At 33.4% G+C, this 60890-nt stretch overlaps 2 protein-coding genes across 6 annotated transcripts; both read right to left on the minus strand.

Moving 5' to 3' along the window:
* Nucleotides 1–7565: 7565 nt before the first annotated feature.
* Nucleotides 7566–9200, minus strand: LOC143257828 (zinc finger BED domain-containing protein 5-like). The gene has a single exon (XM_076516857.1). It carries the CDS (start codon nucleotides 9198–9200, stop codon nucleotides 7566–7568), a length of 1635 nt encoding a protein of 544 aa, XP_076372972.1.
* A 13135-nt stretch (nucleotides 9201–22335) lies between these two features.
* LOC143256797 (excitatory amino acid transporter 2-like) lies at nucleotides 22336–42422 on the minus strand. 5 transcript variants are annotated; one of them, XM_076514482.1, is made up of 10 exons: nucleotides 42014–42422; nucleotides 40102–40306; nucleotides 36905–37121; nucleotides 35588–35630; nucleotides 33819–33930; nucleotides 31542–31668; nucleotides 30759–30992; nucleotides 30002–30196; nucleotides 24975–25172; nucleotides 22336–22560 (listed from the first exon to the last, which is right to left on the minus strand). In XM_076514482.1, the coding sequence occupies exons 1-10, from the start codon at nucleotides 42068–42070 to the stop codon at nucleotides 22380–22382; spliced, it is 1569 nt and encodes a 522-aa protein (XP_076370597.1). In that variant the 5' UTR covers nucleotides 42071–42422; the 3' UTR covers nucleotides 22336–22379. The 5 variants fall into 5 exon arrangements, with proteins under 5 accessions (XP_076370597.1, XP_076370596.1, XP_076370599.1 ...); XM_076514481.1 differs by having other exon boundaries at nucleotides 30002–30214; XM_076514484.1 differs by having other exon boundaries at nucleotides 30867–30992; nucleotides 42014–42421.
* Between the last annotated feature and the right edge of the window lie 18468 nt (nucleotides 42423–60890).

Here is a 60890-nt window from a genome sequence, read left to right on the forward strand (position 1 = left end):
CGACTTGGTGAAAGTACACCAAGAGTTATAATTCACGTTTCTCCCGACCTTATACTGACCAGTCCCTCAATAGCACAGCGGTATGTCTGTTTCAATACCTGTGGTGGGCATATCTCAGGTAGCCCATTGTGTAGCTTTGTGTTTAATTCAAAAACAAACAATCATACGAGCCAACGGACATGTGAAAGAAGCCGTGACTGTCTTAGTTATTTTAAAATAACAATGTAATAAGAAAACGAACAAAAACTTTAACTTATTTTGGACTGCTAGACTTCCGATACATGTATATATACAATACAATGTTCTATTAATCAACAATTGCATAAATAAAACAGGTGGATAAAAAGAGAAAGAACTTTGTGACATTGCTATCGTAGTGAATATTTTTTATCCAAAATCTCAATATTTTTTTGTTTTCAACTGCTAAATTTTCTATTTACCAAATTTTTGGGTTATAACTTTCTATAATACTTAAATGGTTTTTGTTATCTTGATTTGAAACTGCAATATCAATTATTTTAATGTAAAGAGTCAAGAAGCACAATTTGTGAATTATTCCCACAAGGGTTGCTTTTCAAGTTCCATGAAAAATAAATAAAAAATCCAAAGCGAAAAAGGGGTAGAAACTGATATTCGATTAGCAATAAATATGGACCAACATCTAACTGGTTATTGTTCCTCTTGTCAGATGTCGTTAAGAACGATTGCCCAGCTACACTTTCTTTGTCATGGGATTCTGTAACTATGGAATTTTGTTGTGTTTCTTATTTAATTTTAAATATGGTGAGTCATGCTCTTACAGAAAATGAAAAATGTACTTGTGCTTTGGTGAATCTTTCTAAAATGTTCTGGAAAATGGGTAAATTTGAAAATTTCATTACACTTGTCTCAAAACCAAAGTTTGAAAAGAAAAATAGGTCTTCTCCATTTACTTTAGGCATAAGCAATTGGGAAATAACACTTTCTACCCAGGAACAAAAAAAAGTAAAAATTTTGTTACATTGTGTAATATTTCGAAACAATTAATATATGAGCACGTGTTAAGGTTTGGTTTGTTTTTTTATTAAGAAAGAGCGTTGTATTAATTGCAGGCCTGTGGTGTAATTCACATTTTCTTACTAAATATATGTCCAAAATCACATTTGTTTTTATATTGTGGCGTTACAATATATTATGTTGAAAGTAGTATTATATTACCAGCAGTACAAACGGACAGGAAAGCCAAACAAGTTCTATATTACCAATGGCATTTACTGACAGCTTGGGATTTTTCGAGTATGAATAGGGTTTTGTATTACAAAGCACAAATATTTTATTTTTCTACTTATATAATAACTGCAATACTTGTTTCGAAACTCTTAAACAAGTTATATTTGTCTTATTGTTTCCACTTAATGCACGTATCTTGTACCTTTCACTGGCTTGTTACGAGATTCAGTTAGAAGATAAAAATAAGGCAGAAACATAGTGAGACAGCTCGACGGAAAGATTATTACAAAGGATAATTGGTAAAATGATATCGTACATAATGACAAATACGTTATTATCTGAAATTAAATATATAGATGTTATTCTACGTTTTAAACATTATCATTATAAATTTAAATATCATTCAACTAATGGAACACTATCATTCATCTGATCTTACAAGAAAATAATTCGTATCTCAAGATCTAAGCTTTTTAACGTAAATGCTATCACACAGATAACAGGCGACCTGAGTACATCTTTTGGAATTAGTAAACGCATATGTTATAGTAAAAAAACAGCCCTGCAATGGTTTTATTGTCCTGAATGTTTTATACTTTCTAAGGTAATTCTTGTACGCTTAATCCAAAAATGATAATCATTTTGTCCATCGCATACAGATTGCTCACAAAACGTCATATGTATTTTTTACACAAATGAATCATTCCCTGAAATCGGGTCACATTTTGTTATAAATAAAATCATGACAACTATTGGCTACAAATTTGTATTCATCAATCGTGATGTGAGGGTCTTATCGATCCTTCTAGAATCCAAGCATAGCAACAATAGTAGTAAAGAATCTAATAATTCGATCTAAGTAAGAGTTCTCTTTCCTCGTTTCGATTTTTATAAAATTCTTAAGTGATAGAAAAAATAAATATTATTTTTGGAATCTGAGTTGCTGTATTATGGAAAATATGTTATTATAATGAAAACATACTTTCATACTAGTGTGCATACTATAAAACTCCACTTTTTTTGACATTTTAATTGCATTGTGCACAGTCTTAGTTCCACTGATAAAAAGTCATTTTATTTAAACGTTTGCTTCATATAACTCATATTTACAGTAGTTGATGTTGTCCTTTTGAATTAAGCACAAAGTTACACAATGGGCTATCTGTGCTCTGCCCACCACGGGAATCGAAATCCGGTTTTTATGGTTGTACGTCCACAGACATACCGCTGAGGCACTGGGGGCATATTTACAGTAGAGAGATGTTTGACTAAGCACATGTGATTGATTTTTTTTTTAATTTCGCTAAAAGCTACATGAGAGCTATCTGCGCCAGCCGTCCCTGATTAAGCAGTGTAAGTGTAAGACTAGAAGGAAAACAACTGCCACCTCTTGGACTACTCTTTTACCAACGAATTGTGGGATTGATCGTACATAATAACATCGTCACAGCTGAAAGAGAAAGCACGTTTGGTATGAGTGGTATTCGAACCCGCGACCCTCAGATTACGAGTCGATCGCCCCTAACAGCTTGGCCATGCCTGGCCGCTTAAGGTAGTATAATGTTAAACATCCTCACTATGAAACGCAGAGGAGCCTCGAGAGCACATTTAGTCATTAAACAGTAATATTACCCAATAGTATTCATTGTACGCACACGAATCAAGTATTCTTTAAAAGAAACACTGACGAAGTATGAGAAAAAGGAAAAAAAAAGGCAAATATTAAAGATTTTAAACAGTTACATGTGAATATAAGACATAGTATAAATATCATCAAACAAACAAAAGTATACTTCCTTAGTTTATTTAAATTTATAATTATTTTTCTCATATAAATCAAGAAAAATACACAAATAAATTTCGATTATTATTATCTGGAATGTGCTTAGTTTTTTTTTTTTTTATTAAGCACAAAGCTAGAAAATGGGTTACCTACGTTGTTCCCAAGGCTAGTATTGAAACCAGTTTTTGAACGTTATAAACATCTTAATTGTCTGGTGTATACACAAAACACATATATTGTTGCAAAATATGACACTTTATTTTGTATTGTAACGTTCTGATGGCATACTCAGCTAAAAATCATTATATATTGATAGCTCACTTTAAACATTTCATTAAGATTACTGCAGTAGAAATCTTAAAATAATGCTACAAATTTCATGAACCTTAAAGAATCAATTTTCTTTATCCTATATTAATACACTATTAAGTATCACAGCATTAACCATTAAGGTGTTACAGTTTTTTAACCCTTGAAACTATAATTTTGTAATTAGAAATACATTCTGAGAAAGTTATTGTTAGTGTAAATTGACACAAAATGTCATTAATTTTATCAGTTTGTTTAAGGCCAACATAAGCATTTTGAATACTGCTTTATTAGTTCAGCTTCAAAATTCAGGTTTGTTGTTTATTTGTCCGCTTCTCACACAAAGCTGTTTGTGAGCTACTTGTACTAACTGTTACTAATTGTAGAGTGATAAAATGCAATAATACCAACTGACTAATTTCCCTATCTTTTGGGCTACTATTTTCAGATCGAATAGTAGGAGTTGACCGTCATTTTGATAAAAGTTCTCTTGCTACCCTTGGACCATACTTTGCTCAAGTTTTAAAGAAACAGGAACGTTTATAATTACAAATTACTGTTACGGCTGGTGAATTAACCTGTTGGTAACAAAGCTATTTCATTAAAATTTAATTCTTAGGTAGGCTGATCGTAACCTAATGTTTAGTGAATTCGACAGTTTTACCTTAACTTATCTTAATCAAGTTCACTCATTTATTAGATTTAAAGTTGAATGAGAAGAAAAAGACAAACTTCATTTCTTGAATGTTTCGATAACCAGAAAAACACAGAACCAGTTCTCTCTGTATACCACAAACCAACAAATTCTTAATGTTCACTTTTTTCATGTCACGGCAAACAACTCAAAACATTTATTTCTTATTTTCTTCGAGGATATAGAATATGCCATCCGACAACATTTGAACATATAATTAAAATATTTCTGGTATTCTCAAAGAACTACATTTTCTAGCAGGTTCGTTACAAACTGCCATCTCAACGCATGAAAAACCTTGTTCCAAGACGATAAAGATCAACTAACTTTACATTGGCTTGAATACTAGCATCAAACCTCTTGAGAAAATATTAAGGAAGAATTACTTTAGAATCATGTACAAATATCCCAATCACCATAACCTAAATTCAAACAAAAATATCTGAAGATAAAAAACAACAAGTTTATATTATACCATGCCAGTCGAGTAAGAAAGGTTATGTAGGTGAAACTGGAAAAAGTGTTGAACATTAAAAAGACATAAAATATAAAAACCACAAGAATTCCCTTTTTTCTTCATATAAATAATTTTAGCTAACGACAAAAATTTTATACAAAATGGATAATTACATAAAATGAAGAATAATCAAAATAAAAGTTCCTTGATGAAAAACCCTTCAAGATCTTTCAAAGTCACTTTAAACTTAACAACTTCTTGACCTCTTGTAATTCCCTTGAGTACACAGGTGACCATGGTTAATGTGCTTGACTCACTATTGAAGGTCGAGGATTCGAATCCCTATCAAACCAAACATGCTGCCCATTCAGCCGTGGGAGCATTATAATGTGGCAGTCAGTCCTATTATTTGTTGGTAAAAGAGTAGCCCAAGAGTTTGCGGTGCGTGGTGATGACTAGCCTCTAGCCTTACACTGCTGAATTAGGGATGGCAGATAGCCCTCGTGTAGCTTTGCGCAAAATTCAAAACAAACAAGCCGATCAGACTTCTGACACTTTGTATCGTTTATACTACCTTTTTATTAGATCTATATTCCCAATTGCCCACCAGTGGGCAATACTACTTTTCATACTACTTTTCAGGATTTTTTTTTCACAAAAAGAACACAGTTCCGCTAGCCTCAAATTCCTCTTCTTCATGGCCTAACGCTACTAATAAATGTTGTTGTTTTGTTTATAGTAAAGAGTTCTTTGTAAGGTTAATACATTTATTCCTTAACAGATGTGCATTTCTTTCTTTTTTTGTTCTAATCTGAATACCAGAAACCATGATGTTTCTCCGTATCCCAATTAATCTCCCGAATTCGGTCTTGCTGTTTCCCAATCTGCATTGGCTCTAAGAAATCTCAGTGAAGCTCCTGTCCTCAGACAGTATTTTTGCTGAAACTCCAGGGTCCATGGAATCTCAAGTATACGTGTCTGTCTACATTCTACATTTTTTATATTGACTTCTTAACTGTGACAAAGTTCTTCTATAGTTCTTTTGTTTGAATTTTCAGACCTACTGTTCAAACACCAAAATTCATTGGAATATAAGCTGGATTTTGAAAATACCAATTCTATGTTATATTTCTAATATGTTCTCGAAGATTTAAACACAACAGAGAAATGTTGTTACTCTGAAACCTATTTTCTAAGGTCTTTCAATATCAAATAATTTAATAATGATTCATGGTCTGCAAGGAACAATTTATGGCATTTATTAAATAGCATTGAACTTTAGAAACTCAACTTTGCCAAACTAATCCACTCCACCCCATCCGGTTATTGTTAAGAACAAAACTACATAAAAATCGAATTGTGCTCTGCCCTCTACGAGTATCTTTATGGTCAAAAACATACAGGTTTTCTGCTGAGACTTTAAAAAGCTAGTAGTTAAGAACAGATAAGTATCAAAGTGTAAAAAGAACAGAAATCGTGTATGAATCATTAGAAACAAGTGAAAAACAGGTACAATAAACGTTGTGTTTAACTTAAAAGTTATACACAAAACTCTTTATTGGAGATTCCACGCACAGAAAACCCATTTTATTTGAGCTCACTATCATTTCATTGATTTGAGAAATAATGTAAATGAAATTATATTCATTATTTTCAAGCTTGATTTTTCTAGAATTCTCGCTCAAAACTTCATCAAGCTTTCCTCAATTTTGAACCGATAGACTAGAAGGAAGGAGGTTAGTCAATAGCACCAACCACCAACTCTTAAGTTGCACTTTTCCGATCGAATAATGGGGATTGATTGTCACTCTTATAATGCACCCATGGCCTATAAATGTGGAGAGTGTTTCTTGCGCAAGTAAATGGGGCGTAAGCTACAAACCCTTGGATAAACAATCCGGACATACTAACCATTAGACCATCTTCAGTCAATTCAATCGTGGTAAGTAGATAAGTATAAATTTTCTCCATATGTTTCACGTTCCCTTCATGTAAAAATGTCCCTCAATGACCCAATGATAAGTATACAGGCTTATGATGCTATAAGCCAGGTTTTGATACCCTGGTGGACAGAGTACAGATAGCCAATTGTGTAGTTTTTTACCATGACAACAAACAAACAAAATAAAAAATAGTACTATTATTTATTTATATATATATCACCCTTCTTCCCAGAAAGCTCAGCAGTCTGAGGACTTTTTACGTTAAAAATTATGTTTTCAATCTCACTATGGCGAGATAGCTCATTGTAAAGCTTTACGCTTAGGAAGAAATCAAATCTCTCCTTCATATTTATTGTTCTTTAAAAAAGGTTAAATATGAATGGTGGCCCGGCATGGCCAAGCGCGTTAAGGCGTGCAACTCGTAATCCGAGGGTCGCGGGTTTGCATCCCCGGCGCGCCAAACATGCTCGCTATTTCAGCCGTGGGGGCGTTATAATGTGACAGTCAATCCCACTATTCGTTGGTTAAAGAGTAGCCCAAGAGTTGGCGGTGGGTGGTGATCACTAGCTGCCTTCCCTCTAGTCTTACACTACTAAATTAAAGACGACTAGTGCAGATAGCCCTTGTGTAGCTTTGAGCGAAATTCAAAACAAACAAACCAAACCGGACTATTAAGATTCTACCGATTTTTAACCCTATAATGTTTTGTTTAGACCAGTGGTTCTCAACCTTTTTTTACCCATGGACCCCTTTTCCCTTCTTTTTTTCTTGGTGGACCCCTTCATAACTTTTGGTCATAAGAAGACAATATTCTATTTTTCACTAATATAAATTTTGAGATTTTAATAATCAAAGAAATAGTATATAATTAAGCTTTATTTTTAAATGAAAACTAATTTAATGCAAATAAAGTATCCTACAACAATTATAATAATAATGATAATTAGTAATAATAATAATAATCAAAATTATTGTGATAATAATTCTTTACCAATATCTTGTATTACAATATTATAATGTTTCTTCCATGGTCAAGCCCATGGAGATCAGGGCTCTTCAGGCAATTGAATTCACTGCAGCATTTATTTATGTACACTGGTTAAAATTTTTGATAAACCAGTTAAAGTTAAGTGTGTGATTAGAAAAAAAAAAAGAGATAGGCATATTTATTCAATGAGATCCCTGTGGTTGATGCTGCTCAGCGAGTTTCTTTATATCTGGTTCCATCGATGATAGTCGAAGATCACCTCTTTTCACAATGTCAAGTCTATTACGAGCTTTTGATAACAGTTGAGAAACACGACTAAATCCCGATTCAACAAGATAAGATGTTGGAAAAGCAATAACGTAGAGCTGTGCTTTATCCCAGAGCAAAGGGTACTTTGTAGCAACATCATTTGTCTTCCATACATTGTACTTTCCATCTTTGAATTTTGCACGCATTATTTCATCACTTTGTAATTCGATGAGAGGCTCTTGCAAAGATATGTCTATATCGGCAACTTTAACTTCGAAAGGAATTGAAACCCAAGTCGGTATAACCATCATGAGTAGGTCACTAAACCGAGTTTGCATATCTTTATGCATATTTTCCATATATTCACCATATAATGCAAGATCTTCACCTTGCAAATCACTGCTAACAGAGGCCAAACAAGGAAACTGTTTAAATGCACGACGCCTGATATTATTCTTATACAACTGTAGTTTCCTCAGAAAAGCAGCAATAGCACTTTTACTAGTTATCAGATCAGAATCTTTTTCTTGGAGCTGTTTATTAAGTGAATTCAATTTTTCAAATATATCTGATAAGAAAAACACATCACATTTATTTGCAAGCAGCTGTTCTCCAAGTTTTGTGTTAGCAAGAAAGGAAACAATAGAATCCCAAAGTGCAATGAAATGCTGAAGACAATTCCCCTTTGATAGCCATCTCACCTCTGTATGTAATACAAGCTGCTCAAACTCTTCTCCATTTTGCTTACATAATTCATGAAAAAGGCGGTCTCGGAGAGAATTTGATTTAATATGGTTAACTACTTGTATTACGACAGTAAGGGCATCATGCAAACGTGCACTCATTTTCTTTGCAACTAAGTGTTGACGGTGTATCACGCAGTGAATGCAAAATACTTCCGGGATAGCTTTTTTTAAATGTGCAATAAAACCTTTGTATCTGCCTGTCATAGATGGTGCACCATCAGTAGCACAAGCGATTATATTTTTCAGTGGAATATTGTTTTTCTGGAAATAAGTAACAACTTCATTAAAAATTGTTTCACCTTTTGTGTCTGTCAAAAGACTTTTAGCAAAAAGCATTTCCTCTTTGGGTCCTTCATCATTGTTAAATCTAACATATGCTAATAAAATGGCCTCATTATCTCTTAAAGTGGATTCATCAAGTTGAAGGGCAAACTGTTTCACTTGCAAATGGGCTATCAATTGTTTTTCTACATCCTCTGCCATTTCATCAATGCGTCGTGACACAGAAGAGTTGCTTGAAGGGATGGAATTAGTAATTTCACTTCCATTTTGTTTCATAACTGATGAAATTATAACAGACACTGCTGGTAGAATTACAGTTTCACCAACATTATGGGGTTTTCCTGCCTTTGCTATTATTTTGCTAATTTCATATGATGCCAGTAAACCATCACTCATTTTACACACTTTGTTATTAAACAATTGTGACACTGTTTTTCTAGCTTGGAAATCATCACGAAGTTTTTTAAAGTATTCTACTGGTTTATCTTTCTCTCCTGTATGTTTCTTTTCTAGATGGATTTTTAGTTTACAAGGTTTCATACTATCATTTGAAAGTACATCCATACATATGAGGCACATTGGTTTCGTTTCATTATGTGGTGTTGGAATAAATCCGTAAGGTAAATTTTCAACGGAGTACTTCGGCACTTCTTTTTACTTGGAGCAGCCATGGGATGTCTGCAAAAAAAAAATATATATATATACATACATACATACATACGTACATATATATATATAATATATATACAGCTAATAATACAATTATTGCATTTCATAATATCTAACTATATATATTGCTATTCATTTTTAGAAATTTTTCGACAAATAAAACACATTTTAGAAACAGAGTGCATGGTAAATGTTCGAGGTAAAACTGGTAAATAGAAATGTTATAGTTAAAGTAACTTGAATGATTAAAAAAAACTATACAAGTCATTCATTATTATCATTAGGGTCACCATTGACATTTTTAACTTCCTCAAAGCTAATAATTATATCAGATAACTGCCAAGATATGAATTGATATTTGAAATTTGTATCAAAACGGGAAAAATTTGCCATTTTTCTCTTCAGTCTTTTTATACTTTTATACTGGGAAATAATTTTTTCATTATTGAAATGCAGAAATTAAAAAAAATACGAAAGAATGTCTGTACTAGGAACTTTTAATATCTCTTACCTATTCACGATGGAGTTCAACGTTAAACTGAAGTGAACTGCTTATGTCAAGTCGACATTTTAATAGATTTTCCCCTAGAAGAGTTTGACAGATCGAAGTATTTCTGGAATAAATTCCCTAAGGAGATTAGTATGGGAGGGTGAAGGTCAGACAGACAATATAATAGGAAAAGAACCGACTGCCTGAGGCGCATATTTAAAACCAGCTCTTATCACTTATTTTTTACTTTTTTTTATTGCTTTCAAGACAATTTTCTGGAAATTTTTCAAAATCTAGAAAATACATCCAAATTCGTTTGAATGTCTACTTCAGCTTTCTTCACGTCCAACCAAAATTACAGTAGAAATTGAATTTTTAATAATAAAAACCATTCTGAGTTGGTTTTCTTCATGGACCACCAAAATATCATTGTGGACTCCCAATTTGTTATGTTTTGCCTGTGGACCCCCAGAAATATTCCATGGACCCCGGTTGAGAATTCATGGTTTAGACCCACATTATTCTTTTAAAGATAGAGACAGCCTGGCATAGCCAAGCGCGTAAGGCGTGCGACTCGTAATCCGAGGGTCGCGGGTTCGCGCCCGCGTCACGCTAAACATGCTCGCCCTCCCAGCCGTGGGGGTGTATAATGTGATGGTCAATCCCACTATTCGTTGGTAAAAGAGTAGCCCAAGAGTTGGCGGTGGGTGGTGATGACTAGCTGCCTTCCCTCTAGTCTTACACTGCTAAATTAGGGACGGCTAGCACAGATAACCCTCGAGTAGCTTTGTGCGAAAATCCCAAACAAAAAAAAAATCAGGCTAACGTGACAGTTTTGTATTTAATACTTTTGTTAGTTTACTTATTATGGTTGCGAAATTCAGTTTCATAAAAACAGAAGAGTTTCACGTTTAGAGTTTACTACTTTGATGAGTTAACATGTCAATAACAATGCTTATTTCATTAAATTCGTTTTTCCTCCTTTCTTCTTCCCCATTGATGTAGTGGTAAGTCCCAAGGCTTAAAACGCTACAAACTGAATCTGGATATCCATTGTATGGCTCGTTGCTTAACTATAAACAAATAAATTTATCAAATCCAGTTATCAGAATATGTAGTAAGAAATCGTATAATGCGATAAACTAGCTTATAAAAAATTAAAATGTTATAATATGAGAAACAAGAAATTATCTAGGACGTGGTAGCTGGTAGCTAGTTCATGAATATTTATTTTAACAAGAAGTCTGCCTTGGCAAATCCATTTCGACACAGTATTTTAACAGATTTGTGGCCTTATTAAGTCCAAATATGTCTAAGCTTCTTCCGTGAATTAACATAATAGTTTAATATGTCAAAAATAACTAAGGCTTCTGAGAGTTTCATGAAGCACATAATTATCGTGACCTAAACAATTTGACCAAGATTCGCGAACGAATGTAACAAGACTTCTACACGCTGTCCCAGCATTGCGAATTTTAACGCTAGAAAAATTGCAAACTATCTTGGGGTCTGCAAGAAGGTCAAACAAGTTTGTTGATATCCATACAAATAGTTTACGAAAACTCCAAACAGTGCTTTCCACAGAGAATAATTGAGAGGAAAAAAACAGAATTTTCTGTCTATATTGGGGACTCATAGAGAGTTTCGTTGTACAAAAGTGGTCACGAGACAATTTTTGAAGATCAAGAAATGTTCTGTATTATGGGTTAAGTTAATTTAAAAGTTGGATGGTTGATTATAATGTAACATAACTAAAATGTGTGGCACGATGATAAGAGGCGTCCGACTCCGCTTCTTTTGTGCCCCGTCGAGAGACTTCTCTAATACTCCAGCAAACTGAGAACGTAATGATCAGTGATGTCGAGAAACCCACTTGTTGAGAAACTTATATGCAAAAACGGCTCGTTTGGGTTGAGAAAATATTTTACATAGAAGAGCGAACAACGTTTCGACCTTCTTCGGTCATCGTCAGGTTCACAAAGAAAGAGGTAACTGACCGGAAGCTGACCACATGTTTGAAAGGGGTTGTAAATGTAGTTTACAAAGCAGGTGACAATAAAACAAAAGTGGTGCAATTATATCAAGAATACATTTCGAATTTTACTTCAGAGGAGTTCAGTATTCTGTTATACTAAAGTTAATTTCATAGTATAAATCTGGATTATTGTATGTTAGCTGATAAAATATTGAGATAATAACAATTCAAAGAAGGACAAATAGAATTCACAGTTCCTGTGTTGATAAATGTGTCTATATAACATTGAGAAAATAACCTATTTGAAAAAAAAAAAGTTTGATTTAAACTTTACACGAGAAAATACAATCAAATTTTCAGACTTTATCGGAACTGTATGTGTGTGTTTTTTCCTATAACACAGCCACATTGGGCTATCTGCTGATTCCACCGAGGGGAATCGAGCCGCTGATTTTAGCGTTGTAAATCTGTAGATTTACCGCTGGACCAGCAGGGTACTGATCGGAACTGAAATTACCATCCGAATTGAGACTATAAAAAAAAGGCTTGAAAATTAAACTCAAGTCTCAAAATAAAATTCATTTGCTTACATAAAACATAAATAACAAAATAAAAATATATTGCAAACTCCATCCCCACTTGAAATTCGAATGATATATTTAATTTTTAATTCTTCCTAAAATAAATTAACTGTTAAAGTTAAAATTCTGTTATAAAACTTCTTTTTAAAATCATAAAATAGAAATTCACGTAGAAGGCAATTAAGATGACAAATAGTTGTTCAAATAAGAAAATAAAACAGACTGAAAAAGAGAGGAGAGAATGTTTCGAGCGACGGGGATTCAAACCCGGGACCGTTAAATCACAAATCAAGTGCCTAAACCGCCTGGTCAAGCCGATCTCATAGAAATGTCGATATGTATAAAATTTATGATATTTTCCAATAAGATTGATACACACAATTTTCTTTCTTGACACAAATGTATTTTAATATACAAACAACCATACAATTTATAATTATGGTTATTAGAAATAATGGTTTATGTATAAAAAGTTTTGCAAACTCACAAACAATATTCAGTCTCCTATCTGGTCTGGAACTGAATATTTTATCGACGATCCAGGTCCACGACGAGCGAATTAATGCTCGCTAGCTGTCTATTCTTAGTTGGCCTTACGCCAGTTACAAGCTGACTTTTTACCGACGAAGATATTTAATGTACTCGTAGAGATACGTCCTAAGTTAATTTAATGAAATTAAACGGTTTGTAATGTTTGAAATATATGAACATTCCTGGTCCAAAATCTGTAATTCTTCAATTGATAAGCGTTTATCACAATTATAGCTTCCGAGATTTAAAATATGTTGATTGTAACGACACAAATATATATCAAACTGGCTCTTGATACATCGATTTATAAATTTCAAGGCAAATTTCTAGAAAGTTCAGTTGGCCCAACATTACTGGTATTTACACAGATATATACATTGTTGATTCTTACGCTCGAGAATCTTCTACAATTTAGAGAACAGGCAGGACTTTCGCAATATACATGTACATTTTAAATATATAAAATGAAATAAACATAAAGAGTAAAATAAATATAAAATATTAAATTCGTTACAAGTTAAATACGGAGAAATATATCAGTTGAAACGAGAAACATTAACTTTACAATATATGAAGTTTCAGAAGAATTCTTTCTCATTACATACACTAGGGTGTGAAGTTAAATTTTACCTGTGGTTCAAAATGTTTTAATCGTTTATGAGTATAGAAGCTGTGTATTATAGGATTACTAATATTACTTTTATTTTACATATTCAATTTACAACTTGACTAACGTCTGAAACTAGTAATTACAAAAACAAGGAAAGGTATTGGTAACTCGATTAACATATCTTATTTAAGATATTAATAGTTTATTATAATATTTCTAATATTTATAACAACTGTATAGTTTAACACGCTCAAAATGTGTCATTAAGTTTCTAAACACTTACTTAAGAAAGTAAATACAAAATTAGAATATTTAATATCAAATTTCTTGATGCATATCCATTTTATATGTGCGTTTGTGTTTTTTATTATAGCAAAGCCACATCAGGCTGTCTGCTGAGCTCACCGAGAAGAATCGAACCCCTGATTTTAGCGTTGTAAATCCCTAGATTTACCGCTGTACTAGCGGGGTCTTTATATGTGAGAAGAAAGGTAAAAAATAGTTTTCAACATAATATTTTTGTGTGGATCTTTATGTATTTCGATAAAATTGGATCTTGATAGGTTTGATTAAAGAACTTTTTCTCATTTTCATTATATAACACTTCAATTTTCAACGTGATTTTTGTATAGTACGACTAAAAACGTAGCCACTATTTGTTGGACATTATCTTTCATAACGTGTGTTCAGTCTTTTGTGTGGATGCATCACTAAGCCACAACTCTTTTATTTTTATTTTTTAATGAACAGAAGGCCTAAACCAGTCCTATTTAAGAAATGTTGTAAAAGAACGTTCTGTCTTTCCCCGAACAAGAAAAACCTTTCCCAGTCCAAAGACCCTTGGAAAAAAAATCAATACATGCGATGATACCGCGTGCGAAACGGGACTATCACCTAATTAACGTATCATTAACATCATTTTATCATTGCGTAAAATGTTTTGAATCAAGATCAGATTCATGCTGCTTCCGCTGCTTCGAATCGTCACATTGTAATGACAAATCTAAAGAATCCCATATTAGTAAAACTCGTGGCGAGACCTTTGGAAAATGCTGTAACAAATGTCCAGCATTGGTGGAACTCTGATCTCAAAGTACGAAACTTTGACTGTGAGTTGATACAGACAGGTGGAAGAACGCGACAACTTTAAGTTCTTTGGTGCGATTCGTTCACAACAAAACAGGCAGATGTTTTCAAAGCACTCGAAAGATCAAAATACAACTCTTAGTCACTCGTCACATTAATGTGCGTCACAACATTGTCTGTAGAGCTATGAAACGCCAGAAGTTTATTTCATTGTTAAAATCATTTACCTCTCGCTGAGATGTGATTGAAAATGCTGATGGGAAAAATAAAGAAATACTGACTAAAAGTTTGTTCAGTTATTGGTTTCTTGGGTTGTTCATTTTTGGAAAGGGAGAAGGACATTCTTTTTGCAATACCCTCATGTTTGTTAATACAGTGTGCTCTTCCTGTCGAAAATATTTATGAATCATCTCCTATTTTTTTGCAGTTCAAAACTAAGTTTGGTATGATATTGGAAAAAAAGTAGGCTTAAGTGGTTAGATCAGGGATTCCTAAGTTCTAGAAATAGACATTTCTATGTTATAGCTTCTGAGTAGTAAAAGGTTAAACAATTAGTAGCACAAATGGCCTACGTTGCTATTCTCAATAGAATAGCGAGATTGAATGCCACAGTTGTAACTACTGAACAGTTAAAAGTTCTTACTATGTTTAGCATTATATCGTGGTTCGAACCATCAATAGGGTCACCACTTTTCCAAACCTAAAAATCTGGATTGTCCAGCTCTTGCCCCTAAATTCAAAAAGGTTATTACGAATTGGAAATAATATAACTTTTATTTAATTTATTTTATTTTTCCACAATATTTCTAAATATAATAAAACTTTCATTTTTAAAAATAATTTCAACTACTTTTTTGGTAATACACAAAATCAACGAGCAAAAATAGTGCATCTATACATCTAAGAAATCTTTAATTATTCACTTTATCCAATTCATCTTAAAATGCACTACTTCATACCTAGATTTATTTAAGAATCCAAATGTTTCAAATCTATTACTAGATTTAGAATTTAGCATTACCTTGAACTCTTTAGACACATTCTTTTTGAAGAATGAATATAATGTATGAGTTTTTTTTTATTATTAAATAGTCATAAAATTCAGTACCTATCTATACGAAGTGTGTTTTGATAAATAGCAATGCCTTAACTTGTCTTCACATTAAAATCTGCGCAACCTTGGTTTTACACTGTGGCCTGGTGGAACTTTCGAGTTTGGCGGCAGCAGAGTACGCGTTACAAAAATGAGAAACTCGTTTAGTTCTATTATAAATGTAATTCGTTCGGACTGACAGTTTTATGATAAAGACATTTTCTGCGTACAGAGAGCTTTTCTTGAGACTCTGGAACAAACTAAGAAGACAAAAAAGGGGAGACTATACCAGAAAAACCGAAAGTCTTTTCATCTTGGATCTGCTGATGCACAGTCCAGAACGTTATCAACTAAGCCACGTGTGGAACGTGTTCATTAGCATATCACGAATGAATCTTAAGATCTCTAATCCACAGTCCAGCACACTGACCAGAAGACAACATCTTACCTTTCTGAAAGAACAAATAGCTCCAAAAACAAGTACTACTACTGGCAGAAATTTTGATTTAAATTAAATTCTTCCGATATAATAATCGGAAGACAACCTGCTCGAGGTAGAGACAAAGCAGATTTGAGTTTAGGTGAATCCAAGGCTTTTTGTAGTTCTTCTTATTGTACAGTTTGTTTTCTTCTGCTTATGGGCTTCTGCGTTGTCTAACAACTGGCCTTGGCAGAGATAGATCTAAATATTCAAAACGAAGATCTTGGTGTGAGTGGAAATGGGAGTTCCTTGAAAAAAACCAAACACTTTCATTGATAAAACACCGAATACTCTACTTAACTACTGCCCGATTAGACTCGAAAGCTGTTAAACAAACTGGTGGAGGAGGAGGACAGTGTGAAAAGTGTAAAGGCAGGTTACTATGATAAGGAATTCAACTTGCTGCGGATTATGCTGACGAAGGAATTTCTGCTAGGAAATGAACTGGCCTGAGCTGGTCTCCTTCGTCACTGGATGATGGGCGACGGGAAAAGGAGAACGAAACGGGTTGAAGTATCGTTGGTTTAGATGTTCGGCGATGAGAAAGATTCAGCAGATATGTGAATTAATAAAACATTTACTGAATGAGATGACACATAACTGACAGGCAGCTTGAGCTGGAAGGTCGAAAAGGTTGAAGAACGCTTGGTGGCTTGGTGCTGTCGTTGATGGATTTGAATACCTGAAGGTTTTGTGCGACTTACTTCCTCTTACGCAATTTCATTTTGGTAAACTAAGTAGTTGTGGTGGCAGTGTCAGTTAAGATACAAACATCTCGTGCTTTATTCAGACCAATACGTTTGAGTTCTTTGATTCTTGTTTGTATTCGATTGGGGAAATTCCTAAAAGTAGCAAGGTAGTTGTTTTTGGAACATATGTTCACATAGAGGATACAGAGATATGTAACTCTCCCACAGGTAAAACAGTTCTTCTTTTGTAACGGATGTGCCGCCATTTTATGTGAAATTCTGAAACATCCTGCAAGGAAATATATAAACTCTGAGTTGACGCCACTGGTGATACAAGGAAATGTATATCGAGGCTAAACTACCTTAGAATGTCTATCAAAATATAATTTCGTCTAATTGAAATCTCAAATCCATAAGCAACTGTTATATTTAAAGAAATATTAATGAAACATTCTCTGGCAGACCCAAAATTTGATCACGCCAGCGTCATTTACAGGCACTCTTACAACAATGTCTAGACAACAATGTTTCATTGGCTGTAAAAAAACATGAAAATTCATTCAAATATCTTTATGTCTTTGAAATAAAATGCAAATTTAGGAGTACAATAAATATAATTGATATTTAGTGAAGTTCATTTTATCTATTCTTTCATTATTCTGTTTTTTTGGGCAATATTATATAAGGTACATGCGAATGCAATATTTATTTTGTTACTTTTTATATTTTTACGGGATCTGTTAGGTTCTGACTTCACTTTTACAATTATTTGTTGTATCGGATCATGATACTTTTGGTTATAGCTGTAGCTTGCATTAAAATGTGACTTATACAAACTCGTAGAAGTACAAACATTTTAAAAACAATGTAAATTATTTTAATTTATATAACGGGGCTAATATTTCTTGTTAAAATCAGCATCACCATGTTGTTGAATAAGATGTAACGGCTAACTTATATTGAGTAAGAACTTAGAGAACTTTATTTTCGAAATTACGGGGTAAATTCTGTGAAAATATTTCAATAAATTTCGACCCCCCAATAGCACAGCGGTAAATCTGAAGGCTCATAAAGGTGGAAATCAGGTTTCGATGTGCTGAGAAAGCGTAGCACAGATAGCCCATTTTGTAGCTCTGTACTTAAATAGATAAAAGCAAACAAATAAACAACATTAAAGGTGTTTATATCACAATTCACTTATATTTTGCTAAACATTTAATTTTCGAAGATGAGTGTGATTTTTATTTATTTTATGAACAGTGAACTTTCTAGTATGCCTTCCTTCGAATTCCGTTTTAGTAAGCCAATTTTCTAATCCTATTCCTCCGAGAAATATTCTTAAATTAAAATGGTATTTTATTTTTATGTTAGAATTAGAAGCATAAAACGACAAAAATAACTTGTCTCAAGGTTTTGAATGCAAAGTCCCCGAAAATACTATGCATTACGTATGAAGAATATCACTTCAATTTTTAACTCATCCCTTCATTCGTCAGTACTTTTACCCTCAATATATTTAATATCAGACAACTCTATGTAAGTACCTACAATGCCAGAGCTCTCTACATCAATACTCTTAATTTGAGGCCATTCACATAAAAATATTTGGCATTAGTAACTGCGATATCAGAGTATTGTACGTCAGTACCTTCAACCTCCTTTCTGAATGACACAATAATATTCAGGTCGGAAACCTCTCTACACGAGCAACCAATAACTGCATCAAAATACTATGTTGCTCATCTCAAGGAATATGGATCTCTCTTGAATACTGACAGATTGAAATGGTCAAAAACACCACATGTATCATCAGAAAAATTGCCCTCTATTTGGTCAAACAGTTGTCACATTTAACAAAAATTGGTTCTTAGAACCCTAGTGGGTAAAGTAAAGCCACGAGTTAAATGGTGATTTCTATTAGACTTGCCTTTTTTGAAAATCATAATTTTTCAAAAGACAGACGAATGAAATAAAAACCATAAAGGTCTAAAAAGAATTTGCTTTCTCATAAACCACTTTTCGAAAGCTAGCTAATTACAATAAATTTACCATGCATGAAAATACTTACTACCATAAAGTTTTACTTGTAAAACGAGCTTTATTTCTTGCCAATTGTAAGGATTGTTCAAAGCATATTGACTTTGTTTTAAATATTTGCATTAAATGTTTGTATTAAATAGTTTTACTTTTTGCGTCAATTGATCTCATTAATTCTGCAAGGAGTTTTCCAAAGTGACCTTCACCGAACGTATAAATACTGGATGAAATGTTTTTCACATTTAAACAGATGTATGTTTAAATAAAACCGTGCAAAATATTTACAACAATTTGGTAGTTTCTATCTGAACGCCACCTGGTCTAAACTGACAGATTAGAGACCTCAAGATTCAGCTACAACGATCCAAAAATTTCAACTGGTGATCGTAAGGAGTGACGTTACTGAGTAGCATCCACCATCTATATAGCTAGCATTAACTGGATAGCACGAGTTACTTTTGTGAGTTGCCCACAGCTGAAAATTGGGTGATTATTGAACAACATATCGAGGAGGAGGGGGGATCTAACGTTCTATACATCCTGATTCGTAGCCTTAAATACCATATATATAAATCACAATCCTACCCTAAGACGTTCCAAGAAGGTAGAAATCGTTGTATAACAGATAACCACATATACATACAAAACATTTTGAGAGATATTTGTTTATGTGTTATTAAGACAATATGTAATAATTTCTCAAGCCTACCTTCAAAAGCATAAAGAGCGCGACCTGAAGATTATAACGGTTTCAGATTTCGGCATAATATAGAACTATAAAGATGATGACTATAATGTTTTTCCGATTTGATAAAATATATAAATATTGACAAATGTGTGTAAAAATCTGGCAACCTGTTAGGAATAAGTTTCGATTTTGGTACAAAAACATGGGATCATGCAATAAGTACATTATTATAATGATCAGGACTATCATTGCCTACGAAACATAAAACTTCAAATCATTTGTTTGGAACCCAATACAAAGTTTGTGACAAACATCCTTTTAAGTTATATTTTTAACATTGAAGTTTAGCACATTTCATGGGAATATTTCACACAAAAACATGATACAGGATGTTGAATTCGCTGATGTGAAACCTAATTCGACTGTGACTGAAATACTAATCATACAGCGTTCAGTAGAGTTCATAAATATATTAATACAAGCTAAACACTTTTTCTTAACAATATATTGATAGACCTGAATATCGCAGCTGCTCTTGTTATTTCTAGATAGTTATACTTTAGGAGATTCGATCACAGAAAGCTATCTTATTATTAAATCTTAAACCTTAAGTAGTGACTTTATTTTAAAAAGGCTAACTGGTTTCATATATTGTATATTGTTTTAAAATTACTACAATCTATGCAAATATTCTACAATTACCCCTGTTGCTAAGATCAATTAAATCTATTTTTAGTTTTTGTTCTGCTTTTTTTTTTTAATTTCCCCGTGGATGTTTTAGAGTAAATTTAAAATTAGTCTGTAATAAAGAGTTCCCTTTATCGATTAGCATCTGCTAAAATTGAATTAAATTAGACGAGAATTTGAGAAATATGTATAATCACGAATTAAATCTCATGAGAAACGTTATTTTCTCTAAAATTTTGGGATTGTGTGTGTATCTTTCTGATAACAAAACCCCATCGGGCCATCTGCTATGCCAGCACAGATAGCCCTCGAGTAGCTTTGTGCGAAATTCAAAAAACAAAAAAAAAAAACGACAATCATTAACCCTTAAATGACGGCCATCATCAGTTGATGCTGCTTCTTTCAATATTCCCGATGTTTCAGGGTTAAGTAATGATAAAATTTGCGATCAGAATAATCGGTCACAGCATGTAGCTCATTGTACAGCCTTGGACTAAAACACAAACATATGTCATTTGGGTGTTCCTCTGAGCATTTTTCTTTCACATTCCTACAGTTTCGTAACTACAAATATTTTATCTTTCTAGTCATTGCACCTTCTGAGTCACTGGCAGGCTTGTTTGTTGCACTCTTGTCCTTTACCATATCAGAAAGATGTTTTCAAATATTTCGTTGAAATATCGTAAGGTAACAGTGTCCAATAACATCACTAGAAGTTCGAAATACGTCAGTAAAAAGAAAGGTACGAAAACAACAACGTCTTTTCACTTTAAAAAGTAACGTTTATATGTGTAACTAAACATGCAATTAACTATAAAAAAGAGAGAGTGTTTTGAAATCATTAGAAAGTTTGAGGCGCTTTTCTGAAGTACAGGGTTATGAATATGAAGTGATAACAATTGTGAAAAACTATGTTATTCGGAAATACAGCTTTTCTTGAAAATAATGATTTATCATCCGTGATGACGAGAAAACCCACTTGTAGAAAAAAATATATATGTAAAAACTGCTGGTATGGGTAGAGAAAGAAGGTCAAAACGTTGTTCGCTTCTCCACATAGTGCATTCTCTATTCATATCAGCCGTTTTTACATTTATAATAACTTATCATTTACGCAAAAATAATTTGTTATGAGGATAGAAATAATTTCAAAACAAGAGCTTTAAGCCCATTGAGTAGCTGTTGTGGAAAAATCTACTTACTAAAATAAATTATAACTTGAATTTGTAAATACTCAAAATTGTATCTAAAGACATTGTAATATACTCTGTAACATGAAATAATCTCCTCTATCATAGTAACGGTTTCAAAGTTGCAGTTTTTGGAAAACGTTTGTATTGGTCGATGACAAGGAAAGAACATGGTTAGCATGGTAAGCTGCTTTGCATTATGTTTTCTTTTGTGTTTTATTTACTATTCACCAAAGCATCATAGCGTCGTAGGGTACATTCTACAGTATTTATTGGTATATTCAACAATGTTCTATACATTCTATACTGTTCTAAAGTACAGTCATATGGAAGTATTTTCAGCTTTACAAAGTGACTACATTACTCATTTTAGAGTATTTGATGATTTAAAACAAATTTTAAGTCGTTTTATTTCTAGATGTAATCGTTAGTTCTGGTAATAAAACACATTATTTTATGCACAGAGAAAACTGAAACACTTTAACAGAATTTCAATGTTTATTGAAATAAAGAATATATGATAATTATTCATGTACTTAGATATAATAATAAGACACTTTCAACATAATTCTTATTGTGCATGTGTGAACTATTAAAAATCTTTAGTGTGAATGACTCTGTACAGGTAGAAGCAACTTGATGAACAGGTCACAGATTTTCATCAATCCTTGAATAAGATAAAATCGTTTAACAGAACTGCGAGAAACGCGATGACTTTCCAAAGATATTGTTAATGATATTTCGTGTAAAGACACTTTTAATGGGTTGGTGATATACTGCTGTTAATTTTTCAGCTTCCAGTTTGTGCATAATTCGTATTCGTCAAATATGTTATTTTATCAGTTTTGTTGTTGTAACCATCATATAAGGCGCTTTCTTATTGGTCTCAAATTTTTTTATGAGTGTACACTGCTACAGTTTCGTAAAAACAACGTCCTTATCTTGCAAATCATTTTCCCTTCCTAGATCCCTGATGGGATTGTCTTCCACACTTTCATTCTCTGTCACATCAGGAAGATGTTTACAAAGCTTTTGTACAAACACAGCAACGTAACAGTCTCCAATAACGTTGCTCGAAGTTCGAAATCGGTCGCTGCAAACAAAAAATATAACAGTGCATTTTATTTTAAAAAACAACGTTTTAAACACTTATAAAGATACAATTAATCAAGCGACAGAGTTCCATAATTGGTAAACAAGTTTGAGCTACTTCCCTTCCTGAAATACAAGGTTATGAACAAAAATATATTAACTTAATTTTGTAATTTTTTAGAATAACATCCGTTACACATAAAATGTTCTCCACTTCCCTTTACAATAATATTAAACGAACTGTGATATTTTGTAACTTATACTTAATTCATTATTAACTATTAGATTTGTATATTATTTTATAAGGTAAAAGGAAATAGTTAGAACTTTATTTACTATATTTAAATTTGTACACAACCTTAGCTCCCCGCAAATAATCAAGTCAGATTTCATGATCAATGAAGCTAAAAAAGACACTTTTGTTCAAAAACATTATGATACTTTTTTGACTTTTTATGAAGGGTTATGTGCTGTTGGGGTTCTATACACAAGATGAATCAAAATTAAAATCAGTTTGTTTTCAATAAATTCAGGAATAAAAGTTATTAAAATAAAAATATAAACCACTAGTTGTTTTGTGATTCGTTTCACAACGAAACTTTCCATTACAATTGTTTGTCAGTGTGTCTTATAAAGCTAGATTATGCTTTTTCGATGTTGTATTATGATTTTAAACATTTATGTTTACTATTAAGATTCTTTAAAACTGATCAACATATCTGCAACATTATAACTTACTTAAGCATGGTCAATATACCTGCGGTAATATACAGGTTTTAAACTCGGAGAACAATCTTTTACTGTTTGTTTTTTTATAATAACAATTGCTAAGTGCTAATGCTAATTTTGATTTCTTTACTACTCCATAATTTAGGTCATAATAACAATTGCTAAGTGCTAATGCTAATTTTGATTTCATTGCTACTCAGTCAGTTTGGTCACATATAATGTTACAAAGGAATGATATTTTTTAATGGTGCATCACAACTGTTTCTGAAAAAAACATATTTAGAAATATCCGTAGTACTATCATCGTTCTGACACAAAGTATCCACTGCCTGTTGTAATATCTCTTCCAATGGAAGCTGGTCAGAGATTCCACGATAAGACTAACACAACGATCCTCATTTTAATTTAACTGCGTTTACCTTGTGAATAAAGATTGTTCTATTTTACTACGCATTGAGTCAAGTCTCTTTTCATTCATCAAAATAATACAAAGTCAATGAATTCAGTTTTACGCCGTGAAACTCTTTCAGTCAAACATAACTACTATTCTACCAGTTTTGAACCCGGAATCTCCAGGTGGTTAGGGCGTTCGACTCGTAATCTAAGGGTCGTGGATTTGAATCTCCGTCCGACCAAACATACTCGTCTTTACAGCCATGAGAGCGTTATAAGTGATGGTTAATCCCATTATTGGTTGTTAAAGAGTAGCCCTAGTGGTAGCGATGAGTGGTGAAGGTTAACTGCCTTCCCCTTAGTCTTACACTGCTAAGTTATGGACTGCTAGCTCAGATAGCCCTCGTATTGCTTTGCGCGAAAATCAAAAAATAAACAAAACCATTCCATTACTATTTAGAAGATCATATGCTTCTCAATAAGTATTTAGAACGGCAAGGGGCCAGGAAGAAAAGGTGTTGTTTTTTTTCTTAAAAAGCGTCAGAGCGAGGTAAGAATGACACAAACTATTACACGATGGATGAAGCAGAATAAGCTCTCTCGCTAGGGCTGGGACAGTGTGACCAAGTTCTTAACCACATAGTAACCGTCACAGTTTTCATAATATAACTCATAACAGTATACATCAGTTTATAGTTAATTTTATTGTTTTATTACCTTTTGAATCATGTTTTACTAATGATCTCGTCACATAAGTTGTAAATCACAGAGCGAATGTGCAGCTGCTGTTACCGTATCGAATTACGAAATGCACCGGCTGCTCGTGTGAATACCTCGTGAAGAGTTTTTATTAGTATTATTACGTATAATAATAAACAAAACTCATAAAAAACATAAATATAGTACTCACCTTCGAAAATATCACAAACCACCCCTTCTTCTTTTTACCTAATTCAAGCACTTTATGTGTTACAAGTACAAGCAAAAAATCTATTATTGGAGAGTTTTAAAATAACTTACTTACAAGTGGAATGAATAAATATCTTTATATCAGAAAGCATAATGCAATATTTTATTTACGTTTAGAGACCAAACAAATATCTTTGCTAAAAACATGTAATGTGTTAGTGTACCAAAAATGGGTTGTTTATTAAACGCGTATTGAACATGTTAATACGCAACCACAGTAGCAAAAATTGTATAAACACGATTTAATGATATGATTATTTATACGGGTACCGAAAATGTCAAGATTACCTGTCTTGAAGATATATTGAGAGTATCAGTACTTACACAAGCCAATCAATAGCTAACAGTAAGGATATATAAGAAGGATTCCTGATTCCCACAGACGAAAGAGCTGCCAATAGATACACAGGATTTGGACCTCCAGCTATTCCTGGTGCTGCCACCGTCAACAACACTGTTGTAAGACTGGAGAAATAGTTCTTGACTGTAGTTATTTCACAATAATAAATCGTTTGGCTACTGCTATGTATTGAAGTATTAAAAACATTCTAAAGTAAAATTGTAGTTCAAGACTCACCATAAAAATGTTAGAAGAATATCATAGATGTAATATTGTTGTTCTATCTTATAACAGAATACACAAGTCACCAAAACAATAAACAATCGAACCCAAGTTATATAATACGAAGAAAATAACTTTGAAACTCATATTTATATTTCTTTTATTCATATCAACAAAAATATATGCGTACAAATTGTCATAAAAATATTAATATTTTCAACCTTACGTAAAATAAATAACCATTTAACAGCTGCAATCAGCAGCTAGTTGAGAGTTAAGATAACGACGAAAACAGGTGGTAATGTATCGAAGAAATAGGAGACCATTTGACGTGGTAAACTGATCGGTTGTCAGTTGTTAAAGTGAAAGTTTTTACATAATATAAAAACATGTTCTTTTGTTGTACGCATAGCGGTTACATTTTTATATCTGTTCATTTAAAATATATTTATGTAAGGTACTGGTTCTCATGATGTCATAAGCATAATTATGGGGAATATCAATGGGAAGCCATTGTGTCTTGTAATTAATCCTGTTACGTTCTATTTGTGGGTTTCATAAAATTCGAGAGATCACTCAAAGTCGGCTGCATATCAGATAAATGGTGGGTAGCTTACAAGGACAAAATACATAGGTTTTATTATAAGTACATTTGAAGAAATATAAATCGTTTCACTGAGTGAAGTCAACATTCTCATATTTAATACATTTTAAGAAAGTATACATTTTTTAAAATTGTGCTTCTATATAAATTAAAGCTAAAATAAAAATGATAGTAAGAAAAGGGTTAGTGTTTAAAAAAGCAAGTCTCTTGAAGAAATTACTACGAACGAAAGTTTTATGCATTTCTTATGGTTTTTCAACCTTTAATAAAATTGCAGAAACTTTGACATAATTGCTTGTGTTAGAACAATTTATGCAGAAGCTGGTATGTCATTGAATAAGCTTGTTAATCCGTTATTAAACACAAAGAGCTATCTGTATTCTCCCAACAAGAAGTATCGAATCCCGGTTTCAAGCGGTTGATTATTTGTTTGTGTTTGAATTTCTCACAAAGCTACACGAGAGCTATCTGAGCTAGCCGTCCCTAATTTAGCAGTGTAAGACTAGAGGGAAGGCAGCTAATCATCACCACCCACCGCCAATTCTTGGGCTTCTCTTTTACCAACGAATAGTGGGATTGATCGAAACATTATATCGCCTCCACGGCTGAATGGTGCGACGGGGATTCAAAGACCGTAAACTTATCGCTATGCCAATTGGGGGCGCTGCAATAGAGAGAGAATTCTGAAGTTATACAAATGAAACTTTTAAAAAAAAGTATGTAACTAATAATGTGTGTGTATATACCTCCTAAATATATCCTTTATGCCCAATGGTGATTTTAATCATAATTGCAAAATTCGATTTCACAATTCCTCCCCCTTTAAAGTTCAAATGATCCTTTTTTTCTGAAAAGATAAATAAAGTCTGTTACTAAAATCCAAGAATTTTATCCCACAACTGATGTTGTAAATAATTTTTTTAGATTATATAAATTAAGTTCTTTCGTTGTGTGCATAGCAGTTAAACTTGTATATCTATTAATTTGAAGCACGTCTTATACGAGTCCATTTACATATTTTTTTAATATCAAAATGTAATGTTCCAAAACTGCATCACTTCAGAGTAACCAGCTGTTAGCCTCCTCTCATGGAACAACGCAATAATATGGGAAACAAAACTTAAATATAAAAACAACAGTATATGAGAAAACTTCCACCGACTCAGTGATAATAGCTTTGGAGTTTGCGATGAAAGTATTGATATTAATATTTAATACTACAAGTAAACAAATCAACAGCTCATAATCCTGCTAATACTACAAAACTGTTGCCTCAGCAAAAAGAAGTGAGAATGGGTCGCTTACATAAACAGACTAAAACTTCTACGTTTGCAGAAATACTGCAAGCTTTCCCTTTTTTTGCGTGTTTTTTAACTGCAGTTTAGGTTAAGATAGGTCGTACTTTCGTGGTGGTAATTTCTGTTTCTCTTGAATAATCTATTACATTAAATATATTTGTAAAACCGTTATGTACTAAACAAAGAGAAAAGAAATAGGAAGAAGAACTTCCTACATACAAAATATCATATTTTAATAAATAATAATAAATCATGAACACAGCTTTTCAAATGCAGTTGGCATTGATGTTTTCAATAGAATTTCCTTTAATTGCAAAGTTTGGTTTTGTTAGACAGTCCTTTCTGTTTTCTCATCCATAATTTTACACACAATTTTTTGAAATATTCTATAAAAAATTATAGCCTATATTGCTTTCATGACTCCATGTTTAAAACTGTTCATACCCTCACGCAAACCAGCGAAACAAAACTGGTGTTATGTGTTCAGGTTCCAAAGAAGGCGTGGGTTCGAATCCCCGTCACACCAAACATGCTCCCCCTTTCAACCGTAGGAAAGTTATAATGTCCTACTATTAGTTGGTAAAAAAGTAACCTAAGAGTTGGGGGTGGATGGTGATGACTAGCTGCCTTCCCTCTAATCTTACAGTTCTCTGGCATTTTTAACTGTTTATTTTAATGTCTGAAATACCTTTGTTTAAGAAACGTCCAGAAAAAAAATGTGCTGGTTTATTGATTTCTTTGTATTTCATAGAAACCATAAACTAGGTATTGTGAAGCACTTTATTATGGAGTTAAGCTCCTTTAAAATACAGAAAGAAAAGTACGTAATGATCAAAATTTGGCAAGTGTTTATGAATGACGTCATTTACATCTCTTCAACCATCCATTAGCAACTTTACAAAGGATAGTGAAAGAATCAATAACTTTTAAAATAATTCTTCTCAGGTAATACACAACATTTGTTGTTGTTTTTTCAAATTCTATGAGGTTTTAATAGTCGTGTGTGGGTGGTGTATATACTTTTATTTTATTTTGGCTTTTCCCTTTAACAGATATAATTGTCTTTCACATGTGTTGCCCTCCTCCAATCATCTTTATTCATTCTTGTGCTTCTTCATCATGTTTTCTTTAATTCCATCTTCCAATCCTTTACTAGCCTTCCGTGTCTTCTCTCTCCGGTTTCCAGCAGGCTCTAATTTTCTCCTTATTGCTTATTTTATTCTATGCTCTTCACGCGACTGAACCACCCCAGGGTCGCCTCTTGGACTTTTAATTTGTTCCACAAACACCTGCCATTTCTTTCATTTCCTTATGTGTTCTCTTTCATTCACTGCTACTCCAACAGCCATGTTAGCATTCTCTTTTCTGTTTTAATCAGCAAGCATTCTTCTTTCTTCTTCAGAGTCCAGGTCTCGACTCCGTAAAGGAGGACCAGAGCCCTTTCGTTTCCTACAGCTCTGACGAATTCTATCTCTCACAGCTTTCTCACTACCTCCTCAATTTTAGATTGTGCTTCCAATGCGTTCAATGTCTTCTACCTGTTCCAGCGAGTATTTGTCCACTCAAGTCATTGATGGTAATGGTGACCAGTAGAAGTTAATGCCTGACCCTTGGTGCAGTCCAACGTAATCCTCAAACCTGTTTGCTTTTCGGTTTTTACGAATGTTGTCGCTCCTTCATAAGTAGCTGTAAATAGCTTGATCAGCTTTTGAGAAAGTGTTATTTTTCAGAAGCACCAATACACTAATTATCGTTGCACGTTCTCATATGCTTTCTCCTAATCTAGAAATTCATGGTATAACTTCGTGTTTTCTTTAAAATATTTCTCCTCCAATTCTCTCAAAATAACTATCTCATATTTTTTCTCCAACGTCGAAATCCAAACAGTATTTCGTCGATGGTTACGAATTTCCTTATCCCATTTTCTTTCAGTTTTATCAGCTTATTCACTAGTTTTATTCCTCTATAGTTTCCACATTGAAGATAATCTATTTCCTGTTTGTTCTTTACCACTCTCTCTCCGTTCTGTGCATATCTGCTCTTCAATACATACTTAACTTCATCATCTCTTCGTGCCTTGACTATCTGAATCACAATCATTGATGAGCCCCACCTTGCGTATATTCATTTTTCTTATTACTTCTTTGACCCCCTCTCTACTGACGTCCAACACTGCCTGCTATTGGTAGTGTAATCTTCAATTATTTTTCCTCATATCTGGCGTTAAGTAGATCCTTGCAGTATCGTTTTCATTCGTCAGGAGTTTCCTTTCTTTGTCCTGAACTACATTGATCACTGCAAGGATAGTGTATATACTATATGTATACATTATATATGCAGAAAAACATGCAAAGCTATCTGCGCAATACTTGCCACTGCAGAGATTGAAACCTCTAGCTTTAGCATGGTGAGCCTTCTATCTTACGCTGAAGTACAAAACATATATAATAATGAGATTTGGATAAATGATGTCAAAATTTCAGCTTCGGCTTTAAAGACTCGACAAATATAATATTGGATAATCAATAACATTTACAGCAAGGTGGCCATAACCCTTCAAAAATATAAAGATTGGGTTTCCAGACAAAAAAACATTAATGTATGTAAAATATCAAAAATAGATCAAATTGCCTCGTTTACATAGACTATACTAGTAGCTACATAATAAAAGTGTATAAAATATCCTCTGGTTATAGACGATTCTCTTAAATACGTCACTATTTTTTTGTTTCGTTGAGGAAATAGCATCACTATTTCTTAACCTATTTCTTGTTCCTATAAATTATATTTTAATCCAAAACCAACATAAAACCAAAGTAGCTTTCAATTATTGGTTATTATGGAAAAAAAAAACAAAAAAACATTTGAACACAAATTATATGAGTACCTTAAAATCACCAAGGCTCCAGCTCCAAGATGAATAGCCATTACCTGAGAGATGAAAAGAACCTGAATTGTAAGATCTATACATCCTCCTCCCATGTGGGCAATCATTCCGAGGGGAAGAACAAACCGTGTGACGCAAGGATGAGCCTTATTTTGTTCTTCCATAGTCCGCATAGTAACCGGAAGTGTAGCAGCACTGCCATTAAGGTAAAAACTGTGTGTATTTGACAATAAATAATGGGATTACGTAGATACATACACAGATAAACACATTAATACCAAACATTCAATAATTTCACAGTCTATTGTAATTGTTTACCTTTCTTTGAAACATTGAAATATTCACATTTTTTTGTTTGTTTAATTTTTGCGCAAAACTACACGAGGACTATTTGTGCTAGCCGTTTCTAATTTAGCTGTGTAAGATAGGGGGAAGGCGGCTAGTCATCACTACCCATCGCCAACTCTTTTACCAAAGAATAGTGGGATTTACCGTCACATTTTATTGCCCCCACGGCTGACTGGGTGAACATGTTTGGTGTGAAAGGAATTCCAACCCGCGATCCACGGATCACGAGTAAAGTGCCTTAACCACCTGACCTCTTATTTTTTGAGATTTAGTCAAACAAATAAAAAGTTCTTCAATATTAGCTCATTTAAAAGTAACAAATAAACATAGGCCTGTGTATAAAGCATTATAAATAGCATAACCGAGGGAGATTTGGTTATTTTAAGAAACATTTAATGACATACAGTACCTTGATGAAGTTCCAAAAGCAGTAAAAAACACAGGTAAAATACTAACGAAGAATTTTAATGGATTCTTCCTGACTATGAGAAGGTAAAGTGTAGGAAGAAGAACTAACTGATGAATGGCATAACCAGAAAAAACAGTCACTAGGTACAACCCTATGTTCCGGAACATCTCAGTCACGGATGAAGTTTTCAATCCTTCTTCACACATCCAGAAGAACATCCCAATAATCAAAATCCTAGATTTGTATAAAAACACTCGTTTACATAGACATAAAGAGTGTTACCAAACAAATATCACCTTGTATTTTACTTTAAAGTGCATATCACGGATAACCCACATTATTTAAGGTGCAATTACTTTTAGAGTAAACTTATACTCTAATTATACGTATTGCACACAGCATGAAATAAGCTGGCGCAAAATCCTTTATTTTTGGCCAGATTTTATATTGAAATCATAATTAAATTTTATGTCCTGAATTTTAACAAAGACCAAATTCTTTCCTGATTGCTGCAACTTTTCTTTAAACTGTTGTGCTAAATTGTTTAATTTTCTTTACATTACATTGCTTCTCAAAATTTTAACCTACAACAATACTTTTAACAGACTCTTGAAATGGACTTGTTTCAGTGAAAAACTTACAACATTTACTGAAACGACTTAAGTTAGTTACCAGACTCCATTAGTGGGTGTTAGATGTGAAGGGGTAATACTTCACAAAGACGTGGCTGCATGGATATATGTGTTTGTAAATCAGATGTTTTAATAAACACTTAAGTCATACCAAAGTAAGAATTGAAGAATCTTCATGATGACAGCATTGATCTGCACAATGACTTGCCTCAGCAGCGCCACTTTATCGCCTAGAGACGACATAGCACAGCCAAACACCACACTGAATACCAAGAGACCTAAGTCAGAAAGTTATCAAATATCAAAGAATGGCAGTCACCTAATTCTGGATACAAATTAAGATCACCTGTATATTAAGTAACTAGAATATTAACCAAACAATTCTCTCATAGAATTATTTACTATATGTCACTAGGTTACTTTAGTTATAAAACTACTAATATTGAGAATTAAATAAATAAAATTTTGGGATGAATGACAACTGAACGTGATAGCCAGATAATGTTATTTTTCACTTGGTGGTCAAAATTCAAACGTTCTGCGATTGGTTAGTCTTTTTGCAGTTAACCGCAACACTACAAAATGGACTGAGGACTGGCATGGCCAAGTGACTGTTGCACTCTAATCAAAGGGTCGAGGGTTCGAATCTCCGTCACACCAAATATGCTCGTCCTTTCAGCCGTGGGGGCGTTATAATGTGACGGTCATTCCCACTATTTGTATTTGTTTAATTAGTGAATTGTAAATATGTTAGTCACGAAATACATACAAAGAAATTAATGTCGACTTTTCCCATTTATCTCATTAATGTGTCAAAGATTATAAGTTACAAAGTTGTCGTTTCTTTCTCAAAATTCATGTTTACGTTACATATTAAAGTTTTATTTGGCGATTTATTTCCCTTTTTATAGATCAATGACTGAGTGCAGCCCAGTGGTATTTTTGACTGTAGATGAAGTGCTCAATGGTTTGTATCCCGTTACAGCCGAAAACAAATAAAAAACACGCCCGCATGGATGCATTTAAATAACGATCGTTGAATATCATTATTCTATTAGAGTAGCCCCGAGGTAGCAGAGTAGGCGTTGACTAGTTGTCTTCCCTCCAGTTATCGTTTCAAAGTTAGGGCCGATTAGTGCAGGTAACTATTGAGTTGTTTTGTGTGGAAATTCAAACAAACACGTCCTCCCAGAAATGAAAACTGATTAGGAGAAATAAATCTAGTGAAGGCAATTTCTGTACTTGTTATGTATTATTAGTATTTACATTTACTTATAACTTCGGTAACAACAAATAAAAATAACATTTTCTCCTTGTATGACAACATATGACAGAAAAATTTGTTCGTTCTTATCAGAAATCAAACTTCGAAGTGAAACAATAATTCAGTATTGTATAGCAGTCTTACACAATTGTGTAAATAATCTTTAACGATAGATTTAGATATTTCTATTTCATGATTTGGTTCAAAGCTACTTGTTGATGTAATTATTATAAGCATAAGTCCCTGAACTGTATACGAACATATAGACCTCCCATAGAAAAGCCCTTAGCTGACGTCACATGCTCCAATTATCAATTTTATGCCTTTTTAGTTAGCGATACAGATAAAACTTTACTCTATCCTATCCTTGAAATAAAGAGGTTTTTAATATTAGTTATTAAAAGCAATACAGAATTATTATATTTGTGTATTTTCTTATAACGAAGTCAAATTTGGCTATAAGTTGAGTCCTCCACGGGGAATCGAACCGCTGATTTTAGTTTTCTAAATCAGTAGACTTACCGCTGTACCAGCTAGGGACGGTATTATTTGTAATTATATAAGAAAGATCCAGTTTTACCAGTCCAACTGTAGGTGCTTATAAGAAAATAAAGATAATTCAATGTATAGTGCATTCTTAGGAATATCTTGCATTTATTGTTTTGAATTTCACAAAAAAACTGCATGAAAAATATTTGCGCTGGCTTTCTCTAACTTAACAGTGAAAGACTAGAGGGAAAGGAAGTGGTCACTATCCATCGCCAACTCTTGGGATACTCTTTTACCATAGAACAATGAGATTGATGGTGACATTATAACATACCCAGAGCTAAAACGGTAAGTGTGTTTGGCAGAACAGAAATCTGAACCTTGGACCCTCACATTACAAATCAAGTGCCCTAACCAACTAGCCATAACACGCCTCGGGTACGTCTGGATAAGCAGACTAAAAATCAATCTAAAAACATACTCGACTATAATACACATTTACAAAGTTCTAACTCTTATTTACTCACCAATCAACCGATAATAACCATAGAATTAATGATTTATCATAATACAGCGGAGGTAAAAGTATACTTTTAACCATAGTACTCTTGTTTCCTATACTGAACTTTATCAACTCACCCTCTGTAGGGAATTATTTTACAGTATTTGGTTTACCTATATAGTTAACTCCGTCTTGCAGTTTGACTACTTTTGTGCTTGTGGTAGCGTTCTGTTCCGTTGTGTTGCTAAATTCAAAAAGGGGCTGTCTTTTAACCACGGTTACTTCCTGAAAAACAAGTTGAATCTCAGAAAAGATTATAACATTATCATATTATGTGAAAATTTCTTAGCGCATGATTGCCTCGTAATAGAACCAATCTCGAGCGTCTTTCCTTGTGATAAATCCTTCGACTCTTAGAAAATACTGTTAGGATCATAGTTTAAAGTCGATAATACAAGAGTTAAAAAAGATTATAGACATACGTATTCAATTGGAAGATAACAGAAAACTGCGTAATAACAAATCACAGAACCAAATTGTCTTCTACCTACTAACTCTGTGATATTCTCATGTGAACCTGTATTCCTTTAATAGCGATTAGATAAGATATGCTGAATAACAGAAGGTTTGAGTAAAGAATCTATACCAGAGAAATGCCTCTAGGATTGACAAGTTTAAAGTGAAGATATTAAATATAAAACACAATGAACCAATATTTATTTAATACTAAAATAATCAATGATAAACAAATGTATTGTGTGACGTCTTTAATGATGAGGTCCAGGAGTGTTTGAAGATGTTTAATGTGGAAATATAGATCTGGAATTTGTATCTAGATTGTTTGAGGTTGAGAAAGCATGACATTATATATGGAAAACAATGCTGACATTCGTCTCAGGATGTGGACACTACCCCTGTGACGGTTAGTTAATTGCATTGAAATATAACGAAAGGTATATATTCAAAGTAATACCTGAATTACCAGTGAAAATGGCCAATGTCCGTTTGTACATAGTATGATCTATTTTACAAAAACCTTCCCACGAGAAATTGCATCATTATAGCATCCTAGCTGAACGTTCCAGTTCAGTAAGCAATTAGGGTGAGAGGAAATTACTAACTGATTTGATTTAAATTCCATATTAAAACTACAAGCGCACTATGTACATAAATTTTAATGCATTATATTAAAAAAGGGAATAGGAAACAGTAGCATTCCACATCCACAGCGGATCAAACATGGCTCACTCTTTCGTAAACAAATAAAAGACGTAATTTATGTTATTTAGTACAAATTAATGATTGCCGTCTAAATATACATAATACATATTGTATAATTTATATGTTACAACTTGTGCCTCGAAGAAACTAAACTCAGCTTTGTACAACAAGGAGGCTAAAACTAAACTAATTAAGCAACTAGTTTGAAAACAGAAGAATAACTTAGAATTATAAAAACGTGAAACACAAAATCAACAATAAAGTATCAAAAATCTATATAGATACTAATATAAAGAAATGAAACATTGCAGAAAAGGAATTCAGCGCCATCTAAAGTCATACAATATAAACTAATTACCAGCTATTTTACTTCACAAATTCTGGAATAAAAGTGCTTTTAAAATTTAGGATTTAAGCTGGTATTATCTGTCAAAATACGTGTTTGTTATCAAAGCAGTAAAGGAAATATTTCTTATTTAGATAGCTCAGCAACAAATTCATAAGGGTCATTTGAGAATCAATTCATCTATACGTTAAGGCAAAAAACAAAAAAACAATTGGTACTTTATGAAACCATTAGACTTTCTAAAAACTTTTTATCACTTATGGAAATATAATTATGTTTTTAGATTTTCCTATATTTACATATACACGCTTTTATTTGTATAAACATATGATTTTTATCATTTTAAGAAGAAATAAAGCAGAAATATATTCTCACATTCATGAAAGTGGCTCGCATTAGGTTGTTAGGAAAGGCATTTCTGAAAACAATGAGAAAAGAATATTTTTAATTGTCCAAAAAAAAAATAAAATGGAAAGAACAATTGTAAATTGAAAATAATAAAAATTACAAAAGATTAAACTGCTTTAAACAATTTTCATATCTAAACACAATGCGAAACAAACGTGAGACCTCCACACGTAGTTCACGACACATTATCGACTATTTGGTATTGCAATAATGCACTAGATATAGCTGGTTAAATATAATACAGCTCATTGCTTGGAAAGGATATTCGTAGAGCGAAATCTCTAAAAGTCGTACAACAAGTGAAAAACAATGAATACGTGTTGTTATGCGTGTGAAACAAAAGTAAACTAAGTATGGGCGATGGTGCTGTGGGCTAACTGCCTTCTCTTTAGCCTATCAGCTCAACATTTTGGACAGTTAACGCAAATTAACGCCCAATGTTGCAAATGGTAATAATATACTGAATATCGTAAAGGATCCATAGAAATATAGAAGGCTTTGGAAAATACATAATATGTGAATCAAAATGTATGGATTATTAAGGATATGATTAAGAATCTCTGGGTTTAGAAAAACTATTTACAGACATTGGTTTTCATTTACGACATGGAGTTAGAATGTTAAACGATAGCTTTTTGCTATATTTTGTAATTTGGAAAGACTCTTCTATTAATGTGGTGAAAGACTTATACTGAATTGCAGTTTACGACCTAAACTTGAGAAGCATCTTTCTAGTTTTGAATTCGAAAATAGTTTATCATATAAATCACGAGTGAAAATGTTTTCAACACTGATATTATAAATGTAGCAAGTAGAATCCTTATATCAACGTGCCAGAATTCAAGAGATAATACAAATATTAGAAGCGGAACTTCATGGTTATATGGAAATTTTGTATTACTCTGTGTATATATTTTTCAGTGTAAGTTATTTAAGCTCATAAATCCAATAACAAGGCTTATTTATGAAGTTCTCGTTTTGATGAGCAATATTTAGATCAAGTATCTCAGAACGGCTAGTATGGGTATAACACTTTTATTAATAAGCAGAGAACAACGTTTCGACCTTTCTAGGTCATCTTCAGGTTCGCAAATTGGGTTTTGCGTCATCAAAAGTTTGTGCATAGTTTGTGATATTTTTCCTGAAGTTTTTAGTGTCATGGAAGAGGTGTCTCCTCAGAGAATTTTTAACACCTTTTAAATTCTTACCTAACTTATATTACGACAGTACAGCTACACTAATTTTTTTCAGTTAATTATCAATTAAGCTTACTATTATGCTTACCGAAACAAGTCAATTACAGAATCCAAAATCTGATCGTCATTGTTGGATCGGTACTGCTCACCGCTATTATTTTCCAAAGAGGTACTTAGCCTTCCAGGATGGATAAGAAAAGCCAGAATAATACCTAAAACTGCACAGAACAAAGCGATGCCGAAGAAGAAACTAATTGTGAGGCCAACCAATCTTCCATTGTTACCCTTACCAAGAGACGAAATACCTGAAAAGAATTATTTCAGTTGTACAGCCTGATTACATAGCAAAACTCCAAAAAGAAGTGACAAGAAAAATCCACTCAAATTAAGACCTTTAAAGTCTATCAAACCAGGAGAGATTTCGTGCTATAACTACTGAGCTTCAATATACATTCAGAGGAACCAAAATTCCCTCATATTTTACAGGTCTGGCATACCTCCTAGGTAATTAGATAAGAAATCTAGTAATCCGCTCACTAAGAAGATATAATCCATAGATTTCTCGCCACACATTTACATTGGAAGTAATTATGTTTAGTAATGTTTCACATAAGAAAATTCGCCCATTGATTACCCTCTGATTTAAGCTGCGAATAATTACGAGAATAACGAACCAGCAGCTGTTAATGTGATCTGTCAGAGGGAAATTAAACTAAGAATGACTGAATTGCCTTTTAGTAACTGTTAATAAAACAATTATGCTATTTTTACACTGGCTTTCAGTGTAGCCACTTTGTTATTTATAATTAATCAAATGATTACAAAAACAGGTTTCTTTTAGAATTTAACGATCATTTTAGTTATATCATGAAAACAAAAAACTACTACCATTTACGTTTCAATGATTTTAAAAATGGACCCAAATACTAACCGTGTTATATTCAAATTGGCATTGTATCGAAGTGCCTTTCGTCAAGATTTAGATGTGGCGTACATCATTTGATATTATGGAAAGCAAAGACCGTCACTTTGTCCGTAATCATACAGATAAATGACTGTGGTAACTGTTGGTTCTCCAGCGGATCTCATCCAGTATCACATCAGTAGTGGAACTGTGCTTGATACCGCAGAAAGTAAGGAACACAATCATCCATTGCTCGACTGTCGTACTATTAAAACATTGATCAGCTCCACCCATATTGATTGTTAGGTTGAGATCATTGACCTTTTTTAATGGGTGGAGCTGCCGAATACTTTTATTTCCAGCAACTCCTCATCTGAGTCTTTATCTGATTCATAAAAGAAGGCCAGATAAGAATCTTTATCCCCTTCCTCATCTTTGAACAGGTGTTTATGTCTCATAACGTATCCTCATTCACGTCTGACATATAAGTCTTATCTTTCGACTTCTGATCAAGCCACGGATCCAAAAACTTGTCTTTTATAACAATAAATACAAATTATGAGCCTTCAGATTCATAGTCTAAACATGTCAATAAAAGATCTCACTCGACCTTAGCATGGTAAGGATTGAGTACAATTTACTTTTCACTACTACCAGTGTTTAGACGCCCTCGCAAATACAGCGGTAAGTCTACAGACTTGCAACGCAAAAATCAGGGGGTTCGATTTCCCTCAGTGAATACAGCAGCTATGCTCCAAAAAGAAACACACACAGTGTTTTGATAAAATTTTATTCGTGAATTCAAAATGTTTTCTACATTTAAGAACAACAGTCACTGAAAGAAAAGACTAAAGCCTCTTTCAAATTTTTTAAGAATTTGTCTTCTAACTGACAAAAAAATGGAATGCCAACTTTTGTACAGGAAACTATAAATGGCAGAAAAGAGCAACGTTATTACTTAAACTCAGAATAAGAAAATTATAAGTTGCATGTAAATGTAGTACCATACTGTCCTACTTGTTTTTTATTCCTTTTAATTTTAAAGTAGATTTTGCAAAATTTTGACCCTTTTTTTTCTATAGTTTCACAGTTGGAACACCGTAATGCTAATTAGACAATGTAGAGATTAGGTGCTTATTATCTGAATGTCTTGCAAAAAATAACAAAGGATTTTAAATAACATGTAAAGTTATTCTTATTAGTGGATCATGTAGTAGTCACAGATGAACTCTGTTGTCTTAAGTGTCCATTGTTCAACTGATATAACAGGGACCAATCAGCGTTTTTTGGGTCAAACACTGAACAGATTATTGCTATAACTAAAACAGTGGTAGATTTTACCCAAACTTTTCATAGACTTTTTAAAGATTTTACCTAATTTATCAAAATACTTTACTCGGTGTTTTCATACATTTTTCAGATTTTAAGCAGAATTTATCTTACAATTTTAAAACAGTGAGAGATATGAGTTAGTCTAGAAAGATATATGCATTCCTCTGTGGTAAACAAGGTCAGTGTATTATGTTGCTATATTTTTCTTTTTTAAGAACGTTTTAAGATTTCCAGTGACTATAAAGTAAACTTCCTTTATTTGTATGGGTGAGTGGATTCAACCACAAATTTAGTTTACTGTGTAAGCTCATCTGAGAACAAAGAGTAGATTTGTTTTGTGTAATTAGCATTTATTTCTTTTTTATATTTGAATTGGTTCTATAGATTTATATTAACCTAGAAACACGTTCTCTGTTAAGGTTATGCTGGTTGAAGTTACACGCAAAGACGTTTGGTTGAATAAAGATTTGACGAGTCACACTGTTCCTCTTTTTTACTCGAACATGATCGCTTACCCTGTTGTATTACCTTGAGTTGTTCAAAAAAGGGCGTAGTTGGTTGTACTCTAAGCTGTGGTGTCTTTGTAGACTTGAACTACTCTGCTTTGCCACAAATCCTCCAGATGACACATAAACGTATTTGAAATTTTTTGTTTATCTTGTATCTCCCATGGTCGGTTTTAGGTCCTCAGAACTTTAACGCACTAGCATTCATATTCCATCATATACAACATTTTTATTTAAAATATTAAAGTGGTTTTGTTCACACTGGCCTGAAATATATGTCAGTAAATGTATAAAATTAAGGAGTACTAAATTACTTTTAAGGGGAAAAATAGATGGAATAACACGTGATAGTAAAAATAATTCTCGTAACTAAGTAGATAATTTTTTTATACATTGGGATGAGAGAAAATGAAAAATCATTTTATTCATTACTACGCTGGAGTATTTGAGTTCTATCCATGATATAGAAATTCGTTGGCAATTGGTCAACATTTACGCATGTTGTTGTTGTTGTTTAGTAGTGAATGAGTTTATAAGACTTACCTACGGTCACATTACACACTATCAATGGTACTATGAGCAGGATAAAACTTCGGATGACAAGTTTTCCAGGAAATCCAATCAATTGAATTGTTCTCGAATCCGGTTCAAAACGACGTAACGTCAGACCAATAAAAAAACCTGTTAATGTCGCGGTAATGATAAGGATGGATAGTTTATGTCGGCGCCAAAACGGTCTCAGCTGGAACTGATAAAAAATTGACTTTTGGACAGAGAAATACAATCCTACAAAGTATAGCTTTTGTTATCACGGAAATTCACAAAAATGATTTACATATTACACTCTTCAATTGTGGTACTGGGGAGAAAGAGATTTAAAATGCATGATTAATTAAACCTCACTTCATGTTTGTACATGTAATATATTATTTTTGTCTGACCAACGCTACACAAGAGCTGTCTGCACACGTCGTCTCTAATTCTTAACTTACAGGTCGAGGAAAGACAGCTAAACTACAGCACCCACCGCCAATTCTGAAGCTATTCTTATTTGATCAGATAGTGAGATTTGACCATCCCGCTAATGGCGCACCGTATTTCCAAAATTTGAAGTAAAATCTTGCGTATATGACTCACAGAACATGAATACTCAATTCACAGTCTGACAAGACAACAATGAAGCCACGACAGATCCACATAGGATATGTAATTAATAAGGAAACTTAAAAGTAAAAGGAGCGGAATAATTATTGCAAAAATATTTTTCAGACATAAACTGTCTATTCACATGTAAAGCTTAATGTTGTCTGTTTTCCCCTCAGGTATAAGAAACAGATATATATATATAGAACCAAAACTGAACTAAGCTTTAAATGATGATCTAGCTTTTAAGGTAAAGAAACACAACTGTTAAAAGTAAAAATCAAAAATGTGTTTCTCTTGGATCTTTGCAATGATTCAACATTAAAACACAAAAACATCATAATAGCACTACTTACTGAATGAATAAAAAATATAGTGTTTCTCAGTATTTCAACAGTGTTTGAACAAGCAGTAAGAGGAAACATATGCAAACAGCTTTAGAAATAATAAACACTTATATTAGAGAAAACATTACGATGAACAAAAATATATTGAGGACGAAATAAAAACTTTCAATGACGCAAGCAATGTTCAGATAGATATATTTGTTAACTTTAAAATCAGATTATCTGAAGCGTAACTGATCCCTCCTTAACGCAATGTCTTTTGTTGTTGTCATATTTTGCCAAAGCTAACAATATCTATGTTAGATGTTCTCAGGCTTAGGTCTATGATTTCAAAATTGAAGACGAGTAGCGCAGACAATCCTCTTGTAGCTTTGAGCAAAATTCACCAAAACAACAACAACATTTATCATAATCCGAAAACTCACCCACCAAGAAAAGCAGAACTATTAAATGTTCCTCCTAAACTTTCTACTGTCAATAGCGAAGTATTAAAAACGTATTTTCTAGTTAACGTTTTAAGAGTTAAACAAGAAATAATTTAATAATTGCGAGAGAGAGAGACAGCAAGAAGACTTGCTATTTGGACGATCAAAACTGTTCTTGGTGGGTTTTTTCTATTATTGAAATTCCAAATGTAGCTTTGTTTGAAACACACTTAATGTTTTCTCCCATGTTTTTATAATTCTGTCATTTCCTTTTCATTCAAGTTTTGCCGTATTCATTTCGTTTGTTTACATGAGAAACAGTTAAAAATTTTTCGGGTCTAAACAAACATTTAATTTTTCATAAACTAACCTTAAATTCTTGACGTTGAGGCAGGTTGGGAAATAGTTAAAATTCTTTCGGGTCTAAAATAACATTTAATTTTTCATAGAATAACCCTAAATCGTTGACATTGAGACAGGTTAAGAAACAGTTAAAATTTCTTCGGGTCTGAAATAACATTTAATTTTTCATAGACTAACCTTAAATCCTTGACGTTGAGGCAGGTTGGGAGGTATCTTCTCTTCCTGAAATACCATCGTACAGCTAACAAATACTTGCTGTTTATTCACGTGAAACAACTTTTTTTTTTTTTTCACTCTCCTTATTCAGTTCCGCAGAAAGACATGCAACCAGTTCTTGTCAACACAGCCAGGTTCCACCTGTACACAATTTTTATTTATATATTCTTGGTTTGTAATTCATGACGTGATGTATAATACGTATTTTTGCTGACGTTTTTACTCAGTTGTATTGTATCGTTATAACAACTTGTTTTTGAAATACGTTCCGAAGTATTTAACAAAAGGAATATTTTCTTAATAACACCTACTTCACGTTCCGGGGTTAGCGTATACTGCCTCCGTACTAAATAGAATGTTAGAGGCTAACTCTATATCCCGAAACCAGTTCAGGATGTAGCACACCTTGGATAGTACGTAATTTCGTCACTATCGGCAGAGTGTAACCAACAGCTAAAAAAAAAAAAAAAAAAAAAAATGTTTGTTGTTTTCCAGCAGTAGAACTTACATTTTTGAAAGTGCTAACCTACTACCCAACACATGCAAAATAACGACTCGTGCATAAGGTTATTTCAATTAAATTTAGCAGAGCGATTGGTTTAACTATGGTGTATTGGAATAAGTAATTTAGTGGCCATTTTATTCTTACCTGAAACTCATATAATAAGATTGTTTTCTTTTTCGTTTGTTTGTCTCACCATAAAACTAAACAAAAAATTCTCTTTGTTTTATCGTCTCAAGTGGCACAGCGGTGTGTATGCGGGCTTACAACACTAAAATCCGGTTGTCAATAATCGTGACAGGCAAAGCACAGATAGCCTATTGTGTAGCTTTGTGCTTAATTACAAACAAACAAACTGTATTTTACACACCACAGAGAGTCAAATCCCAAAATTTAACTTTGTAAGTCTATAAACCTGCCGCTGATCTTCTGGGAGACTAATGATTTTTTCTGTATTTAACTCTAAAAGGAACAACAAGAAACACATATTAATACAAGAAATAAACGATTTTATAACACTGAAATGTGTTTTTATTTAATTAGACATTCAGCGTTTTGCTTTCTAATTTATATACAAGCGTTCAATAAATCACTATAAAATTTGAAATGGTTTAAATAATAAATTGTGTTCGAATTCATAACGTACATTTCTACAGCGTACTTTTGATATATTAAAGAGTAAAACTTATTGTTGAAAAATTAACTGCCATCGATTCGAAATTCGATAGTTATACATTAAACCACGCTAGGCTTCAAATGGGTTTCAATAATAAAACAACACATGTTAGGTTACTATCAGTTAATTTTACTTAAAAATAAAAATGTTGAATTTTCTACGAAGCCTCGTTTGCGTCATCACAAGAGGTCGGCTGCATCCTAATGGTTAATGTACTGGTGTGTGGGTTTGGGGTCCGCGTCTCGTTTTACCTCCAATATAGTTTTTAATGTGCTCCATCTTAGTTTGGGACCAAGGGTGCATTATAATCGTTAAAATAAAATTCCACTACTTGGTTTGATTTCTTTGGCCTAATACAGTGTTGGTTTGTCTATATCTCTCTGGTTTATCACTTTAAAATTAGGAACGACAAACATACCTTTGCGCGAAATTTAACCGAACAAACGAAACATTTTATGTGGATAAATCTGCATCGCTGAATGTCGTTATTCCATTGTCTGCCTGAATATTGCATTTACGTGCAGTTAATATATATTTTTGGTGTTGGTAATTAATGTATAACTCATTGTACATCGCTGTTCAGTGATCAGTTATCTAACTGACTCAAATATCTTAGATAATGAGTAGAACCTCTTTAAAGCAGCTAAACACAAAATTAGATTTTAAAACAAACAACTTAAGTATATAAAATAGCCACAAGAAAAGGGCTTCTGGCTCTTCGTTTATGATTTCAACCATCTGTTATTTTTTAAAACTGTAAATGCCGCGTTTAGTAATAAATTCACAACCAAATATGATCACAATATCTCACAAAAATATGTTTATTGGTTAATGATTACATGTTTTTGTTTGTTAATAATTATTTTTAGAGTTTGTAATGATTTCAGAAAAAAAATTAACGTAGGCAGTCAGCCTCGCTAATCAAAAGTTAAATTAAGTTGGAAATGTTGTTTTGAATTAAGCACAAAGCTATATAATGGGCTATCTGTGCTCTGCCTACCACGGGTATCGAAACCTGGTTTTCAACGTTGTAAGTCTGTAGACATACCGCTGAGCCACTGGTGGGTAAGATAAGAATATAATACTGGTTGTACAATGCAACTTTATTATCATTTATTCAGAGCGTAATATCAACTGTTCAGATGTGCAGTGTTTGTAGAAATATCTGTCATTAGTATATATAGAAAGTTATTAATATCACCAATCCAGAAGTATCAGACTCTTAGATATGAAACAGCGGATGATAAAAGGTATGTAAGAAACAAGTACATCTCTTTGTTGTTGTTTATGATATATTTGTATTTTTCAGGTTTATGATAGCGATACTTTCAAAAGTGTACATGATATTTTTTGTGCATCATATCATTCAAAACTTATTACTGATAATATGATTAGCTCACCCAATCATTATATATGCAAAAACGGCTCGTTTGGGTTGAGAAAATATTTTACATAGAAGAGCGAACAACGTTTCGACCTTCTTCGGTTATCGTCAGGTTCACAAAGAAAGAGGTAACTGACCGGAAGCTGACCACATGTTTGAAAGGGGTTGTATAACTGAATGTCGAAATGTAGAGGGCGGTATTAGATGTTTGAATATATAATTTTATTTATTTTATTATATTAATATAGGTATAAAGGCGTTCCTTTATTTGGTTTATTTTGGGTTTAAGTTGTTGTATAAGTAAGGCTTCTTTAATTTTGCGTTTGTTTATGTTTGTTTCTTTATTTAGTATTTGAGTGTTTTCTATGGTTATGTTGTGTTTATTTGACTTGCAGTGTTCGAAAACGTGTGAAGGTGACTTTTTTATGTTCTTTGAATCTGGTTTCCATTTTTTTACTTGTTTCTCCAATATAGAAGTCGTGGCAGTTATCACATTGTATTTTATAAATAATGTTGGTGTGGTGTTTGTCAGTATAGTTTTTACATAGTATAGACCTCAGTTTTGTGCCTGATTTTTGAATAAATTTGGTATTAACTGGAATGTCATATTTTGTTACTAATTTTTTGCCAAATGTTGGTTATTTGTTTGCTGATGTCAGGAATATATGATATACAGCAGTATATGGTTTCGTGGTTTTTTTATTCGTGAGCTGTATTTACTTTAGTTGGTTGATTTTGCTTTCTGTCTAGGTGTGTGCGTATAATGTTTTCTACGGTTTGTGAAGGAAACTTATTGATGTTGATGAAGTATTGTTTTATTTTGTCTAATTCATCGTTAATTTTATCTGGTGAGCATAGTTTTATGGCTGTGTTTATTTGGTTTCTTAGTATGTTGAGTTTTTGTTTTGTTTTATGTGCTGAGTCCCAAGGAATGTATAGTCCAGTATGGGTGATTTTTCGGTGGATTTCTGTTTTGAATTGTGTGTCAGTTCTTGTAATTTTGAGGTTAAGAAATGATATTTGATTGCTTTCTTCCTGTTCACATGTGAAGTTAATGTAGGGATTTATAGAGTTAATGTGATTAAAAAAACTTAAGTATGTGTTCTGTAGATTTGAATCCCGCAACCGTGTCATCTACATATATGTACCAGTATAGTGGTGGATGTAATGCTGTGTTAATTGCTTGTGTCTCAACTTGTGTCATAAAAATATTGGCTAGAACTGGTGATACTGGGTTGCCCATGCTCAGGCCATTTGTTTGTATATAGTTTTGGTTGTTTGACATAAAGTTTGTCTTTATCGTGGTGAATTCTATGAGGGTTGCTAACTGGTTACTGGGAATTTCTATAGTTGGGTTAGGGTCTCGGATATAGAGTTCTAAGGCTATCTTGCAGGCTTCAGTGGTTGGAACTTCTCTAAAGAGGGATATAACATCGAAACTGGCCATTAAGGCTTTATGATTAAGTTGATTTAGATTAGACTTGAAATTAAAAGAGTCTTTGATGAATGAGCTGGCTAATGTTACATATTTGGAGAATGCCCATGCTATGTATTTACCAAGATTGTAATTAAACGATTCATATGTGGACATTATTGGTCGTAATGGACAATCTGGTTTATGAGGCTTGGGGATGCCGTATATTTGCGGTGTGCGTGAGTCGGTTTTACGTAGGTAGGAATAAAGTGTTTGTGAAACTATGTTGGCTTTTTTCATTTGTAGTTAATTTGTTCAGTTGCGTCTCGTGTGTCTTTGTTGGATTTGTGTGTATTGGTTTAAATTTGTTCGTGTCTGATAGGATATTCTTTATTTTTTTTGATGTATTCATTCGTGTTCATTATGACTATAGCGTTACCTTTATCTCCTTTTAGAATTTTTATGTTTTTGTCTTGTTTTAGGTTTTTAATGGAATTAATGTCTCTTTTTGTAAGGTTATTTTTAGTTTTCTGTTTTGTGAAATTATGTTGATGGTTTTGTGAGAAAATTCTTTGAAAAAATCGTTTACGATGCTGTTTTTAGGTGTTTCTGGAAAATATAAATTTGTAATTTTACCTGGGAAGTTTGGCTGTTGGATGTCAATAAAATTATCTAAGTTGTCTTCTTTCTGTTGGTTGTGTTTGGTTGTTTCCTTGTTTTTCTTCTCTGTAGAAAGTATCACCTGACGATGACCGAAGAAGGTCGAAACTTTGTTCGCTCTTCTATGTAAAATATTTTCTCAACCCAAACGAGCCGTTTTTGCATATATATTTCTCAACAAGTGGGTTTCTCGACATCACTGATTCACCCAATCATTATTTAGCTTCTGGTAAGTAGTGTCATCTAGTGACGAAGATACAAAACGTATATAAAAAATATAAACGTAGCAACAAATTCATTTGATGCGAATCGAAGTTTAATCATGAACAGGAGAATAACGCATCAACAACGAATGTTTGACACGTGTTTGTGTGTACGGTAACAAACATCTAATTGTCGAACATTTCGGAATACACGTATTCCATTTTTAGCGAGCTATATTAAACATGGTAAATCCCTTATTATTCAAGTCCTAATACGTAAGTTCCTTTCTCACAAATTTGAGCTCTTAAAAAAACCATACACTGTTGGTAAACACCCATTAAGACTTTTTTAGGTAAGCAAAGTTTCATGCTGAAATCACAATATTAAGAATAATTAAAACATTATGTGCACAACGTAAACTACAAATGATATTTCAATCACCTTTTATTATATAAAATCTATTCCGATCTAAGGACCTATTACCTATTCTTAAATGTTCCAGAGTCGTATACAAATACACAGGCGTTGGCTGTAATATTACTTACATTGAAAAACAATACGACAATTATATCTGTGAGTCTGCAAACATATGCCAGTATCGAACAGAACAGGTAAAACCTACCAAATCAACCAGACTCTGTGTAACCTGTTACAAATATGTAACAGCGGCAGATAATATGGTGTAATGAATAAAAATATGCATATGTTGATACACGTCTTAATTATTCTGTTTCATTTATTACATATGTTATGCAAAATATCGACTAAATATAGCTGTATAAATTAAGTGTTCTATGATTTGGTATGGCTTATAAATCTTTCGTCCTTCTACTGGGCATAATATTCTCATTTCTAAAATCTTCTATCCAATACTCCTATTTTATACATATGACGAACTAAGACTTAGGTCCAAATAAAACTGGTTCTTGTCAAATTATTTTTAAGCAGAAATAATTAGTTAAAGGGCGCCTCTTATATTATTGTAAGTCAGTATTATTATTGGCTCTAAACGAGAAAAGGATACGCCCAGCTTTTCAAGACGATGGGATCACTCTGTCAGAATAACACTGATTAAGGAAATTCACGTCATCATGAAACCTGTTTCTTTATAAACATATTTTATCATATCAGTGCTACTTTCAGGCTATATTAACGTGCGAAATTTAAGAGCTTGTGAGCTAAATGACCAAATAAGGTGCAACTACGAAATGTCATGTTTGTTTCTTGTTCTTCTTCTTACTTATATGTTGATTTTACAACCAAATCCACACAAAGGGCTCACTACTAAGTTCCATTGTGGGTATCGAGCCCTGGAATTTTATTATCATAAGTCAAGAAGCTTAATCACTAAACTACATTACATCAAAAGGATAACTGGTTCCTTAGTATTCGATTTCTACAACTACAGTTGGTGACTTTTTTTAAGATAGGCTATAGCAATCTGGTTATAGTCATGATGACGAAAACTAAACTACATGAAAAACTTTGGCTTAGCGTTGTATTAGTAGTCACTTATTTATCCTTTGTATCATCTTTCACTTAGCTTATTGTTCTTGAACTTCAATTTTTGTACTTCTCAGGTAAATCCTTAAACACCTTTAGGTTTTGCAAATCAGTGACTAATGAAAGGGTAGTAAACAACAGTATTATCCTTATACGAATGGTTTCTCTTTTCATGACTCCTCACAGGATTTACTTATAAGAAGAAAGTGGATACAGTCACAGATGGAACATAACATTACAGAGAAGAGTTCAGCCCTTATACTTACAAAATAACTTTTACAGCTGGTGAACATATCTTGCATACCTTTTTAGCTGTTGCATTTGGTGTTTTTTTCTCAACTATAGCATTTATTTAGCATGTTTATATAGCTGTATCACCTGTGGAATTTTCTTCCTCTTGCAAGTATTTCAGTCACTAGCTATCGCTTTTTGTATAGTTGTGTTTTTTTAGTTGACAGACCAAATGACACATTTTAAAAAATATTAGACAACAGTTTATCTCAAGTTAAACAAAAACCATGACAGTTCACCATTGTGCATAGAAGGAAACTGCTCATGTTGAATCTTGTCTGCGTCATGTTATCTTGCGTAAAAACATCACTCATTTCGCAGATTCCGTAACTGACATACATCGCTACTCACAGAATTTTAATAACAATTACTACTTTTAGTAACCGTTTCCATGATTGTAAAATAATTTCGAATATGCAGATCAATAAGCCACGTGACAATCATATACAATATAAAATCTCCATGGAACAGTATGCATCAGAACTACATTTATCTTGTTTAGTATAGATGTTGTATGATGCTACTGAAAATTGATCGTCTTTGGAAAGGATACAAAAGAGTATTTTTTAATGCAAGATATTAATACACTGAGATCATAAATATGTGCCCACAATGGGATATTAGAATTTACATAACATGAATATTCTTTGTTCGATTTGGTATTGGAAACTAAAGGAATATGAAACAATTTATTAAACCAGGACAAAGAAAAAAGGAGACCTGCAATAGGTCTTGTTTCAGGAATTTTAAGCAAAATGTGGCGTTTTTTTCAGCAGGTAAAAACCCAGCAACTTGAGGATCAGTGACAAAAGCCGTCTAAGTGTTAGTAGTAACAGTATGCAATACAATAAAAAAACTATTTTTGTCTGTAAAAGCGACACAAACCACGTATAAACAGAGTATTTTTATGACATATCTATTTAAGTACTGTATATTTAAGTAGCTGGAAAACAAAACGTATATTCATGGTATTCATAAGAACACAAGCCGTTTAATTTCCCAGCAGCAACACCTCTGGCTTTTTATGTACACGTACAATTGAAACAAATGCTGGAAAACCGTCTTTCTCATACACTAGATGGCGAATGGAAAACATACAAAGAGAATAGGTGTGCTTTGAACATGAAAGCCGTACAGTGGAACTCTACATATTATCAATATGTATAATAGTCAGATAGAGAACAAGCGAACGTGGAAACAGCAAGTGTAACAATGATGTGATAAGGACGTGGAGACATCAACTGTAACAATGATGTGATAAGGACGTGGAAACAGCAACTGTAACAACGATGTGATAAAGATCAAAAACTGTTTTAATATAAAATACTGAATGTCTGTAGATTTACTTTTTCAAATATCTACAGTTTGTTGGCTCGTGTACTTTTTTATTTTAACTAAGATATACGTGGTTAAAATCTTGTAAAGAGGTTCAAATTTATTTCAATAATAAATCGTTTCTTTTTCATTCCTTACCAGGCTTTCATCTTCTTCAATCTCTTTGAAATATTTCTAAAACCTAAAAACTCATTCTGTCATTGAAAAATATACATTCTTAGGATTAAATATTTCTGAGAAATAAATCATATCGAATTTTACTGCCCCCACTAGTACAGCCGTATGTCTTCGGATGTGCAACACTAAAATCAGATATTCGATTCCCCTCGGTGGGCTGAGCAGATAATCCTTTCTGGCTTTGCTGCAAAAAAAACAAACAAACGAATATTACTACACTACTGCCATCACACAGAGACATTTGTAATTTGAATGACGAATGTAAACATGTCGCCAGATTTGTTAACATACACACAGGTCTAACACAATATGCCAGTTGTGGTATGGTATTTAGATACTACCATATCCCCTAAACAGTTAAAGTTTCTGCAAGAACTGCATGGACTGTTAAGCGAAAATTAAATCGAACAAAGACGATGAAAAGAAAACAAACAAACACAAATGAAACCAATTTTTATTCACAATAGCTTATAAATATCCCACATTTATAATCCTACAAAGCCTTAGTGTGGTATTCCATAAGTCATAAGATTATGAACTTCAACCAGTAATTCACATACAGTTCTAAGTTCTGGAAATATCTTACTTCGTGTGTACAAAACAAAACGTGTGTAACTCCGTTTGGCTCAACATGGCTAGGTGATTAAGGCATTTGACTCATAATTTGAGGAACGCTGGTTCGAATCCTTGTTACACCAAATATGCTCACACTTTCAGCCGAGAGGGCGTTATAATGTGACGGTTAATCTGATTATTCGTTGCTAAAAGAATAGTCCAAGAGTTGGCGGTGGGTGGTGATGACGAGCTGCCTTCCTTCTAGTCTTACACTGCTAAATTAGGTACGGCAAGCGCAGATATTCCTCGTGTAACTTTGTGCAAAATTCAAAACAAACAACCAAATAATGGGAATATTTTATGTGACAACGTGAAATGAATATTAAACACTTATTAAAGACAAACAGTTATCTTTGGAGCTTTTATTCAAATTGAAACGCCAGAGAAAGCCACTGTAATTGACATGTCTTTGTCTTAGTCACCTTCCAGTGTAACTAATGTTTCAGTTTCTGTACTTTACCAAAACAATTCTCGGTTGTTTTTTATAGAAGTTTGTTTTAAATATTTAATTTTGAATTTATGAACAAATAGATTTTTCTTTCGTTGATTTTCTAAATTTTCTAAGCTTTGATGAAATCAACATCAATCTGATTCTGAGTTTAAACTTTAAAATTTAAATTAATGAATTTATTATTGTTCACCTAAATATGCACGACAGTTAATACGACATCTATAAAACATTGCTTATAAACATCTGTAGCCAAATCTTGTTAGTAACAATGTCAGCAATCTAGACAATAAAGCTAACAATGTACTTACTCTTTAACATAATATTGCATAAATATATTTGTTGAATATTTAGTGTGCCATACTGGGTATTTCTTTTTAATTTAATTCAAACGTAGGAAGTTTGATTTTTGAGAGCTGATTAAGGTACGGGACCAACTTGCTCGTATTCTGGTTATCTGTTGTATTTAGGTATTCTCTTTCTGTGTCACTTGACCATCTCTTCAGTTACTATAGCGATTTCAACTGTATGGTGGGTTTTCGTGAAACCTGAAATATTGCCCTTCCTTTTTTTATTTTTATTGAATGACCAGAAGAGATGGCGCTGTTGTTTTCTGTACACTGTCATAAGCTCATGATGAAAGGAATCAAGTTCTGATTATGGCGATCTGTCCGTGAATGAAAACATTTCTTTGATCAGACATACGTTTCATTCCCAGGTATACAAACAAAAAGTAATCATTTCATCAGTTCGACAAAATCATCAGATAACACTGTATTCTACAACAAACCATAATAGTTACAGACCCCACGCGTATTTAACGAGGAGGAACCAGTTAATGAACCAGAAAAAAAATAATGGCTTGATGAAACGAAGAAGGAATATCAACTAACCAAGGTTATGCCAAAAATGCTTACGAATAAAATATTAAAATGAACTCTGTTTTTGTTGTTGTCTTTTAACATTTCTTTAAAGCGTACAGAGTAAAACTTTTTTTTATTTTGTTCACAACGTTTCACAGGATTTACTTGGTATCATGCGATGAAATACAAAAAATAAATATTTTAAAGAAGCATTTAATCAGAACTTGTAATGTGAGCTGCGCAATGAAAGAAAAATTTTGTTTCGAAAAGCACTTCTTACGTTCACCATAATGTGATAAAACACAGAAACGAGGCTTACCGAAGCATTAGCTAAGAGTATACGATACTCCAAGTTATTGTTCTCTTTATTTCTTAGCGTAAAGAAAACATAAAACACTATAGTAGAAAGTCATTGAGAGAAGCCACAAGTTCGTACACTTCACAAGTATGTAGCGAACACTTTAACTTTTAAATTTATGATAACATCTTAAAGTTGAAAAAAAATTATTATGAACAGACCTTGATGTCCCTCTATTTTGATCTTTATTTTCTTGTTAATCATTTAACGTCACAAATATAAATACAGCACTCATTAAAGCACAAATTTATGGATTTATCTGCCAAAACGTTGAATACGTGTGATTTGTATTTGTTTTTATGACGATAAACCTTAACGAAATTTTGCGCACATCATTGGGGGAAGGATATAGACTTCAAATTGGCAATTGTCCCAAACCCTGGACTTCATTTAGTAAGCATTAAACCATAAACAAATTTCTTAGCTAAACTATAGGACATGTTATAAAAGATAATAGCATGTCACACTGAGAAAATTACGTTTAAAGTTTATTATTAAGTACAACACTACACAAGAGCGATCTGTGCTCTGCCCATCACGGGTATCAAAACCCAATGCTGGGTATAAAGACCCCTTTATGATTCAGAGACGTCCCCTTGCATTAATCGAACGCCTCCATAATCCTCATTACTTCTGTTGCTACACCAAAGAGAGGCCTGTATCCAAAAACAAACCCCAATAAGACTCCAGCCTCTGCTACCTGAGCGCAAACTCCATGTTTTGTCTTGCTAGGTTGTGAATGGAAACATGAGCGTAATTTCAAAGATAGCGTCCCTAGAATCTTACGTGCGTGTCAAGCACACAAAACTTAATTTTGTATTATTGTTTACAACCCTGAATGCCATTCCTTCGGTTCTATGATGTCTGCATGATATTTACGGACGCGTTGTAGCCCTTCACCTTTTACCATGAGGAGATAACTTTCCAGGCGAACCTGAATTTACTTGTTATGTTTGATGCTGCTATGTAACTCTGAAAGGAGCTCGCGGACATAAAGAAAAGACTTAAAGTTTATAGATCGACTCCTTTGAGAGCTGTATTTATATAATCGTTCTTGAATATTTCACACGTTTCTGAAACGTTTCTCTTTTTCTTTTAAAATAAATGTCCTTTTTTTGTAATGGCATTTACCGAAGATTCATATGTATACTAATAAACCAGTATAATGATAATAATTGTATTTTCCTTAAATGTTTCTGATGTCTCTTAGATTAATAACCTCGATTAAATATTTTTGTCACGAGTAACTAGCATCAAAAAACGTGTTAGACATATTTCAAAACAACAAAACTAAGAAAAAGGATCATATTTAAAAATTGATTTTAATATAATGCAGATGAGTTTCTAGGTTAATTGCAATTTATTTCACGAAATGATGATTGCATATCAGATAAAGGTTTGTTTGTTTTGTATTTCGCACAAAGCTTCTCGAGGGCTATCTGCGCTAGCAGTCCCTAATTTATCAGTGTAAGACTAGAGGGAAGGCAGCGTCATCATCACCCACCGCCAACTCTTGGGCTACTCTTTTACCAACGAATAGTGGCATTGACCGTCACATTATAACGCCCATATGGCTGAAATGGCGAAAATTTGTTTTGTTTGACGGGGATTCGAACCCGCAACTTTCAAATGACGAGTCGAGCACCCTAACCACCTGGCAATGCCTGGACAGCTGTAAATGAAATGGAGCCAATGTGTATCGTAAAATCAACCGTAATAATAACTTCCCGCGAATATCAAAGATACAAATAATAATTGAATTACACCGACTACTGCAAAAAGTAGTTTACTAAAAATGTTAAGTACAGATTTGTTAATTATGTCAAGACACAAAATAACGCTGACTGACGAGTCGACCCAAGCTATAACAGGAACCACAGTTCGAGCTGTTTACTGACAGAACGACGCCTGAGAAACTCAGACTGCAAATATAGATTAAAACTTCAATTAAAATTATTCACTCATAAAAACTGTTAGCTCAACAGAATATCAAAGAAACTTGAACATGAAAATCTGAAAGGAGTTGAATATAATGTAAACTGTAAACCAAACATTTAGTTTCACTTCATACTGACGAAAGACGTAGAATGTCACATTCGAATAAAAATCGAACCCTGTCTTGAGGAATATTTTCATACAGTTTGTTTTTTTTGTACTTGGAAAAGTGGATATAGTTTCTGTTTTTTTCTCTAAACTATCAAAACACATAAACATTTCTATATGTCATAATTAAAAGTAGCCTATTACATAGATTTAAAAATGTCTTGTTTCTCGTTTCTTACTGAGATTTATCAAACATTATCTGGATTATAAATTAACGTTTACGTCATTTCTGAGCGCAGTTGTGGTGATATCTTTATTTTTGTATTTTATAAATATATTTTTGGATACTACATCATGATTTTCTATTTACCAGTTCAAACCAAACAAAATAAATTGTCACAGCAAAAATAAAGGGTTATTTTAGCTTACTGTTGTAAATTTAGCAAATTAAAATATTCATCGGTATTTGTCTGATGATAGTGAATACGAAAAGTACATTTTCAAATTCTTTACATTGTACAAATGAACCTTTGTAGTAATATCTTATACCCCAGTGTCACCGCTGTATGTCTGCAGACTTACAATGCCAGAAACTGGGTTTCAATATCCTTTGTGGCTACATCACAGATAGCTAGCTTATTATGTAGGTTTGTACGGAACACCGAATAAATTTAAACGGAGGCCTTTTGGAAGAACAAAGAGCACCGAGCGCTTAATTAGTTACTTGTTGTTGTATTAAATATTTTTCCTAAAGTATATTTGTAACAACACTTACAATTTGTAGTCAGAAGAAGTTACGATGAAGTACAGTTGCATATTCGTGTGGGTCTGAAGCTCACAACGATATTAGCAGCATAGCGCATATTTTCATTTTATTACTGACGGCTTTTTTCTTTCATCTTCATGCTGTTAAAGACATAGTCTCCAACTTTTTATACGCCCCCCAGTGGCTCAGGGGTATGTCTGCAGACTTACAATGTTAAAAACCAGGTTTCGATACCCGTAGTGGGCAGAGCACAGATTGCCCATCGTGTCGCTTTGTGCTTGCTTCAAAACAGCAACAACCAACTTTTATTTCTATAGAACATATATTATATGAGAATTGTCACATTGTCATAAAAACAGCTGTAGGACCTACATTAAGGAGTTTTTTTATTATCTTAAAAACCATTCGTAGCTAACTAGCATGCTTTTCTTGTGCCACTGATTCATCAAAATGTATTTGTGTTTTCTTATAGCAAAACCACGTTGGGCTGCCCGCTGAGACCACCGAGGGGAATCGAACCCCTGATTTTAGCATTGTCGTTCCATAGATATACTGACGAATCAGAAGGCAGTTCTATGAAATAAAACTGGTTGTATTTATTTTAGTATGAGAGTAATTAGAACCGTCTTAGATTGTTTTTTGTTTTTGTATTTTGCGCAAAGCTAGTAGAGGGTTATCTGCGCTAGCCGTCTCTTTTACCAATGTAAGACAAGAGGGAAGGCAGCTAGTTATTACCACCCACTGTCAATTCTTCGGCTACTCTTTTGCCAACGAATAGTGGGATTGACCGTCACATTATAAAGCCCCCACGGCTAAAAAGACGAACATGTTTCGTGTGACGGGGATGCGAACCCGCGACCCTCGGATTACAAGTCGCACGTCATAACCTACCTGGCCATGCCGGGCCAACGTCTTAAATAAGCCACGACGTCATTGCTTCATTTCCATATATCTTTGTAGTAATTTCGGTTTGTTTTGAATTTCGCGCAAATCTACACGAAGGCTATCTGAGCTAGCTTTCCCTAATTTAACAGTGTAAGACTACCCACCGCCAACTCTTGAGCTACTCTTTTGCCAACAAATTGTGGGATTGACCAGACATTATAAAGTCCCCACAGCTGAAAGGGCGAGCATGTTTGGTGTGACGGGGATTCGAACCCGCGATCCTCGGATAACGAGTCGAATGCCTTAATCACCTGGCCATGCGAAACACTTTGCGAAACAGGTGAACGTAAACCCATAGTAAAAAAAAAAGTATAAGTTGAAAAAGGGCTGATATTAAGAAACACATATTTTAAGTATGGCTCCCCGCTAGTACAGCGGTAAGTCAACGGATTTACAACGCTAAAATCAGGGGCTCCATTCTTCTCGCTGGGCTCAAAAGACAGCCCGATGTGACTTTGCTATAAGAAAAAAAAACACACACATTTCAACTATGCCCCACCCAAAGAGGCTTAGCAATAGGTATAGAGGCTTTTATAGTGCTAAAATTCGAGTTTCGATTTTCCTAGTGAGCACAACACAAATAGCTCATGGTTTAAGTTTGTGTTTATCAACAAGGAGCAAACAATATCAACTTCAGAAAGAGTGCATGGAAGTAATTAGTATTACATATCTATAATACAGAGCTCAAGGGATGAAGCGCTTGGAGACATAAACTTCTTATAAAAATGTGAATTTGAGGTAGCGCTGAGGGTGTAAAATAGGTCGAAAATAATGTAGGTGTATAACTTAGCAGCGTAACTCAAGAGGGAAGGCAGCTAGTCATTACCACCCACCGCCAACTCTTGGGCTACTCTTTTATCAACGAATAGTGGGATTGACCGTAACATTATAACGCTCCCACGGCTGAAAGGGTAAGCATGTTTGATGCGGTGGGGATTCAAACACGAGACCCTCAGATTACCAGTCAAGCGCCCTAACCATCTGGCCAGTTGGATAAAGACTCCTTATTATTATTATTTTTTGTTATATTTTGAAAATAATAGGTCAAGAGGACACAAGATTAAGACTGGAAAATAAAAGACAGGTTCAACTGTAGTTGAAACTATTATATTTTATTTTTTTACAGGATTGTTGGCTAATGAAATATGTTGCAGTCGGTAGTAGTGAAAACCATCAGTTTTCCACCTTAAATTACTAATAGAAGTTTTGAACACATATCAGAACTTTTATTAATGAAAAGAAAAAGAAACGAGTTCTCTTAAATTGCGTTGGAACGTTTAAAATAACATTATAACGCCCCAAATTCTGAAAGGACGAGCATGTTTGGTGTCACGAGGATTTGAACCCGCGCCCCTCATATTACGAGTCGAATGCCTTAACCTACCTGGAAATGAGGGTCGCAGGATCGAATCCCCGTCATACACACATAAACATATTCGCCCTTTCATCTGTGCGAGAATTATAATGTGACTCACATTACCAATATTCGTTGATAAATAAGCAGCCTAAGAACTTGCGGTGGTTGGTAATGACCAGATGCCTTGTCTTTAGTCATACGTTGCTAAATTAGGGACGCCTAACGTAAATAGTTCTTGTGTAGCTTTGCGCGAAATTAAAAACCACAAACCAACAAGAGAAGTATAATAAAAAGCTGTCCTTCTATTTCATTATGTTACTTTTTACGAAATATTTTTGATAAAATAAATGAAGACAATATGTAATATTCAATACTCATCTTCCTTTGTCGAATCATTAATTTAAAAAAATACTTTATTAGAAATTCTGATTTTTCTGTACAGAAGACTTATAACGTGTACTAAAAGGTTATCAAATTGCGTGTAGATACATGTATCGTATGGAATTGTATGAAAAAGATATCGATACAGTGGTATTACGCCTTCATGTTGCGATAATCGTTTCGTACCGCTGAATCGCTACACCTTTAATATTTACAATTTTCGATATTTTAATATTTAACAGTTTGTACTTTCTTCACTAGATGGCACTAAAATAAGCAAAATATATAATTCAATTATTTGGAAACAATTATTGGCCGATTTTCTTATGCACACGTACACTAATAGAAGTATTTGGATAACAGTGTGCAGACGAATTTGTTTCTAAAGCCAAACACATTGTTCAATAAAAATGTCTGAAGAAATAAGATATAGTACACATTTCATCCCAACATACCTTTTTCTATAAACTCACAATCAATATATAGAGATATACAAACACATACACATATAGAGGTAAAAATGCATTGTCTTTTTATTTTAAAAATCTGAATTCTCAGTATTTGATAAGTGAATCTTCAAAACATAAATACTGGTAATACGCTTTACTTGCTATAAGTGTATTTCTCTCCAAAGCTACTCACGTAATCTGTCTTCAAAGTATTCTTAAAAACGATTGGTGTGTAGTATCATTAATTTGTTTCATACTAGGAAAGCATGTTTAATACCTCTTTCATTATTTATACTTTGAACTATAAGGTACATCTTCCAAGCTTTGTTTATAATTGGAATAGTGCGCCTTGTAATCACTGTATCGTACCAACCAAGCTAGAAGCATAACACATAACACACGTACTAACAAACGTGTTTTGTGGTTAATATTTGAGTTGCACTTTAGTTAGTTTCAATACCGGAACTACTACAGTTTGCTGAACACATTTCTCTGTTATGTTAAAAGCAGTCACAAAGACAGCCGATACTGTTAAAGGTTGTGTACCAGCTAAAGGCGTGGCAATACAGCAATACGTAAAGCCGTGACAAGATTGTATCGATACATCGTCCGATACAATACGAAACGATTTATCTACACGAAATTTGGCAGACTTTCAGAACATATTATAAATTTTTGTACAGAAAGAAAGCAAGATTTCTAATAAGGTATGTTTGCTAAATAATAATGATTTAATGAACAAAGACGAGTATTGAGTGTTACATGTTTTCGTATATTTTGTCAAAAACATTACATGTAAAGTAACATAAATTAACATTAACAAGACAGATATTAACCATTTTACTTTCCCTGTCAGCTGCTGTTCAGTTGATCAAGTCCGAGAATTTGAAAAAAGCAACTGTAAAGTGTTAAGTACTTAAGCAAGACAATGTTATTAACATAGTTAAAATATTACAGACAAGGCTGTAAAACTTCGTAACGAACAGTTTGTTTTTAATTTCGCGCAAAGCTACACGAGGACTATCTGAGCTCGCCATCCCTGACTTGGTAGTGTAAGACTAAAGGTAAGACAGCTAGTCAACACCACTCACCCCCAAATCTTGGGTTATTCTTTTACCAACGAATAGGTGTATTGACCGTCACATTATAACGTCCCAATGGCTAAAAGAAGTGAGCATGTTTTATGCGACGGGGATTCGAACCCGCAACCCTCAGATTACAAGTCGAGCTCCCTAATCACCTGGCCATACCGGGCCACATAACGAATACTTCCTAAAACTTCGATATCTAGATATACATGGTATCGACTACTAGGATACACACCACCAATATGAACGTTTCGAATATCTGGCCTGGATCGAGAACAAAGTCTCTCCGGACATGTCTAACCGCAGCAAAAAATTACAGAAATACAGTAAATATTTGCTTGGGCGTTAACCACGACACTCGTGCACAATTAAGGGTTGATAGTACTGTCTCATCCCTTCTCAAACTCTCTACAGTCTTCCAAAATGATGAATGCTTGTTGCCAACAAATGCTCTGAAACCATTACTCCAGGTGTCGTAGAAATTGTTTGTGCAGTTTTCCCAGACAGTGTGAGTGCAGAACATTCCACAGAGCATTATGGCAGGTACTTTGTTACAAAGATTTGACGTTACTTTGATAAAGCGTAAGAGGTTAAGCACTTGAAGTCTAATTATCAATTCGTCACTAGTGATGGAAAGACCACTAACCAGTTCACGAAATGTAAGGAATACAAAAATATCTTCACAGTTTTTATTTCACTTGCATGCTAATCAGCTAGCGCGTAAGGCGTGCGACTCGTAATCCGAGGGTCGTGGGTTCGCGCCCGCTTCGCGCTAAACATGCTCGCCCTCCCAGCCGTGAGGGTGTATAATGTGACGACCAATCCCACTATTCGTTGGTAAAAGAGTAGCCCAAGAGTTGGCGGTGGGTGGTGATGACTAGCTGCCTTCCCTCTAGTCTTACACTGCTAAATTAGGGACGGCTAGCACAGATAGCCCTCGAGTAGCTTTGTGCGAAATTCCCAAACAAACAAAGCTAATCAGGTTATTTATATATGAACTACGTAATTATATAATCAAGCTACGTAAAGACAATATAATTAGAAAACTAACATAGTACTTCGTGCACTGTTATACAAAATTTAATTTTAAGATATATACTTTGAAATATAATTATAATTCCTCATAACATTATCTATAAATATACAGAACAAACCATGAGATTAAAAACACGTATAGGCTCTAATGTACCGTCTAACGTTAACATTCTACTAGATGGATGTATAAGGGAAAAATATTTTCACTTGTCTAAGTTATTCTTAACATTTCCTTGTTTTAGTAATATAACTATAGCTTGTGTAACTTATAAACGAGGAATGAAATCAATTGCTGTGATAAAATCTATGAAAATTGTCAACAACATTACCCTTTTTAACTCACG

The sequence above is a fragment of the Tachypleus tridentatus genome, chromosome 7 (genome assembly GCF_004210375.1).
Source record: "Tachypleus tridentatus isolate NWPU-2018 chromosome 7, ASM421037v1, whole genome shotgun sequence".
NCBI classification, from domain to species: Eukaryota; Metazoa; Arthropoda; class Merostomata; order Xiphosura; family Limulidae; genus Tachypleus; species Tachypleus tridentatus.

What these genes read in the sequence shown, in the direction of transcription:
- LOC143257828 (XM_076516857.1), bottom strand. Translation starts at nt 9,200, where the DNA reads ATGAAACCTTGTAAACTAAAAATCCATCTAGAAAAGAAACATACAGGA.
- LOC143256797 (XM_076514481.1), bottom strand. Translation starts at nt 42,070, where the DNA reads ATGGTATTTCAGGAAGAGAAGATACCTCCCAACCTGCCTCAACGTCAA. An exon ending in AGACGGAGTTAACTATATAG is followed by an intron (nt 31,669 to 33,818) that starts GTAAACCAAATA and finishes TTTCTGACTTAG; the next exon opens with GTCTCTTGGTATTCAGTGTG. An exon ending in GGAGCCTTGGTGATTTTAAG is followed by an intron (nt 25,173 to 30,001) that starts GTACTCATATAA and finishes TTCAATACATAG; the next exon opens with CAGTAGCCAAACGATTTATT.